General features: G+C 37.7%; 2 protein-coding genes across 2 annotated transcripts; both read left to right on the forward strand.

The window, feature by feature from the left end:
- The first annotated feature begins 35,888 nt into the window (after positions 1–35,888).
- LOC141719644 (uncharacterized) lies at positions 35,889–37,387 on the forward strand. Its single transcript, XM_074522023.1, has 3 exons — positions 35,889–36,391; positions 36,494–36,723; positions 37,020–37,387. Exons 1-3 carry the CDS (start codon positions 35,992–35,994, stop codon positions 37,296–37,298), a joined length of 909 nt encoding a protein of 302 aa, XP_074378124.1. The 5' UTR covers positions 35,889–35,991; the 3' UTR covers positions 37,299–37,387.
- A 3,835-nt stretch (positions 37,388–41,222) lies between these two features.
- On the forward strand, positions 41,223–42,260 carry LOC141660913 (uncharacterized). The gene has a single exon (XM_074467912.1). It carries the CDS (start codon positions 41,223–41,225, stop codon positions 42,258–42,260), a length of 1,038 nt encoding a protein of 345 aa, XP_074324013.1.
- Positions 42,261–72,089: the final 29,829 nt, after the last annotated feature.

Below are 72,089 nucleotides of genomic sequence, written 5' to 3' on the forward strand. Positions count from 1 at the left end.
CTTGTGTTGTGAATTTTACAGAGAAAAACATTGCATCTACATGGTTCACTACATGTAATAGAAACAATTTGCACCGTTAAGCCTGCATTATTGATGTACAGTTGAAAGGAGATAAAGAAAAATATGAAATTACATAATTTTTTATAGTATTCTAAAAATTCCCTATTTAACCGATTAATCGATGCTCGACCAATTCACCCTCGTTCATATATGTTCGAGCCCAACTCCAAAAATTAATTGCGGTCACTGCAACAACTTTCACACAGTTGTGGGGCGATTTTCAAGACCGTGTTCATCTTTTTTGACATTGTCTACCTACTTAATTTTTGAGTAAACTAATATGGAATCAAGTGCTACATTCGCCCCAATGAAATAACAAACAGTGTAATGATATAAACAGTAAATGGAGCAGAGTTTGCAACACAAATTGTTTAGATGATCTTTCACAAAAGGATACAATTACAAACAAAGGCTGATGTTTATCACATCTTATCCCTAATGGTGCCTGGATAAAATATTCATCTTATACGAGTATGATCTAAAGAAGCTTCCAAGCAAACATATAAAATTTGCACGCATTACAAAACTTGCAAACATTAATTGATTTGATGAAGAGAGTGCTTCAGAATTTATGAGCATCATTTTGTTAATAACTCGCTGGGCACATCAGCACCCAGGATCAAGGCAAAATCTACATGAATCACAGTATTAGAACATTGTGCTGCATAAGCTCTACAAAAATTGCATCGCGAGAAATTAACCATGGTTCGGATTTGATGCCTGTTCAAAATTTATTGTGTTAGAAATATATTGTGAACTTAATGATAAATTATACAAAACATCTTAGTAGATTTAATTTAGTGAATTTTGTAACACTCGACGGATGATCAGACATAGTCCCGACGGATGATTTAATATAGTACCGACGGATGATGATTTGACATCCATCGAGTGAGTAACTTATGTAATAATAAGTAGTGTAGCACATTTCTGCAAACAATTTTGTGTAGATTCTGTAGGAGCTTATGAATCATGTTAACTACAAATAGATATGCAGAATAGGTTTATTAATTGTAAATATAAGATGTTTTGTAATTCTGCATAAGTGAAATGGAGTCAAGTGTCAAATAGCTACCCGCCGGATGATCAACAAAGCTATTCTACAGATAACAAGCATGTACCCGACGAATGATCAATTCAAATATCTGTCGACAGTGACAACACAGTCACATGCGTTGGGTGTTTGCAAAAGGAATGTGGCAGCCTATTTAGCAGGAAATTGAGAACAAAGAAGTATTACCATTTCCATGCAAGGTATGAAGATTTTCAAAGATGCTGGAATAAAGTAATGAAGTAGCATGGAGTTCGACTTGATAGGTTTTGTTTTATTATCCTGTCTTATTACCATGTAAACTTGGTGATATATAAATCAAGTGTAACTAGTAGAACAAATAACTAAGTAAACACATTTTAGGAGAGAAATAGAAAAAGTTGTACTTGTCAAGAATTTCTCTATAGTTTGTTTGTTCAACTTGTAAAGCAACTGTGAGCCTATATATATATATATTTGGTGGATACATTCAAATCCACCAGAAAGTTTTAAAGACTTGTATTTTTATTACTTTGTGTTTGATTTATTTAATCCTTTCATTCCGCACTTTGCAAATTAAAACATATATATATTTGTCGAGTTAATAACTGTTTTTAAATCTTGAAAAAGAAGCCAGAATTACATTCAACCTGTTAGTGTATACTGAAAATATTTATTTGAAGTATGTACATTTATTTCTGGCCAGTTTATTTGAGAATCATTTGAATGTTTACATGTTGTCTAATATTATATATTGTGAACAATCTAGTATCAAATGGGATACAGAATATTAGATTGTTAAATACGGTTATATAATATAATAAGATTCACAGCACAGGTGGTGTTGGATAATCCACTGGTATGGCTGTAGTATTATTTAGATTAGTTTATATTGACTAATAAATAATACTAGTATACTTTGTGTATATTGAACATGATCAAATTTAGAATTGTTCCCTTAATACTGATTAAGAAGGAGAACTAAGATTCTATGTTATTATTAATGCTTAGGTTCTTAATCCGGAAATAGTAATTGACACGTGTATATTATTTACATGCTTTGATTTATATATGAAATAATTCTTTTGAATTATATCATTATACTTTGGGTGATGGAATTATATACATGGTGGATATTATTTATTGAATGAATCGATGTCCTGATAATATTCGGGTTAATGATGTCCCCTTGAAAGCTCAAAAAGATTTAATTATGTGAAACCCTGCAGTTGGAATTTATTCTGGCATAATTAAATAAAGGTTGAGTGGATGATCAAGGATAAAAGATATTAATTAAATAAATTATCAGTAATTTATTTAATTAATGGACATATGATATTTTAAACATGAGGAATTTAATAAGCAAATAATATTGGAACCGAATTAATTAAATTACGGTATTAGGAAAGGTAGTGCAAATATTAATTCTTTAGTGGATTGAATTAATATTTAATTACATTGGGCTAGGCTCAAGATGTAATTAGAAGGCCCAACCTAATTATCCATGGTCCCTATTGTAGCCTATATATATTCTTATTCTCTTCTTGCTTGGAGTTGTGTGAAAACATATTGTAGCCACCAAGGAGCAAGAAGAGAGGATAACTTGAGAAGACGGAGGCCACACTTCGCTCAAGGAAATTTGAGAATACAATAGAAGAGCATGGAATCAACCATTAACAAGGTAATCCTCTTTTCGTAATCTTTATCGTAAAATGTAGTAACACCCTAAGTTCGTGGTTCCCAACACAACCCCCCCTTCTGTAATTATTGTTGTATTGTTAGGGAATAACAATTGGTATCGGAGCAAGCTCTTGAAGTACAAAGAATTTAAAGATCACAACAAACAACAAGATGAACAAGAAGGATGTTGGAGTTAAAATTCCTTTTCTGGACAAAAACAATTATCATCACTGGAAGGTGAAAATGCATCTACATCTTCTTTCTCAAGATGAGGCTTATGTGGATTGCATAGAGAGAGGTCCTAATGTACCAATGAGGGCTGCAACATGCAATGAACCATTTGTTCCTAAGCCTAGGCATGAATTGTCAGATCCTGATATTGAGCAAGTTAGGAAAGATAAGAAGGCCATGAATATTGTTAGATATATTTGATAATGTCATGACTAATATGTTTTATGTTTAGCTTTCAGATCTTACGTGAACAGGATAGATCAGTACTTAACTGTTGATCAGTACTTATAATGGAAGTCAGGACTTAAGGATATCAGTACTTATATTATCAGGAGATAATCATCAGAAGATAGATATCAGAACTTAAGTGCTGAAGGACAATCAGATAAGGACAGTAGCTGATTAAAGGAAAGAAGATCGAGATAAACATAAGAAGAGATATGCATGAAGAAGGAATTCCGTGAAGAATGGAATACTTGGAATAGAAGATATCTGATTGATATATTTTAGGAAGCAAAATTATATTCCATATCAATTAGCGATTATCTTGTAACTGTGTAGTATATAAACACAGACATAGGGTTTACACTATAAGTGTTATCATTATCGAAGTTATTATTCTATATAACCCTAGCAGCTCTCGTGATATTTGTTCATCACTGAGAGGTAACAGTTCCATACTATAACAGAGTTTATTGTTTCAATAAAGTTTGTTTTCTGTTACTTAAGTTCTTTAAGTTCGATTTGAGTGTACTATACACTGTATTCACCCCCTCTACAGTGTGTATGTGTGACCTAACAATTGGTATCAGAGCCTATCTGTTAACATACATACAGTTAAAGATCCAAACACAATCATGTCGGACACAGAAACTCCAACTAAGCCTACTAAAACTGAGGAACCACCGAAGACACAAATTCAGAGTCGGTATGAGACCATCAGAGTCCCCATACTGAGACCATCTGAATATCCCATATGGAAGGTAAGGATGACCATGTTCCTGGAAGCAACAGATCCAGAATACCTTGATAGAATCAAGGAAGGTCCTCACAAACCAACCAAACTCGCTGTTGCAGTTGCAGGTGAAGCAGCAATGACCGTACCAAAGGAGAAGAGTGATTATACTGCTGAGGACATAGCATCAATTGCTAAGGATGCTAAGGTACGACACTTACTGCATAGTGCCATTGATAATGTAATGTCAAACAGGGTAATCAACTGCAAGACTGCTAAGGAGATATGGGATGCTCTGGAAACAAGATGTCAGGGAACTGACACAATTAAGAAGAACAGGAAGACAATACTCACTCAAGAGTATGAACACTTTGACTCAAAGACTAATGAGTCATTGAATGATTTATATGATAGATTTGTCAAACTTTTGAATGATTTGTCATTGGTTGATAAAGAGCATGATCTTGAAGATTCAAACCTTAAGTTCCTGTTAGCTCTTCCTGAATGCTGGGATTTGAAGGCAACGACAATAAGAGACAACTACAATCTTGATGAAACAACTCTTGACGAAATCTATGGAATGCTCAAGACACACGAGCTGGAGATGGAACAAAGAAGCAAGAGGAAAGGAGGAAAGTCAAGGACAGTTGCTCTTAAGGCTGAAGAAGAATTCCCCAAAGCAGCTTCCTCAAAGAAAGACAAGGGTAAAGCTCTTTTCATAAAGTCTGATACTGAGTCATCAAGTTCTGAGAGTGATGATGACTCAGATTCTGAAAGCTTGCCTGAGACTGATGCTGATGAGGAGATGATGAAGCTGTGTGCTCTTATGGTGAAAGGAATCACAAAGATTGCATACAGGAAGTTCAGGAAGGGAAAGAAGTTTTCCAGGAAAAGCATAAGTTCTGATAAGAAGAATTTCAGAAGATCTGAAGGAAGAGGAGGAAAGTCTGACAGAGGAGATTACACCAATGTTAAATGCTATAACTGTGGTGAGAAAGGCCACATATCTCCTGACTGCAAGAAGGTAAAGGGTGATAGAGGCAAGGCTCTTGTCACAAAGCAGAAAAGCTGGACAGACACTTCAGACTCTGAAAGTGAGGAGAACTATGCATTGATGGCAAATGCTGATAAAGAAAGTGCTGAGAGCAGTTCTGAAGCTGCTGAAACAAAGGTACCTCAGACTACTTATGCTTTTCATACTGATGATATTAATGAGTTGAGAAGATATCTTAAAACCATGTTTGTTAGTTATAGAGATCAAACCTTAACATGTGAAAGATTAACTTCTGAAAATCTTGTTTTTAAGAAAAGAAATGATTTCTTAGAAAAAGAGTTAGTTATATTCCATCAAACTCAGAAGGATAGAGATGATGCTTTTTATGTTAGGGATGAAGTGCTAAAAATGAATGAATCTCTAAAAACTGAGTTAGAAAAGGAAAGAGAGATAATCAGGACTTGGACTAACTCTGGCAGAACAACTCAAAATTTGCTAAGTAGTGAAAATTGGAAAGAGGGCTTAGGTTATGGAGAAAATAAGAATGATAAAGGAACTGAAGAAATTAAGCCTGTTGTTAAGCAAAAGCCAAAGTTAAAACCTGTTAAGTTTGTAACTGTAAAGTCTGATAATGAGAAATCAGAAGTTAAAGAGGAATTAACTTCTGACAAACTAAAACAGGAAAAGACAGCTGAAGTAAACATAGGCTTAATGACAAAGAAGCAGCTTAAGCATAAGCTGAAAGATGTCAAGAATGCAAACAAGGTAAAATCACCTAGGAAAAATAGGAATGGAAAGGAAGGTGTGAATAAAAGCAATGATTATAAACCTGTTCCTGATGCTCCTAGGAAAACATGTCATAACTGTGGAAGTTCTAACCATCTGGCTTCTTTTTGCAGGAAAAATAAGAATATTAACTCCTTACCTTCAAAATCAGGAGTTAAGAGTCAGTCAGTTAGATACAAACCACAAAATCCTTGTTTTCATTGTGGTAGTTTATGGCATTCCATTTATACTTGTAAGGAATATCATAGTTTGTACTATGATTATTATCAAATAAAACCTTCTTTGAAGAAAGTTTCCATTGTTCCTTCTAGTATAAATTCTGATTCAAAGTCTGATAATGTAAATTCTGATAAGAAAAATGTTAACATAAACTCTGATGCTAAATCCGCTGCAAATGTTAACAAACTTAATAAGGCCAAAGGATCCAAGCAAGTCTGGGTCCTTAAAACTAATAATTAGTGGTCTTTATGATTGCAGGGCAACAGGAAAAATATTCTAGTTCTGGACAGTGGATGTTCAGGTCATATGACTGGAAATAAGGCCCTGCTATCAGACTTTGTGGAGAAAGCTGGCCCAAGTGTTTCTTATGGAGATGGCAACATTGGAAAAACATTGGGATATGGCAATATCAATCTTGGGAATGTCATCATTAAAGAAGTAGCTCTGGTCTCAGGACTTAAACACAACCTTCTGAGTATAAGTCAAATCTGTGACAGAGGTTATCATGTTGATTTTTTTGAAGAACACTGTGAAATTGTGAGTAAATCTAAAGGCAAAGTTGTTCTGAAAGGATATAGACGTGGTAACATTTATGAAGCTAAGCTTTCAACAAGTACTGATGGCTCTGCAATCTGTCTGTTAAGTAGAGCATCAATTGAAGAAAGCTGGAATTGGCATAAGAAACTCTCTCATTTAAATTTCAACAATATAAATGAACTTGTCAAGAAAGATCTTGTGAGAGGATTGCCAAACACAGTATTTGCTCCTGATGGTCTTTGTGATTCATGTCAGAAAGCCAAACAAAGAAAATCTTCATTCAAGAGCAAGACTGAATCATCAATTCTTGAGCCTTATCATCTTATACATGTTGATCTATTTGGTCCAGTAAATGTCATGTCTATTGCAAAGAAGAAGTATGCGTTGGTCATAGTGGATGAGTTCACCAGATACACATGGGTGTATTTCTTGCACACAAAAAGTGAAACTGCATCTATCTTGATTGATCATGTCAAACAGCTGGATAAAATGGTCAAAGATTCTGTGAAAATTTTAAGGAGTGATAATGGCACTGAGTTCAAGAATTTGATAATGGAAGAGTTCTGCAAAAGCCATGGAATAAAGCAGGAATTTTCTGCTCCTGGAACTCCACAGCAAAATGGAGTTGTTGAAAGGAAGAATAGAACTCTCATTGAAGCTGCACGTACAATGCTTGAAGAAGTAAAGCTTCCAACCTATTTTTGGGCTGAAGCTGTGCAGACTGCTTGTTTTACTCAAAATGCAACACTCATTAACAAGCATGGAAAAACACCATATGAGATGGTGAAGAAAAAGCCAAATCTGAAATATTTTCATGTATTTGGATGCAAGTGTTTTGTTCTCAAGACTCATCCTGAACAGCTATCAAAGTTTGATCTAAAAGCTGATGAAGGAATCTTTGTTGGATATCCACTTTCCACAAAAGCCTTCAGAGTCTATAATTTGAGAACAAAAGTGGTCATGGAATCTATCAATGTCTCTTTTGATGACAAGAAGATCACTGGTCTTAAAGATTTCGTTGACCATGATCAGCTGAGATTTGAAAATGAAGACTCATATTCTGATACTGAAAATCCTGACAGTCTAAGTCCTGATACTACAAACTCTGACGGATTAAACTCTGATGTTATTGAAACTGTGGTGACTACGTTAAAGGAAGATGCACCTATGCAGGGGGAGCATACTCAAGATCCTACCACATCTCAAGAAACATCAGAACATGCATCTGGCTCTTCAAGTTCTGATTCGTCAAGTTCTGATAAGCCAAGTTCTGATAGTGCTGAAAATCTAAATACTGAAGAATCCAACTCAGAGAGCATAGTTTCAGGGGGAGCATCAGAAAATGAAAATGAAGATAACATGGATCATGGGGGAGCATCCAGTTCTAGAGAAAACATTCCATCTGCAAGGAAGTGGACAAAATCACATACACCTGATTTGATAATTGGAAATCCTGATGCAGGTGTCAGAACTAGAACAGGTACTTCAAATGAGTATCTATACAATTCTTTTCTCTCTCAGACTGAGCCAAAGAAAGTAGAAGAAGCTCTTCAAGATGCTGATTGGGTGCAAGCAATGCAGGAAGAGTTGAATGAATTTGAAAGAAACAAAGTCTGGACCCTAGTGCCAAGACCAAAGAATAGATCTGTTGTTGGTACAAAGTGGGTATTTAGAAACAAAACTGACAGTGATGACATAATTACAAGGAATAAGGCAAGGATGGTTGCAAAAGGATATTCTCAACAGGAGGGAATTGATTATGATGAAACATTTGCACCAGTTGCTAGGTTAGAAGCCATAAGGATATTTTTGGCTTATGCTGCTCACAAAAAGTTTACTGTCTTTCAAATGGATGTGAAAAGTGCTTTTCTCAATGGAGAATTGGAGGAAGAGGTATATGTTGAACAACCTCCAGGTTTTGTAGATACCAAACATCCAGATTATGTCTACAGGCTTGATAAAGCACTTTATGGACTTAAGCAAGCTCCTAGAGCATGGTATGAGACTTTAGCTCAGTTTCTTCGGGAAAGTGGATTCAACAGAGGGACAATAGACAAAACACTGTTCTACCTCAATCATGGAAAGGACTTACTTCTGGTCCAGATTTATGTTGATGATATCATTTTTGGATCTACAAATGACAAACTTTGCAAGAAGTTTGCCAAACTAATGCAGTCAAGATATTAGATGAGTATGATGGGGGAACTTAGCTATTTTCTGGGCCTTCAAGTCAAGCAGAATGAGGAAGACACTTTTATTTGTCAAACCAAGTACACCAGAAACTTGCTAAAGAAATTTGGAATGCAAGATTGTTCAAGTGCATCCACTCCAATGGCCACTGCAACAAAACTGGATAAGGATACCGGTAAATCAGTAGATATTACTGACTACAGAGGTATGATTGGCTCTCTACTCTATCTAACTGCTAGTAGACCTGATATCATGTATGCTACCTGTCTTTGTGCAAGATTTCAAGCAGATCCAAGAGAACCTCACTTAACAGCTGTAAAAAGAATCTTTAAGTATCTTAAAGGAACAGCTGCTCTGGGATTATGGTATCCTAGAGAATCAGATTTTAAACTAATAGGTTACTCAGATGCAGATTTTGCAGGTTGCAAAATTGACAGGAAAAACACAAGTGGAAGCTGCCAATTTCTTGGAGGCAGATTGGTTTCTTGGTACAGCAAGAAACAAAAGTCAATTTCCACATCAACTGCAGAAGCAGAGTATATTGCTGCAGGAAGCTGTTGTGCACAGATTCTTTGGATGAAGAATCAGTTACTGGATTATGGGTTAACATATTTCAAAATCCCTATTTACTGTGATAATCAAAGTGCTATTGCTATGACAGGTAATCCAGTTCAACACTCTATGACAAAGCACATCAGCATCAGGTACCACTTCATCAGGGAACATGTGGATGAAGGTACAGTGGAATTACATTTTGTTCCCACAGATCAACAGTTGGCAGATATCTTCACAAAACCATTATGTGAAGCTACTTTTACAAGATTGGTAAATGAACTTGGAATGGTTTCAGGTTCCTTCTCTAAATCTGCTTAGACTTGTTCTGTGTTATCAGACTTTATGCTCAGTATTTACAGAATTAATCTCATTGTGTATTCTGTGCTTAATTGCTAAATATTTTTAAGTACTGACTGTTGTCTGATATATATTTCTCAACTCTGCTAAGTGATATGTCTGTTTCAGTAATTATTCAATCCTATGAGGATAACTGTGCTAGATACTGACCTAGTAGTCTTAAATAAACAAATGATTCCATGGAAGAAGTAATTATTTCAGTGGAAATCTTATGACACTAGCAAATTCTGATAATTGAGCTTAGTTAAGTTCACTTTGTATATCTTATTACTAAGTCACACATTAGAATAATGCTACTCCTCTGTTAAGTTCTGATACTAGTAAAACTGCTTAATGAACTAAGTGCTGATAAACCTCACTTATCAAAAGAAAAAGCAAAAAGATTAAAGAATAAAATCAGGTACTCCTTTGAGATCTAGAGTAAAAATATGGAAGGGACGACCCAAGTGCATTGCTGGTATTAAGTAAATATGCATTAGAAAAGCAAAATATTTTCTTGGTGATTTTTCACACTCTATGATTACTGGAGAAATACTCTGATAATAGCATAAATACTGATAAACAGTCGTGACTCACTTACACTGAGAAGCCACTGTAAAATAGAATTTCATAAGATGCATAAAATGAGCACAAAACAGTTGAGGTGGACTCAAGCATGAACTCATTAATCTGTAGGTTTCAGGACAATGACAGATCTTTAGCAAAATTTTAGTTATGCCTTATTTCTAAGATGTACTGAAGTGAATCAGACTTTACTCTTTGTCTGTTTTTAGCTTAATGCACACACTAATCACTCCATCTGAATGATGAAAATTTCTCTGGGGGTTTATGTTATTTTAGATAAACAGTCATTGTGTCATTATTGCACAAATTCTGAGGACAAGTTCTAAGTTACACGTTCTGATGATTAAGTTCTGACGTCCATAACTCAGAACTTGTATGAGGATTTACTAAGATAGGCATTCCTTTTTCGAGTTAAGAAATTATGTTCTGATGACTGTTAAGTTCTGGTATAGGTCTAAGTTCAGTCTAATCCTTTACTTGGCTTATCTTTGAATAAAATTTGATAACAGTCTCAGTTTATACTCAAATATGTTGAAGTGGAAGATTAATAGTCACTATGATTAGGATTAATGGTTTTGTACTTGAACAGTCCACTGTTTCTTGTGTCTTGTGCGGTCTAGACCATGCTTCCTCTTTCCAATGACTATTATTCTTTTTCAAAGTCTAGGGAGACGAGGTAGAATTAATTCTACCAGTCAGCATTAAATATCTTTGCGTCTCTTGGCATTCTCTTGCCTCTATAAGCAACCACTTCATATCAGTCTTTCCATCACATTCTTCTCACACACTTATTCTCCTTCTGTCAAAAACACAATGGTTCGATACAACATGTTTTTGAACACACAAACCTTCACAATGGAGCTCAGTTGTGCCGAGTGGCAGCAGGAGTGGCATATAACAGCCATTCCTGAGGAGATCTGGGACTCTGTCCCACAGAAGGTGCTGGCTCACCTTCTATTCTTCGAGATGGATTACCATTGCCATCTGGAGCACCTGGAGGAGGAAAGGCGGGAAGCTATCCGTCAGCAAGAGCGAATCATACAACTCGCCATCTTGTTCGTCGAAGATAGGAAGAGGAAGATGACTTAATCTCGTCTTCTTCCTGTTCTTATTCATCCTCAACTTTGTCAGGCTTCTTAGCCAGGACTAAAGCTGTTGATGTTAGGATTAGAAGCTTAGGGAAAATCTTGTATAAGTATTGATGTAATTTCCATTTCATAAATGTATTGACTTGATATATTAATGAAAACTATTTTTACTTCAAGATTGTGTCTCTGAGTTATTTTATCTTGTGTTGATAAATCCTGATTGATATTCTGATGACCATTTAAATTGTACTTTTAGTTAAGTTCTGATTCTCTGTCAGCACTTATTCATCAACATTATCTCGGTCATTTTTAACATGATTTATTTTCAGAATATTAATGTTGCAGTGACAAATAATTTAATCAGTGATAACGGGTTAAAAGTTGAATTGTTTCCCTTTATAATGGAACAGTTTTTCCTTGAAACTCGGCAAATGGGTAAGTCATGATTACTGTTTTCTCGAGCCTAGTAACTATCCGTTATTACTGCATGTCTGACAGGTGTCCAACGGTAATATTTTTTTTGTATAAGTACAGCAGAGAGAAGATTTCTTTAATCTTTTTAATTTCTTCATCTTCTATCTCTCTTCTTACTTTTACTCTCCTTCACTTTACTATTTCCGTTGTTTTCATACAGATATTATATCAAACACCTATCAGGCATACTTAACTCTAAATTTTTTCACATGGCACCAAAGGATTTGATCATTGATGGAGCTAAGTTTGTTCCAAACAACTATGCTGCAATTCTTGATCATGCTGAAGCTCCATCTGAATTGCACTTTGTGCAAGATCTTCTTGCACATAGTAAGGTTGGGTACGCCTTAACTCAGCCTGAATTATTTTCAAGTCAACAAGTTCTGAGGTTCTGGAGGACTGGCATTTTTGATGATGGTGGTAACCGTGGAACTCCCAGTATTATCTTCCAAGTGGGTGATTCATCTTTTGTAGTCACTCCTGGTACATTACGCAGGGCTTTACATCTTCCAGAGGATTGTACTTTCTCAGTTCCAAAGGACTCAGCCCTTAGGGAGTTTATGGCTGCATTGGGATATGAAAAGAGTCTGACGAAACTTGGACAGTTGAAACGGGCTAATATCAGAAGAGAATGGAGTTTCTTCTTTGATTGCATCACCAAAGCTTTTGGAAATAAATGTTCGAATTTTGATGCTATTCCCATTATGAGTCAGCACATCGGGTATGCAATTATCAATCAAACTCATTTTGATTTTGCAACTGCTTTAATTGGTTTTATTGGGGATAGGATGATAGAGGATCGAGATGTTGTTTATTTTGCTAGATTCTGTCAACTTATTTACACTTATTGTACTGATGAACCTCAGTTAGTCAGCACCCAAACCCCACCTTTTAAGGTTGCAAAAAGGTACTTTAATGATCTGGTAAATGCTGATACTAAGAAGAAAATGGTTAGACCATTACAGATTCCTAAGTCTGTAAAACAGATCCTGGTAAATGCTGATCCTGATACTTATAGATCTGTTTACTCTGATGTTTAACCACCTCCAACCACCCAAAATCCATCAACCTCAGTACCTACCTCTCATTCTACTCAACCTACCCTCAGAACTTATCTCAAATCCTATCTCTCCACTTCACAGACTGCTCAACCTTCTTCTTCGGCACCTACTGTGAAGCCTACATCCTCTAAGCCAAAGAGAACAAAGACTGTTCCTCAAACACCTCAAAAGAGGAGGAGAATTACTTTGAGAGATGAATCAGATTCTAAGGATCAGATTCCTTCTTCGGAACCTGTGGTAAATGAAGCTGAGAAGGCACCTTCTCAGAAGGATTCTGCAATTGGGGGTTCTAGGCTTCTCAAGAGGCTTAGACGTATGACAGTTCCTGAAACTCCCAAGGAATCCAAATCAACAAGGAAGTACAAGAAACAGAGGGCACAAAGGCCAGTTTCAGATGATGAGGAGGAAGCAGCTAAGGAAGGGGATCAGGAATCTCTGATCTCACAAGACAAGGAATTTGCTCCAGTCACTTCTTCTCCATCAACTCCATCTCAGGAGGCTGTATCTGACAAGGCTGATTCACCTTCTGTGTCTCTTGTTGATCCAGGCACAAGTGCTGAAATTGATATTCAGAACCTGGTTGTGCCTGAAATACTTTTCTTAGAAGCTCCAACAGCAAATAATCCTTCCACAACACCTGTTACTGATGCTGTTCAAACTCCTGAGTTATCACCAACACCTTCTCTGCATCAAGATGCTAATGATCAGATTTTAGGTGAGCATCAGGATATGGCTGTTGATCAGAACTTAGTATCAGATCAGCAATTAGAGGATGCTGAAGCCTCCATTGCTACTCACACTGTTGTCTTATCAGAAGATACTGATTCTCTAAGTTCTGATGCTGCAAATGTTGGAGATACTGGTGAGGCTGCTACAACTGTAGATGCTGATAAAGCAGGTCCTTCAGGACATACTCCTCCACTGACTCTTCCTAAGTCTGAACTGGTAAAGGAGTTTGTTATCAGGGATGCACCAGTACCTTGGAGTGAAACTCCTGCAGGTCAGGAGTGGACTAAGGAATGGAACTCAGTTTCATGTGTTCCAAATGCTTTACATCTTGCTGAGCACTTGACTAAAGCTGATGAAATGTTACATTCTGATGATTTTAAAACCCAGCTTAGAGTCACTGCATTGAGTACTAAACATCTACAAGGTCTTCATTCCAACACTCATGCAGAGCTACACAAGATTCAGGAGAACTTTATCAAACAGGAACAAGTTTGGAAAATTGATAAGAAAAAGTTCTTCCAACCTACCATTGACAGGGTTGCTTATATTGAGAAAACTCAAGAGAAGCAACAAGCTCAGATTGATCAAATTCTGACAAATCAAGCTTCTCAGCAATCGCAACTTACTGAAATCCAGACCTCAGTGGAACTACTTATCTCTCTTTTATTACCTGCTGATGCCAAAAAGGGGGAGAAGGTAATTAAGTCCAAATGCAAAACCAACAAGACACTGCAAGGAAAGGATGATGGAAAAGATGACCAAGGAAACTCTGGAATGGGTAGTGGTCATAGTCAAGGTAGAAGGTTTACATCAAGACAAGCTAGTCACAGAACAAGTTCTGATACTGGGAAAAGAATAAGTTCTGCCGCTGGTAAAAGGATAAGTTCTGATGAACTTCTAGATCTTGATGAGGAAATGTCAAGACAGTTATTTCTTCAAGAAAATCCAGGGATGGACTTGGAAAGTTTAAAGGAAGAAGAAGCCAGACTTAAATCAGAGAAAGTCACATCTAAATCTGAAGCTTCTGGTAAAAAGTTACTTCCAAAACCTAAAGGCATTGTGATCAAAGAAAGGATACATACTAAAGAAACTTTGGCTAGATCACAACCACAGATAGATCCAAGATCCAAGGGTAAAGAAAAGGTTGGTGAACCTATCAAGCCTTATGTACCTCCTGAGGAAGAAGAAATTACTGAAGGAAAAGATGATCTTGCTCTGACTTCAAGAAAAGTTCTTAAAACAACCTCTGACATGGCTCAAGTTGTTCAGAGTCAAGAAATTGTAAGTTCTGATATTCAGAAGAAGCAAGTAACCTCTGACAGTGCTCAAGTTAACTTGATATCAGAAAATAGATCTAAAACACTCCTACCAGGATTCACTAAAGCAAAACAGACTCAATCTTTGAAGACTACTCCAAGTGGTTTTGAAGCAAGAGTAGTTACTGGAAAGGAAGCTAGAAATAAAACTGGATTGGGAAGTGCTGATGAAAGAAGAGTACACAACACTACCGATGATCCAACTTCCTTGAGTGAACCAGGTATTGGAGCAACTCCTGAGAGATTGAATCAACTGGAATCTGTACAGATGGTTTACCATACCTACTTGAAAGAATACATCATGTTGTATTTCATGACAGATGGTAGGGTTTATCATATAAGACAAAATGCCATTCCTTTGAAGTATTTTGAAGAATTGGAGCATGTACTTTTCTTACTTCAAGTGGATGACAGAATAACAGAGACTGCTGCAAACTACTTAAAAGAACAGATTCAGAGATAGAAAAGGCTTTATTCTGTTAAGTCTGACAGCAGATATGTTCCAAAGTACAGAGATCACAATGGTGATATTGTTGATATGAAGCCTAATACTGCACAGATCAGAACGTATCTTGGTATTAAGGGACTTGAATTCAATCTTGAATCTGACAAACCTTATGTCATAAGACTAGATCAGGAGTTAAGGAAAGCAAAGATTAATGATCTCAGAGCTGCAATCTTTCAAACTGGTGAAGATACTGCAGAGCTTAAAGGTGTTAAAAGGAGAATGATTGATGAACTAAGAAATGCTGAGAAATGTTTGTTGAAGAACTATCTCAGAACAACTCCTGACATCAGAGAGATCAGAAGATGATGAAGTCAAGTCGAAGATCTACAACTGCTTAAACTCTGATATTTATACAGATTGAAGTTGTTATCAGAAGTTGAAATTGGTAAAACTTTAAAGACTGTAAGTTGTAGTTATCTAGTCTATTTCTCATGCATTTGTACTTAATGTTTTTGACATCATCAAATATCTGTTTAACTTGTATATTTTGTTAATTTATAAGTTGGGGGAGATTGTTAGATATATTTGATAATGTCATGACTAATATGTTTTATGTTTAGCTTTCAGATCTTACGTGAACAGGATAGATCAGTACTTAACTGTTGATCAGTACTTATACTGGAAGTCAGGACTTAAGGATATCAGTACTTATATTATCAGGAGATAATCATCAGAAGATAGATATCAGAACTTAAGTGCTGGATGACAATCAGATAAGGACAGTAGCTGATTAAAGGAAAGAAGATCGAGGTAAACATAAGAAGAGATATGCATGAAGAAGGAATTCCGTGAAGAATGGAATACTTGGAATAGAAGATATCTGATTGATATATTTTAGGAAGCAGAATTATATTCCATATCAATTAGCGATTATCTTGTAACTGTGTAGTATATAAACACATACATAGGGTTTACACTATAAGTGTTATCATTATCGAAGTTATTATTCTATATAACCCTAGCAGCTCTCGTGATATTTGTTCATCACTGAGAGGTAACAGTTCCATACTGTAACAAAGTTTATTGTTTCAATAAAGTTTGTTTTCTGTTACTTAAGTTCTTTAAGTTCGATTTGAGTGTACTATACACTGTATTCACCCCCTCTACAGTGTGTATGTGTGATCTAACAAATATATTGTTCAATGGAGTTGATGGTGATATGTTTGATAACATCATTAACTGCAAAACTACCAATGAGGTTTGAGACACTATCCAGATTATTTGTGATGGTACTGAGCAAGTGTTTAATCGTGGTTAAATTTTATTTTGGTTTCCACGTGATTTAATCGTGGTTATAATTTACACGAGGGTTGATCGTGTTAGAATAGATTTTACAAAATTAGTTTTGTATTAGATCTATTTTTTTTGTAATTGTTTCGGGTATTTTGTAATAGTTATGTGCGATCGGAAATCAATTCCGGTAGTTTTTTATTCCGCTGTGCGATTACAAGGGGCTGCTGTTGATGTTTGGATCGAACAAAATCAAAACAAAACTCACAGAAAAGCAACATGCGCGGGCGCTGCGGTCGCTGCGGCAGCTGGGACTGCTGGGGTTGCTGGGGCTGATGCGGCAGCTGGGACTGCTGGGGCTGCTAGGGATGCTGGGGCTGCGGCGGCAGCTGGGGCTGCTGGGGCTGTTGGGGCTGCTGGGGCTGCTGGGGGCGTCGGGGCGCGCTTGGGGCAGTTTTTTTTTTTGAGAGCTGGATTTTTTTTCAAGGGCCATAATAGTGGAAAATTTATTTTAATTTTTGCTTTAATTTATTGATTATGTGTGTCTTTAATTATGTGTGTAATTCTTTTAAAATTGCATGTTTAACGTAATTAGGACGACATGGACATAAATTTTATTTATTACTTTAATTAAATGTTATATGTTGCTAAAATTATGTGTGTATTTTGAATGCATGATTAAACATAATTATAACAACATAGGGCCCCATTTAATTTTAAAATTCCTCAATTTTAATAAAAAAAATTCTAAGTGGGAGAGGGAATTAATATGAAATTAAATCCCATGGTCTCCATTATTGCTTGTAGGTAATTTAACATAAAGACGTATATAAATTATATATACGTCACCCATCGTGGCATGTAATTTGTGGTGTCTAGAATGTTATAGAAATTACTAGAACAAACTTCTTAAATTAATAAATTTTGAAAGGAATAAATACGAATTTTCTTTATTTCTGATTTGGGGCGATTTTGTCAAAAACGGGTTCATCGAACTTGTAAGGCTGTGGGTTTTAAGCGAGACCGATGTGACTCCTCCACTACCTGGAAATCAAACCATTGATGAATATTGAATTGAAGTATTCTATTCAAGGCAAAATTACGGATATTGGAAGGTATACACGCCACCCATCGTGGCGTACCAAGTTCCATAAATTTCGAATAATTTAAGATTTGATGATGGTATACACTTAGCTATGAAAAATAATATAGTCCACCCCAACGTGGCATATTGTTTAGTAATAGGACCGAAGTAACATTTAAATAAAATTAGGTGGTATACATGTCACACATCGTGGCGTATCAGAAGCTTATGGTGTTTAGATGTTAGTGCATTAAATTTTAATAATTTAGATCTTAATAATTAATGCACCCTTATTTATGTGATGTTTTTATGCATGATTCTCAGGATAAAATGGGCTTTAATCCACTATTCACCATACTTAAGGATAACAAACTTACCGGACCTAACTATATTGAATGGAAACGAAATTTGGACATTGTGTTGACTGCTGAGGAGTACAAGTTTTGCACTTATGAACCCAAGCCTGAACAGCCTGCTGCTGATGCTCCTGAAGATGAGAAAGAGTATTATAAACGGTGGATTAAGGCTGATGAGATGTCGCGATGTTACATTCTGGCAGCAATGTCGGGTGTTTTGCAGCATCAGCATCAGTCTATGGCCACTGCTTCGGATATGCTCTTTAACCCAAGGAACTTTTTGGAGATCAGAATAGGGCTGCTAGGCAAGTAGCCATGAAGGCTTTAATGAACACTCAGATGGCTGAAGGCACACCTGTAAGGGATCATGTTCTCAAGATGATGTCGCATCTGAATGAGATAGAGATCCTTGGTGCTGAACTTGACTGGGAAACCCAGATTGACATTATCCTTATGAGCTTGTCCAAGAGTTTTGAGCAGTTCCGCTTGAATTACAACATGAACAAGAGGCAGTATAGTCTCGCGGAACTGCTGACAGAACTTCAGGCAGCTGAAGGATTATTTCGGCAGAGTGTTCAAGTGAATGTGGCTGAGAAAGGTTCTTCCTCTAAGCCGAAAGGTATTAAGAAGAAGAAAAGGCTCAGACACAGAAAGCTGTGAAGGCAGTGGGAGTTCAGGGTGGTGTGAAAAAGCCTAAGGGAAAGTGCTTCAGATGCAAACAGTCAGGTCACTGGAAACAGGATTGTACTCTTCCTAAGAAGACAAACAATACTGGTATGTCTCTTTCTCTAGTTACAGAAACATTTATAGCGGCTATATCTATGAGCACTTGGTGTAAAGATACAGGAGCCACTGATCATGTTTGTAATTCTATGCAGGGGTTCCAACTATCTAGAATGCTTAGAGATGGTGAGATATACGTGTTCATGGGAGATGCTACGAAAGTAGCAGTAGTTGCAGTAGGAGTTATTCATTTATCTTTTGGTTCTGATAGGATTTTGGTTTTGAACAATTGTCTTTATGTACCTTCTTTTAGAAGGAATTTAATTTCAGTTTCTAAACTTGCTTTGGATGGTTATAATATTTGTTTGGATCGTAATGTTTCTATTATGATGAATAAACGAATTATATGTTCTGGTACATTGCAAGACAATATTGTATATAATTAATCCTAGTCAACCTGCATTGCAACTACAATTTAGGGAATTGAACAACACATTTTCTAACTCTACTAAAAGAAAGGAACCTTCTAGTTTGAACCAAACATATCTTTGGCACTTGAGATTAGGTCATATTAACTTGAGAAGGATTCAAAGACTGGTAGTAGACGGGCCTTTAAGCTCATTGGCAGTGGAGCCATTTCCAGTTTGTGAATCCTGCTTGGAAGGTAAAATGACTAATAGGCCTTTCAAGGCAAAGGGGAATAGAGCCAAACAAGTATTAGAATTGGTTCACTCTGATTTATGTGGACCCATGAATATCCAAGCAAGAGGTGGTTATGAATATTTCGTCACTTTCATTGATGATTATTCTAGATATGGGTACGTTTATTTGTTGCGCCATAAGTCTGAGTGCTTTGATAAGTTCAAAGAGTACAAAGCTAAAACGGAGAAGCGACCTAATAAAAGTATCAAGTCACTACGATCAGATCGTGGTGGCGAATACTTGCTTGGAGAATTTAGGGAATATTTATCAAAAAATGGGATAGAATCCCAGTTAACTGCACCAGGCACACCCCAGCAGAACGGTGTAGCAGAGAGAAGGAACCAGACTCTTTTAGAGAGTGTTAGATCGATGATGAGTTATTCGGATTTACCCAAGTCATTTTGGGGACATGCCTTAGAGACAACAGCTTATCATCTGAACTTAGTACCTTCTAAGTCGGTTCCTAAAACCCCCTTAGAATTGTGGACCGGGGATAAACCGAGTCTAAGACATATTCGAATATGGGGTTGTCCAGCACATGTGCTGAACAAGAACGCGACTAAGTTAGAATCTCGTACAGAAGTAAAGTTGTTTGTAGGCTACCCCATGGGAACGAAATGATATTTATTTTATAGTCCGAAGAGTCGGGATGTCATTGTTAGCACCAATGCAAGATTCTTGGAGGAGGACTATATAATGAATCACAAACCCATGAGTAGTGTCGTTTTAGAGGAACTAGTGGGAGGGACAAATAATACCCATGAAGCTGTAGTACAAGTAGAACAACCACAACATAATGTACAACCTGTCACTAATACCGCACCAGTGCCTCGTCGTAGTGGGAGGGCTCTTCAACAGCCTGATAGATTCATGTTTTTGGGAGAGTCTTCAGACTTGGTCCCTGGTGAACATGATGATGATCCCTACGAAGAGGCAGTACAAGACAAAGATGCAGATCTTTGGCAAAAGGCGATGGAATCTGAGATAGAATCAATGTATTCTAATCAGGTCTGGGAGCTCGTGGAACCACCCAAAGGTATAAAACCTATTGGATGTAAGTGGATCTACAAGAAAAAGAGGGGATTAGATAAAAAGGTGAAAGCCTGGAAAGCAAGACTTGTTACGAAAGGGTATACTCAGAAAGAAGGTATCGATTATGAGGAAACCTTTTCACCGTTAGTCATGCTTAAGTCAATCCGTATTCTTTTATCTATAGCAGCTCATCTCGATTATGAGATTTGGCAAATGGATGTCAAGACAGCTTTTCTTAATGGAAGTCTTGAAGAAACCATCTATATGCAGCAACCAAAAGGATTCATTAAGGAAGGCCAAGAGCATCTGGTATGTAAGCTTAAGAGGTCTATTTATGGACTTAAACAAGCTTCTAGAGACTGGAATATTCGTTTTGATCAGGCAGTCCAGTCATATGGATTTGATCAAAGTCCAAGCGAATCGTGCGTGTATAAGAGAAGTGAAGGTAATGCAGTGGTTTTTCTAGTACTATATGTAGATGATATTTTACTCATTGGAAACAATGTTGAGATGTTGTCATCAGTAAAGGCATGGTTGTTCAAACAATTTGACATGAAGGGCTTAGGTGAAGTGACATACATCCTTGGGATCAAAGTTATAAGGGATCGCAAGAAAAGGATGTTGGATTTATCTCAAGAGCCCTACATTGATGAAGTATTAGCTCGTTTTAACATGCAGAACTCCAAGAAAGGTTTTTTACCTTTTAAGCATGGAGTTGCTCTATCTAAGAAGCAGTGTCCTTCGACACCTAAGGATATAGAGAGCATGAAAGCAGTTCCTTATGCTTCAGCATGTGGAAGCTTAATGTATGCTATGTTATGTACGAGGCCTGACATCTGCTTTGCTGTAGGCATGGTTAGTAGATATCAGTCGAACCCAGGTCAGGAACATTGGAGTGTAGTAAAAACTATACTCAAGTATCTGAGAAGGACTAAGGAGTATATGTTAATTTACAAGGCCTCAGATCTATTTCCTTTGGGATATACTGATTCAGATTTCCAATCAGATAGGGATAAGAGGAAATCAACCTCGGGATATGTTTTTACTTTGGGAGGTGGAGCCGTTATATGGAGGAGTGTAAAGCAGAAATGCATTGCAGACTCCACCATGGAGGCCGAGTACGTGGCGGCCTCTGAGGCTGCCAAGGAGGCTGTATGGTTCAGGAACTTCCTTTTGGACTTAGATGTGGTACCTAATTTGCCTAGGAGCTTGACGGTGTATTGTGATAACACTGGTGCTGTGGCAAATTCAAAGGAACCGCGAGACCACAAAGCAGCTAAACATATTGAACGTAAGTATCATCTCATACGAGGAATCGTAAAGCGAGGAGATATAGTTGTGGCTCACATATCATCAGAAGACAACCGGGCAGATCCTTTCACAAAGAGCTTGCCAACCAAGGTTTTTGACAAGCATGTGGAAGCGATAGGAGTCAGATGGATGGACACATAGATTTTTATGTAATAGTGGATTAAATAAACACTGATGTACACATATAATATTTTGAGTATAAGTGGGAGATTGTTAGTGTATACTGAAAATATTTATTTGAAGTATGTACATTTATTTCGGCCAGTTTATTTGAGAATCATTTGAATGTTTACATGTTGTCTAATATTATATATTGTGAACAATCTAGTATCAAATGGGATACAAAATATTAGATTGTTAAATACAGTTATATAATATAATAAGGTTCACAGCACAGGTGGTGTTGGACAATCCACTGGTATGGCTGTAGTATTATTTAGATTAGTTTATATTGACTAATAAATAATACTAGTATACTTTGTGTATATTGAACAGGATCAAATTTAGAATTGTTCCCTTAATACTGATTAAGAAGGAGAACTAAGATTCTATGTTATTATTAATGCTTAGGTTCTTAATCCGGAAATAGTAATTGACACGTGTATATTATTTACATGCTTTGATTTATATATGAAATAATTCTTTTGAATTATATCATTATATTTTGGGTGATGGAATTATATACATGGTGGATATTTTTTATTGAAGGAATCGATGTCCTGATAATATTCGGGTTAATGATGTCCTCTTGAAAGCTCAAAAAGATTTAATTATGTGAAACCCTGCAGGTGGAATTTATTCTGGCATAATTAAATAAAGGTTGAGTGGATGATCAAGGATAAAAGATATTAATTAAATAAATTATCAGTAATTTATTTAATTAATGGACATATGATATTTTAAACATGGAGAATTTAATAAGCAAATAATATTGGAACCGAATTAATTAAATTACGGTATTAGGAAAGGTAGTGCAAATATTAATTCTTTAGTGGATTGAATTAATATTTAATTACATTGGGCTAGGCTCAAGATGTAATTAGAAGGCCCAACCTAATTATCCATGGTCCCTATTGTAGCCTATATATATTCTTATTCTCTTCTTGCTTGGAGTTGTGTGAAAATATATTGTAGCCACCAAGGAGCAAGAAGAGAGGATAACTTGAGAAGACGGAGGCCACACTTCGCTCAAGGGAATTTGGGAATACAATAGAAGAGCGTGGAATCAACCATTAACAAGGTAATCCTCTTTTCGTAATCTTTATCGTAAAACATAGTAACACCCTAAGTCCGTGGTTCCCAACACAACCTCCCCTTATGTAATTGTTGTTGTATTGTTAGGGAATAACAATTGGTATCGGAGCAAGCTCTTGAAGTACAAAGAATTTAAAGATCACAACAAATAGCAAGATGAACAAGAAGGATGTTGGAGTTAAAATTCCTTTTCTGGACAAAAACAATTATCATCACTGGAAGGTGAAAATGCATCTACATCTTCTTTCTCAAGATGAGGCTTATGTGGATTGCATAGAGAGAGGTCCTAATGTACCAATGAGAGCTGCAACAGGCAATGAACCATTTGTTCCTATGCCTAGGCATGAATGGTCAGATCCTGATATTGAGCAAGTTAGGAAAGATAAGAAGGCCATGAATATATTGTTCAATGGAGTTGATGGTGATATGTTTGATAACATCATTAACTGCAAAACTATCAATGAGGTTTGAGACACTATCCAGATTATTTGTGATGGTACTGAGCAAGTAAGGGAGAATAAAATGCAGCTGCTAATTCAGCAAGATGAGCACTTCCATTGTGAAGATAGTGAGTCTCTCACTGATATTTTTAGTAGATTTCAAAAAATACTAAATGCTCTGAAGTTGCATGGAAGAGTCTGTCAGACAAAAGACTCTAACCTCAAGTTCCTTAGATCTCTTCCAAAGAAGTGAAAACCAATGACAGTCTCATTGAGAAATTCTCAGGATTACAAGGAGTTTACCTTGGAGAGACTGTATGGCATCCTAAAAACTTATGAGCTTGAAATAGAGCAAGATGAGAGGATGGAGAAAGGAAGAAAGAAAGGAGGGTCCATAGCACTAGTTGCTGAGTTAGAAAAGGAGAAAGAGATGAAGGTAGAAGCTGTTGAGTCTACATCAAAGGTCTGTGAGAACAAGGGTAAAGGGCTGGTAGCTGAAAATGAAGATCATTTGAGCCAAGATGACATGAATGATATTGATGAGTATTTAGCATTTCTTTCCAGTAGATTTGCCAAGCTCAAGTTCAAAAAGAACTTTGGAGCAGCCAATCTAAGTAGAAACATGGTGGATAAATCCAAATTCAAATGTTTCAAATGTGGCTTGGCAGAGCATTTTGCCAGTGAGTGTAGAAAGTCAGATTCCAGCAAAAAGAAGTTTGAGCATGTTGATTACAAACATAAATATTTTGAGTTGCTCAAGAAAAAGGAAAAGGCTTTCATTATACATGAAAATGATTGGGCAGCTTGTAATATCCGGGATATATCGTGTAATTATTTTTGCTAATAAAATAATTATTATCTGTGATCAGTATCTATTCTGTGAATTAACTGTTAAGTGTTATCTGTGTTTGGATATTTAAAAATAATATTAATTTAGTATTTTAATTTTTATATGTACAAAATAAAATATAGGTAATTGTCATATCGTCCTAATTATTTTTATGTTGATTTATGAATTTATAAGAATCATATGAAATTTATAAAATCTTTTTCCGGGTATTCAAAATCTATTTTAGAAAAATGGCAACCAACCGACGTCATCTGTTTTTACGTTTTTAGAACTCGAAACTCTTTGAGAACTCCTTCCTAACCTAATTGCAATATTCCGAGAATTTTCCATGTTTCGACTTTTTCGATCCGGCGTATGTTTTGTCCTGCGCGGGTCCCGGCGCAATATTTTCAATACAATATTCATTTCTGTAAATCAATAAAACTCGTATTTTCGATAAACGGGAGCTTTTTATTAAACTATCATAATTATCACCTCGTAATACGTGTAACCAGGCGCTGAGACCCAGACCGCAGTACAAATTGTACTGATTTGGATAATTATCCCGAAAACCGATACCGTTTGGATCAGTTTTTATAAATAAACGTACCGTTTTATATCTGGAATGATCCAACGGGATACTAATTTTCCGTAAATATAAATAGCCTTTTACCGTATTTTATTTTGTATCAAAATCATTTGCAGACAGATAATTATATAATTTTCTAGAGAAAAATCTTATATTCATATAATCTTCCAAGAATCAAACCAACTTTTGGAGGTGTTATTGATCTTTGTTTGGAAAGCTCGAGCAACCGATTTGAAGGTCTTGAAGAGCTCTATCAGATTCTGTGATCCATACACCTGCAGAAATCAAGGTTTATTTTCTATATTTTTATTTATTTTTGAATTAATTTTACTAAAAATATGAATTTTTGTTCGGATGATTGTTTGTATGATTTGATGATTGCATGTTGTAGAGCTTGTTTTTGTGATAATTTTGATATATTATACGTCTGATTTGGAGTTCAATAACATGTTCAAAATTGAGTTTGATTTTCGAATTGTGAAATTAGGGTTTATAACCCGTATGAATGTTCTTAATTGAAATTCGGGGGTTTCTTATTTCGGGATAGATAGATGTTGTGGTATAGTGGGTTGTGTTCTCTATGAAATTTGCAATCCAGTCGTACAAGTTTCACAAATCAACAAGGTCTGTAGAGAAGGGAGTAGTCCTTTGAAGTTTACGTCGAGTTCGCCGGAAACTGGCGAACTTCTCGGCTATTTTCCGGCCTATTCAGGGGTTGTCTGTGTGATTAAAGAGTATGGTTAGATTCCTGGTAAATTGTAGATGTAATCTGGAGTTTTTGGTGGTGGGAGGATGCCGGAGTCGAGTTCTCCGGCGAACCCCGACTATTTTCCGGCGAGGGCTGGAAAAATTGTAGTTTAGTACCCTGACTTTTGAAAACGATGAACTTCAGTCCTTGAACTTTCCAGAGTTTGCAAAAGTTGGATTCCTGTTTTAAAAATATTCAAAAATCATATTTCCTATTTATTTTTATTATAAAAATTCGTTTTAATTTCTGAAAATTCTGAAAATTATTATTTTAATTCCAAAAAATTATTTTTAATTCAAAAATAAATCTTAATTAATTAGTTAATTAATTTCAGTTAATTTTTAATTGATTAATTGGTCAATTAATTCAAAAATTAATTGATTAATTAATTTAATTAATTGATTTTAATTAATTATTTAAGTAGATTTAATTATTTAAAAATGATTTAAAAATTCCGAAAAATAGTTTCGAGCTTTAAAATATTAATCTAAATTATTTCCAAGGCTCGATAATTATTATAAAATTGTTTTGAAGCCAAAATTAGCCAACCGAACCCTATTTATTACTTCGAAATTGATCCAACGACCCGTTTTAATTCCGAAAAATGTTTTAAAAATTATTTTAAGTACCCGAAAGCCTATTTATGACCCGAGACTTCTTTATAAATGAGATGTCCTTGATTATGTGACGTGTTATGTGTTATATGTGACTTGTTGGTTGACTGTCGGTCTGTATATTCGATGTTTACATGTTTATTGCGTAACTTTCAATCCGTTAATCGGATTTGGGTAAAACGAAGGGTAGATAGGAGTATGTGTTGAATAAAATCATATGAGTTGAATATTGATAGATGCTTATGATATGTGAGCAGAAGAGGCAAGACGTAGGAAAGGGAAACAGATAGTTGAGGAGTAAGACGATTGTGATTGGAAGCGAGTGCAGTGTAGTAAGCTAATACCAGGCAAGTGTTCTGAACTTTCTTGAGATATTATAGTGATTGATAGTCCTGTTTTATATTACAAGTGCTTTGAAGCACTGAACCCTAACCATGAATCCAGTTATTGATCTTAAGCCGTAAACCTGATTCTTTCTAGACCATTGATTATTGTATACCCAAATATGAACCACAAATATATGATACTACTCCACGAATACATACAAATTAAATACCATACACTGAATCGAATTACCTACATACTCAAACCATTGTATCTTATGCTTTGAAAGACCAAATCCTTGAAACTCTGAAATATCGTTTCCTTTGTTATCCAATTCTTTCCTTACCCAGCATCCAAGCTTTGAAATTACCTTATTGATCCTTACGAAGATTGAAACCCTTTCATTATTGAACATTCAATGTTGTTAATGATTCTGTTTATTGTTTATTATTGTTTATTTTGTTATTATGTTAGAATTAGATTGTTTTTATAAAATTGTGGACCAGATTCGTGGTCAGACCATATAATGGTCAAGTTAGGCCAATGTGTGCCTTGGATCCAGTAGTTAGAGCAGTGCTGTGTGCTTTGCTCGGGGTTAGTGCGTGACTGATCAGCAGCCTAACCTTGGTTTTTAAAATGAAACTATAATATCCAATTCTAAATCATAATCCATTGTTCACTTGATATCATAACCATGTTCACCTGATGATCATTATTCTCAGTTTTGTCATTGTGACTTGCTGAGCTAGTTAGCTCATTTGTGCGATGTTGTTTATATTCTTTTCCAGTTAAAAAGGAACCAGTTGGTAGCGAGGATCCCCAGTCCAGCGCGAGAGCTAGGGGTACAGGTTGATCAAGTTGAGCTAGTAGGCTTCTTTTGGGATAATTTAAGTTTGTAAAAGTTTGTAATAATGTTTAATACTCAGCTCTGAGTTTAAATAGTTGGGATTTGAACGGTTTGTAATATAAGTAGATGTGTTTGACTTGTGTGCATACTTTAACCTGTTACGATCCATGGTAGTTGGTAAGTAGGGTCACTGTATATTATTATTATCTTTATTATTGTTATAAGCAGGTTATAAATAAGGTGTGTGTGTGGACCCCAAACTTCTGACCCGGGTTTGGAGGGCGCCACACAGCTGATGGATTGGATGAAGATGAAGATGTAAGCTATGTCAATCTAGCCCTGATGGCCAAGTCTGATGAAACAGAAATAAGTTCTTCAAGTAATCAGGTAATCACCACTAACCTAGCACATTTATCTAAAGCTGAGTGTAATGATGCCATAAATGACTTGTCCACAGAATTATATCACTTGTGTGTTACACTTAAGTCCCTCACTAAGAAAAATGCTAAAATCAAAGAAAATAATTTATTTTTAAGTGAGAGGAATAATGTGCTAGAGTCTCAGTTTATTGAATTTGAAAAATTAATAATTGAGTGTAAGATTGCTAAGGACGAATTAATTGAGTCCTTGAAGAAAGAAGAGATTTTAAAGAAGCAGCTTGAACGAGAACATGAGGTGATTAAAGCATGGAAATCATCGAGGGATGTCCATGCTCAAATCACTAAAGTTCAAGGTATTGAGTCCTTTTGTGATGCATCCTGGAAAAAGAGTAAGGAGAAAATGGAATCCAACTTAGTTGAAGGATTGTTGACAGATGTGGACTCGACGGATGATGAGAATCATCTGTCGGATGACCAAAAGGATTATCCGTTGAGTGACAAAGAGCCACATCCGTCGGCTGTGAGTAAACCTGTGAGCAAAGCTAAGCTTGTCAAGCTGAATGAAAAATATGGATCATTTTCCAAAAACTTTATTTCAGGAAAATCAAGTCAAGTGAAGAAGGAGAAGAAAGTTAATGTTGGTCATCTGTCCATCAAGCAATTGAATAACAGATTAGAAAAGATTGAGGTTAAAATAGAAACTAAAAAGAAAAACAATAGAAATGGGAAGTTAGGAATTAACAAGCATAACAACTACACACCTGATATATATGCACCAAGAAAAATCGATGGTAAGTGTGATAGTGTTAACCACCTGTCTGTTAATTACAAACTTGCCATGCATACTCCTATGTCTGTGCCTCCCACCTTTCTCAACATGACTGCCATGCCTACGAATGTTATGTCTACTCGGAATATGAATGCACAATTTTCTAATATGACATTTACACCTAATCGTTATTATGCTACATTTAGTATGCCCCAAATGCCATTTAGCATGCCTTACTGGAATAACATGTTTGCAAACAACATGCCTTTTCCTGTTAATCAAAATATGCATGATAATTCTGTTTTAATGACTGGTTTCAAAGGTCCAACTCAAATGACTAAGGATGAATCAGAAATTCCCAAGTCAAGTGAGATAAAACCTAAGAAACCAAAAAAGAAATCTAACAAAGCACGACCCAAGAAAACTTGGGTACCAAAATCAACTTGATTTGGTTTTGATGTGTGCAGGGAAATAGAAAGAATCTTTGGTACCTGGATAGTGGTTGTTCAAGGCACATGACTGGATACTCTACCCTGCTCACAGAATTCAAGGAAAGAGCTGGCCCAAGTATTAATTTTGGAGATGACAACAAGGGTTATACTGTGGGATATGGCTTGATTTTAAAAGACAATATCATCATTGAAGAGGTTGCCCTAGTGGATGGTCTCAAGTACAATTTGTTGAGTATCAGTCAGCCTTGTGATAAGGGTAATTCAGTAACCTTCAATTCAAAATCCTGTGTTGTGACAAACAAAAGAAGCAACAAAGTGGTTCTCACTGGTGTGACCAAAGGAAATGTGTATCTAGCTGACTTCAACTAATCTAATGCAGAATCTGTCACTTGTCTTCTCAGTAAAGCAAGTCAAGATGAAAGTTGGCTATGGCACAAGAAGTTGTCCCATCTAAACTTCAAGACCATGAATGAGCTTATCAAGAAAGAACTGGTTAGAGACATTCCTCAAGTGGAGTTTTCTAAGGATGGATTATGTGATGCCTGCCAAAAAGGAAATCATATTAAAGCATCATTCAGAAAGAAGCTTGATTCAACAATTGAAGAACCTTTGCAATTGCTACACATGGATTTATTTGGACCAATCAATGTGTTGTCCATTTCAAGGAAAAGATTTTTCCTAGTAATTATGGATGATTTCTCAAAGTTCTCTTGGACATATTTCCTAAAGTCTAAAGATGAAGCTAGTGAAATCATTATCAATCACATAAGGCAAGTCAACAATCATCCTGATTTTAAAGTAAGAAGAATCAGGAGTGACAATGGAACTGAGTTCAAGAATTCTATGATGAGATCATTTTATGAAGAGAATGGGATTATGCATGAGTTTTCTGCAGCAAGGACTCCGCAACAAAATGGAATAGTGGAAACAAAGAACAAATCTCTTATCGAAGCTGCAAGGACAATGCTTGAAAAATCAAAGTTACCAACATATTTTTGGGCTGAACCTGTGAATACTGTCTGCTACACTCAGAATATTTCTTTGATTAATCAAGCAAAGTGTATGACCCCCTACCAATTGTTCAAGAATAAGAAACCAACTCTGAATTTTCTTCAGGTCTTTGGCTGTAAATGTTTTATCTTGAGGAATCAAACTGATCAACATGGGAAGTTTGATGCTAAAGCAGATGAAGGAATTTTAGTTGGATATGCTGTAGGAAAGGCATATAGGGTCTACAATCTAAGAACCAACATTATTATGGAATCAATACATGTTGTGTTTGATGACAAAAAGATTGAAAGACTGCAAGATGAAGATTTCCATGAAAGTCTCAAGTTTGATAATGTGGAGATGGTTAGTGATGACAGTGATGATGAAAGTGATCAAGAAACAGTGAATAAGGATAATGCAGAAAAATCTACAACTAATGAAGCACATAATTTAACATCTGTCGAGTTGCAAAATGCTTCATCCATCGGGAGACAATCTGCCTTATCCGTCGGGAGACAATCAGCTTCATTTGTCGGGTCATTAAGAGAAGCTGAAAGTCAGAATAGATCACTTATAGAAAGTTTCCCTTTCTCAAATCAAAGATTCACAAACTCAGGGGAGTTTCAAATAATCAAAACTCAGTCACACATCAAGACAACAATGAGGCCTCTTCATCTAGAGCTAATCTACCTCAACAAAGGAAATGGACTAAAGATCACCCTTTTGAGCTCATCATTGGTGATGCATCTTCTAGAGTTCAAACAAGGAGAGGAACTCAAGAAGAATGTCTATACAGTAGCTTCCTATTTAAGGAAGAACCAAATAAGGTAGAAGAAGCTTTTTTGGATCCTGATTGGATTTTAGCTATACAGGAGGAGCTAAACCAATTTGAGAGGAACAAGGTATGGAAGCTGGTACCCAAACCTAAAGGAAAGTATCTAATTGACACCAAGTGGGTATTCAGAAACAAGATGGATGAAAATGGTATAGTAATCAAGAACAAAGCTAGATTGTTTGCTAAAGGCTACTGTCAATAAGAAGGAATAGATTTTGATGAAACTTTTGCTCCTGTTGCAAGACTTGAAGCCATCAGAATCTTCTTAGCCTATGCAGCTCATGCCAATTTTAAGGTCTATCAAATGGATGTCAAAAGTGCCTTTCTGAATGGAGATTTGGAGGAAGAAGTCTATGTTAGTCATCCTCCTGGTTTTGAAGATCCAAATTTCCCAAATCATGTCTAATCTCTTTTGAAAACACTTTATGGACTGAAGCAAGCACCTAGAGCCTAGTATGACACTTTATCAAAGTTTTTTTTGGAAAATCACTTCACAAGATGTACTGTTGATAAAAATTTATTCTTTAGAAATGTTAATGGCTCTAGTATACTTGTTCAAATTTATGTAGATGATATTATATTTGGCTCTACAAGTGAAAAAGTTTACAAAAAGTTTACCAAATTGATGTAAAGTAAGTATGAAATGAGCATGATGGGAGAACTAACTTACTTTCTTGGTTTACAAGTTAAGCAAGTTAGTGATGTAATATTCATTAGTCAAACTAAATACATTCATGATCTTTTCAAGAAGTTTGATCTAATGGATTGTACATCTGCAAAAACTCCCATGGCCACTGCAACTAAGCTTGAATTAAACACTACTGAAAAGTCTGTGGATATTTCAAGCTATAGGGGCATGGTTGGCTCACTTCTGTACTTAAAGCTAGTAGGCCAGATATAATATTTGCTACTTGTCTTTGTGCTAAATTTCAGGCTGATCCTAGAGAATCTTACCTAGTAGCTATTAAGAGAATTTTCAGATATCTCAAGGGAACACCAAAACTTGGTATTTGGTACCCTAGAGCATCTGGTTTTGATCTAACTGGTTATTAAGATGTAGATTATGCAGGTTGTAGCATAGACAGAAAAATTACAACAGGAACCTGTCAATTTCTAGGGAATAAGCTTGTGTCCTGGTTTAGTAAAAAGCAAAATTCAGTCTCTACTTCTATAGCTGAAACTGAATATATTGCTGCTGATAGTTGTTGTGCACAGATTTTGTGGATGAAAAACTAATTGTTGGACTATGGGTTACAAGTGGATAGAATTCCCATTTTATGTGATAACACAAGTGCAATTTTTATTGGTCTCTTTATTTCACTTTATTATTTTTGTCAGTTTATTTCTGAGATAGTATAAAAGCTAAATTCATTTTTATTCTAATCTTTTATCATTCTCAAGAATCAATTGCTCTAACTTCTTTCTTCATCAAAAGTAAATACTTTCCCTACAAATTTCCCAATCTCTAACAATGACTCCGGTCGTCAAAATCATGTCTCAAACTGGATATATCTATGAAAAAACAACTTCATAGCTCTTGTGAACAAGGAGATTCAACAGTCTGGTGAGTTCCACAAGATGATGGATTTTGTGAAGAATTGCAAACTCAGTTATGCTATGCTAGAATCTCCCACTATCTACTGTGAGGTTGTAGAGGAGATATGGACAACTGCAATGTACAACTCTACTGACAAGACCATTACATTCACTCTAAAAGGTAAGCAGTTTTGCATAAATAGTGACATTGTCAATGCATGCTTTAGAATTCCTGATAATACTGTTATTGCTCCACACACAAACACTGACATAATTAACATGCTAAATTCCATGGTCTATGCACTTACTACCTCTAAGTTAAGTGAAATTAGGAGGTTAGGTCTTAGAAATGAATGGAGCTTTATGTGTGATGTGGTAACTAAGGTATTCTCTGGTACAATTAGTAACTTTGATTCTATTAACATTTCTATTCTTAACATGCTTTACATGCTAGTTACTGATAATTACTTTAATTTCAGTGACTTGGTCTTGTTTGAGTTAGGCTTTAAGTTAGGAGAACTCAATAAGAGAGGTAAAAGTATCTATTATGCTAGATTTTTTATGATGCTTGTTAACCATCTCATTGAGAACATTGTGATTGAGAACCCAACCAACAAGCTGAATTGTTGGATTCAAGAAAGAAGGATTATTTCATATCTCAATAGGACAAACCACCACAAAGAGGTGCCTCTCTTTTATTTTCCAATCATGGAGGGACCTCAGGTAAGTGAGGTAAGTTCTACTGTCTCCACTCTTCCAACCTCACACAATTCTTTGCCTTCAAATGTAGCAATGGCATCTGTGTCAATGACCCAACAGATGCCTACCTAAGCTACTAAATCACAAATTTCAAAATCCAAGTCTAAGAAAGCCCCCTCTAGTTTCTTTCAAAAGAAACCAGTTGCAAAATCCACTAAACAAAAAGAGGGGAGTGTGAATGTGAGTGAAAAAGGTGAGGGACAGGGTGAAAATCAAAGAAACCCTAAGGCCTTATTGGTTGATGGAATTCAGGAGCCGAGGAGTAATAAAGCTAAAGATGCACTTCCAAAAACTCTATCAATTCCCTTCACAGGAAAGAGAGTGCATTTAAGGCCTTATTGGTTGATGGAATTCAGGGTTGAAAAGGGAGTTAGAAGATTTTTCAGATTGGAGTACCAGTTGAGTATCTCTAGCAATGAGACTCTATTGGAAATTCAAGGAATGCTAGATCTCTGGAAAGCTGATGAACTTGAATTCCACAGACAAATCCAAAACCAGATAGAAGAGAATAACAGGAGGCTTAGGAAGAAACCTAGACAATCAAGGTAATAGACTTATCTGCTCAGACTAGTGGAGCACCTTGATAATGATTGTGAGTTATTCTTTGTATAATTTGCATTGTTCAATTTTCAGTAAATATTGCAGCACTTATCAGTTTTATCTACTATTTTCAATCTATATTCTTAGAGTGTTTTGTTATCATCAAGTTTCTCTTAATTTATGGCTACAATTCCAGTAGACATAAATTGGGGGAGATTGTTAGGAATATGTTGTGAACTTGATGATGAATTATACAAAACACCTTAGTAGATTTAACTTAGTGAATTTTGTAGCACTCGACGGATGATCGGACATAGTCCCGACGGATGATTCTATATAGTCCCGACGGATGATGATTTGACATCCATCGAGTGAGTAGCTTATGTAATAATAAGTAGTGTAGCACATTTCTGCAAACAACTTTGTGTAGATTATGTAGGAGCTTATGAGTCATGTTGACTACTAGTAGATATGCAGAATAGGTTGATTAATTGTAAATATGAGATGTCTTGTAATTCTGCATAAGTGAAATGAAGTCAAGTGTCAAATAGCTACCCGACGGATGATCAACAAAGTTACCCGACGGATGATCAACAAAGCTACCCGACGGATAACAAACATGTACCCGACATATGATCAATTCAAATATCTGTTGACAGTGACAACACAGTCACATGCGTTGGGTGTTTGCAAAAGGAATGTGACATCCTGTTTAGCAGGAAATTGAGAACAAAGAAGTATTACCATTTCCATGCAAGGTATGAAGATTTTCAAAGATGCTGGAATAGAGTAATGAAGCAGCATGGAGTTAGATTTGATAGGTTTTGTTTTATTATCCTTTCTTATTACCATGTAAACTTGGTGATATATAAACCAAGTGTAGCTAGTAGAACAAATAACTAAGCAAACACATTTTAGGAGAGAAATAGAAAAAGTTATACTTGTCAAGAATTTATCTGTAGTTTGTTTGTTCAACTTGTAAAGCAGCTATGAGCCAATTTGAGCTTCACAACGTTCTCAAATCGATATATATATATATATATATATATCTGGTGGATACATTCAAATCCACCAGAAAGTTCTAAAGATTAAATAAATCAAATACAAAATACTAAAAACACAAGTCTTTAGAACTTTCTGGTGGATTTGAATGTATCCACCAGATATATATATATATATATATATATATATATATATATATATATATATATATCTGGTGGATACATTCAAATCCATCAGAAAGTTCTACATTCAAATCCGCACTTTGCAAATCAAAACACATATATATATATATATGTCGAGTTAAGAACTGTTTTTAAATTTTGAAAAAGAAGTCAGAATTACATTCAACCCCCTTCTGTAATTCTTGTTGTATTGTCAGGGGATAATGTCTTGATAGGTATGCTGCCTAACAGTTGTACTTAAAAGTAGCGAACAAAAACTCTTCTTATATCTGGTGAATAATTCAAATCCACCATAAAGTTTTAAAAACTTGTGTTTTTATTACTTTGTATTTGATTTATTTAATCCTTTCATTCTGCACTTTGCAAATCAAAACACATATATATCTGTCGAGTTAAGAACTGTTTTTTAATTTTGAAAAAGAAGTCAAAATTATATTTAACCCCTTTCTATAATTCTTGTTATATTGTTAGGGGATAACATTTTGATATATATGCTGCCTAGAGTTGTACTGAAAACTAGCGAAAACTCTTCTTACATCTGGTCCAGCACTAACATTGCTCGTATTTTACTTAATTATACCGACTCTTCAAAATAAGTTCACCTGGGTTATTTTCATACTTGAACCTGCTTTTACTCTTGAGCTTCCCTGTGTTTCTTTCCTTGTAAACTTCCATTATTTATTTCCCGTATTACTTAGCCATATGGAGCCATATATTTTACATGTAACTTCCATTATTTTACAAGAATTAACTGATTTAAGAGAAGTAACAATCCGTAACCATGGTATGTAGAAGCAGACCATCACAAATAGGAACAGGGTCTGCATAAAATCAATGTTTGCAGGTTTTTAAGGATCATAGTATTAAGTAGATGCTTTCATTTGAAATGCTATTTAAATTTGGTAAGCATTTCAACCTATCAATCTTCATGCATTTAATGCAATATTAACTTCATGGTGTAGGCTTCTCAGTCTATAACTAGCTACTGTGTGTGTTATTTGTAAAGACTTGTCACCCTCTCATCAAGGTACCTAGCTTCCAAACTTCTTGTCAACATCTGCAGATATTTAATTTTTACAGTACCGCATCTCTATATACTATCCTCTCGGAAAACAGGTAAAAAAGATACATGAGACATTTAGTTCTTCAAGAGAAGAAAATGGCAAGTGAAGAAACCTTGAAGAAAATGGAACCATGGAGCAATTTACAAGGCAAGGTGGTGATGGTAACTGGCGCATCATCTGGACTCGGGCGAGAACTCTGTATCGACTTGGCGAATGCAGGTTGTAAAGTCGTTGCAGCTGCTCGGAGAATGAACATGCTCAAGTCTTTGTGTGAAGAAATCAACACTACTTGTGTCGATACTGGTGCCTTTGCCTTTTCCCCGAAGCCTAGTAGCATTACGTATCGTGCGGCTGCAGTTGAGCTAGATGTGGCAGGGAACGGTGAGGCCATCAAGCTGGCCGTGGAGAAAGCTTGGAAATGTTTTGGACGCATTGATGCTTTGGTTAATAATGCTGGTGTTAGAGGTAATTTCCGTCCATGTACATCTATTGTATAGCTCGGTAATTTTTTAATATGACTGGTTCGTGGTGCTACATATACTGATGCAAACTATATATGTGTGCAAGGTGGAGTAAAATCTTCACTAGATTTAAGTGAAGAAGAATGGAACAATGTGGTAAGAACAAACTTGACAGGATCATGGTTGGTGTCCAAGTATGTTGGATTGTGCATGGTAGCAGCTGTCCAGAAGGGATGTATCATTAACATTTCGTCAACTGCTGGTTTAAACAGAACTCAAATACATGGAAGTCTTGCCTACAGTTCCTCCAAATCTGGACTCAATTCCATGACTAAGGTACAATCTTTTACGTAAATGAACAAATATTAGATGTCAAGCAATTATGAAAACAAAATTATAAAAAATTCTCATCAAATAACAAGTGCAAGTTCCGCTGATGAGAAGCAAGCTAGGTGGTGTGCCCTTCTTGGGTCGGCTAATGTTGATGAAGAATAGAATGTTCGTCTGAGGCATTTCACAAAAACAGAACTCACATTCACAGTGTGATACAAAAAAAACACAACTTTACACTATTTAGTATTGTTGTTTTTCTTTACATTCTGTTCTTAACTTTTGATTTGGAATATGAACAGATTATGGCACTAGAACTGGGGAATCAGAATATAAGAGTAAATTCAATATCCCCTGGTCTTTTTCGATCTGAAATAACCGAGAGCCTGATGGAAAAGGAGTGGCTTAAGAATGTGTGTACAAGAACAGTTCCATTGAAAACATTTCTTACATCTGATCCAGCACTGACATCTCTCGTCCGCTACTTAATTCATGATTCTTCAAAGTATGTTACAGGCAACATTTTCATAGTTGATGCTGGATTTACTCTTCCTGGTCTTCCTTTATTCTCTTCCCTGTAAACTTTCACATGTGAACATTTCTTCAGTTGATGCTGGATTTCTGTAGGCATTATTCATAATTGATGCTGGACTATTCAATTTAAGTTCAATATTTTTTTTTAAAAATCACTACTATGTCAAGTTTTACTGCATATTATTATAAACTATACACCCTAGTAACCTGCAACTAAAAAATCGCTATACATATACAAGATTCACTAACATAAATCAAACATAAAATACAATTACCAATATGTTAGATTCACTAAACATGCAGTGAAATTTCCATTAACTAGTAACTCACAATAAAAGTCAGTTGTTTGCAGTTGACTAAATTACTTCGTATCCGAACACACGCCTGTAACCACAGTATTACAAGAACAGAAGGTGCAGATCCAAAAATTACATGATACACATTTAATATGTGGCAATTAATCCTGAAATTCTGTCTGCTTCTGATGAGTTGGAGGTTGTCTTGATGCAAATCATCTTTAACATTGACTCCCAACTTGATATCTTAATGCATATCCCGGTCAAGGAAGTAAGTGTGAACTGAAGTATCACATTCGCGACAATGATGGAACCAATATTTTGGATCTTTATCCTCAGAGCAGATTTCGTAATTGACTACTATGTGGATGATCTTTTACCGGAGGAAACATCAAATGTAGTTTCTGTTAATCCCATATGTGACAGACGGTGCCTGATTAATCTTACTAGACACTACGATATTGACGCAATATCCAGATGAATCACAGAGATAGACCATCCCGCTGCATGTGGCAAGAAAGAAAGTGGCGGACAAGTTTGATCAAATCTAATGAGCTTGTGTTTTGGATGTGAGTTGTGTTGAAATTTCCCCGGCAGCACAAACATTGTGTGGAGAAATGAGTTACAATTGACACATCCATAGAAATAATTAGATGTCAATATTATAGGGTTGCACACATCTGCATATCATTGTTATCATTACTCTCGGTTTTAACAACATATTTGTTGCTAAATTTATCACAGAAGATGGGTGAATGAGCATTGTTACAGTAAATGACTTATGGTTTTTGACCAACCTCTGTAACTTTTTCTGAACAATATAGGGACTTTGCTTAATCAGTCCAAAATCAATATTAAACTCTTTCACCAGGGTTGAGAGAAATTCATCTACCAACAGTTCAAATTCATATAAACGTATCTATTATTGCTCTATGTGATTGTCATCAATATCCGAACTACATAAGAGCAGCAATCAAACATACCTATATATGCTCACTGCAACTAAGAATACATACCAGGTAGCACGCATGACACCACAGGTCAATTTTCTGAATCTAATTTCTAATTCTTCATTAAACTATCTATTCACCATTGATTGCTAATTCTTTAAACATACATCTCAATCATGTTATCCAGACACAACCATGATACTAAAGAGCAGGACCCGAGTTTGATTTACATGACATAATTTTTTTACCAGGACATCGAAATTTTTCACGAGCTCCATACATAGATTCCTGGTAGCATTTCTCCACAGCCCTCATGAACCGGAGCTCTTTCACCAATACAACGTCTGCACAATAGTCAAAACCACGACCAAACCCTTCTTCTTCTCTTTGCCAACACTCTCTTATGTTCGCCTAAACGTCATCACTTCCTAAAACACCCTTCCACACATTGATTTCCTGACCCCCAACAAATCAGTAAAAGTTCAAATTCAGAAGAGGCTAAAACTAAGAAGATTTGGCTGTGGTATTGGTTATTTGTAGGGTCTTGGTTTTCCAATTACCCCCTTTCAGAGGGGGGTTCCAGAGCAAAGAAGCAGAGTACATTACCATCTTAAAGGACTATCGAAGGGGTTTGCACAAAATATGTACTGAGGTCTAAGGCAAGCTAAAGTGGAACTGAAAAAAATTAGAAATTACTCTGACACTTGATAAGTGCTTCTCGATACTGAAATTTGTATTAAAAGCACTATTAAAAAATATTTTAAAAACTGTCTATAAGTAAAAAAAAATTATGCATTCAGGAAGATATCATATTTGGAAAAAAAAACAATGATTTACATTAGGAACAAGGTAATTAGTCATCAACTGATTAGGGATTTTGCTATACTTATCAAATTGTTCAACCAAGACAAATTGATGTCACCCACTGCTGCAGAAGACCTTGTGAACAAAGAAGCTCCTAAAGTTCAAGAGGAGAGTTTCACAAAAAAAGGCCTCTCAAACAAACTAATGTAGCATAAAATGCACTGCAAAATGAAAATTTATAAACCATATCTATCCTTTTGGATTAGCTTTAGCCATAAGTGGTTATCAGCAGCAACAATTGATAACCATACTAACTAAATAAGAGCAGCAATCGGCATAAGAGGAAAATGTCGTTTATATTCCCCACAATCTAACCTTACATAGCAGGAATCTAAAAGGTCAGCAGAGTATGTAAAAGGAAGTATAAATCTTGGTTGGAACAAGATAATACGGTCAAAGGAGTTATAGTTAGGATAATTGTGGAACATAATGTAAAGTCCAAGAAAACCCATTTTGTAAGATAAAACCCATTTGGGACTTGGTATAAATACAAGACAACAACCTCGTTTGAAGAGGTTGGCAAATTAAGTAAAGAGATCACTTTCTAAATTATAGTCTTAATATTAATAATATTAAAGGCACATCATTTGACGCTAAAAGGAGTTTTACTTTACAGATCCAACCGGAATATGATTGTTGAAGAGATTGATCCAGGAACGGCCGGACCAACTCAGGTAAAGGAGTTGACGGCGGAAATTTCCGCCGACCCCTCGACCCATGGTGGTCATGAACTGCCCAAGCAATCGGCGTTAAAGTCGAAATGTTTATTTCCTCCCCCCGAGGGTCCTTCTGATGATCAACAGGTGAACTTGAAAGATACGCATCAAAGAGACAAGAAGAGAAAGTTCACATCAGATCAACGTTTCAAAGTACAGACATCCAAAGGCAAGAAGGTTCTCTCAAGCGACATGCGACTCCATCTAGAAAAGAAAGAAAGGCTAAAGACTCAAAACAAAGAAAACCTGGAAGAGTCACTTGATTCAGATGAAGAACTTGAGTTACTAGAACGTGAGACTCGAATGCTTCAGGCCAAGCTCGAGCGAAAGCGTGAAATTCATCGTCTCCGTCGAGAGCTCCAAGAAACATCAATACAGAACCGAGAACAAGATGATGAGCTCTACGATGAAGACGACGACGCCGAATACGAATACGAACCATCGGCAGAGTCAACATATTCACAACCGTGCGAGCATCGACAACGCATAGTATCATCCGCCGATGTGTCTCATCGAACCAAATTAACAAAGTCAATCTCCCACGAAGAATTTGCCAAAATGCAAGAGGAAATCGCTCAAATGCGTACCATAATGAGAAATCAATCAGGATTTGAGACTATCTCCGAAAGCCCCCTTTCATTGGTCCTCGAGAAAGCGCGCATCGACAGGACATTAAAAACTCCTGCCCTTGACCACTTTGACGGATCTTCAGACCCGTTGGAATTTCTCAACACATTCGACGGTCGTATGGCTTTCTTCGGCCACTCAGAAATCGCCCGTTATCAGTTTTTCTCTACATGCCTTCAAGGCACAGCACTCCGATGGTACAACAATCTGCCTCCTCGATCAATCGACTCATGGACAACCCTAAAGAGCAAGTTTCAAGCTCGATTCTCTAGCAATTACAAAGAAATCAAAGTCACAGCGTCCTTGATGACAATGCACCAACGTTCTGGTGAGAGTCTCCAAAGTTTCCTAGCTCGATTCAGAGAGGAAATAGCGAAAATCCAGGATTTGATAGAGCAGATGGCAGTCAATTTCCTAACAGCGGGCATTGATAAATCTAGACATGGGCTACTCCTAGAGGAAATATTTGATAAAGGCCAAAAACCCTTCAAGCTGTATTTCAGATTATAGAACATCGCATGATGCTTCAAGAAGCAGTTAGCTGCATACAATCCCCTCGACGATCGTCAAGATATGACCGACGCCGTAGCTTTAACCCGCGATCTCCCGCGCATGAAAGACGCCGAGAACGTCGCCAGTCTCCATCCTCGCGTGCGGCCGATCACCCTCCGAGAGATAGAAGAGAAAGGGATTGGAAACCCCGTAATCGACCTGAGAAAGAATTTACTAAACTCAACGCCGAAAAGGCGACAATCCTAGCAATATTGAAAACGGAATCGGACTACCGTCCTCCAAGACCCATGAAACCTGGCAGGCCTCTAAGCTCCAGGTATTGTGATTATCATGAATATACTGGCCATACAACAGAGCAATGCTTCCAACTCAACAACCTCATCGAGGGAAAAATCCGTCGAGGACAACTTGTCCACTATGTACAACAAGATGATGCGCCAAGGCGCCACCATCATGAGGAGGACGACCGAGTCATCGACGTCATCTTCGGCGGTATAGCCGTTGGGGGCCCCTCTCACAACTCTCGCAAGCTTTATGCTCGAAAAGTTTTTAATGTCATCCCCACAATGACCAAACGCCCTCGAACGAATCCCTCCCCCGTTATATCTTTCTCTGATGATGATTACCATCATGATCTCATCGAGGGCCACCAGGATGCCCTTGTCATCACCACGCGTGTGGGAAATAACACAGTCAAAAAAATGCTAGTTGATAATGGTAGCTCCGTCGACGTTCTATATCATCATGCTTTTTCCCGAATGGATATCGGAGATCGAAGACTTGAAAAATCTCGAACACCTTTGTATGGGTTCACAGGCAATGAGGTCCATGTGGTAGGAACTATCGACATGCCAGTACTTTTTGGCTCTCCACCATGTCAAGTTTTGAAGGTGGTGAAGTTTCACGTGATCAGTGCCTCCTCTAGCTTCAACGCCATATTGGGGCGGACAACAATCACTGCACTTCGAGCAATAACGTCTATCTCCCACTTGAAAATGAAATTCCTCACATACTTCGGTGTAGGAGAAATGATCGGTGATTAGGCAACAACAAGACAATGCTACTTAACCATAATGTCTCCAAAGAAAAAGACGGATGAGGAATTTGAAGTCAACCAAGTGCTTGATATCGAGCCCAGATCCCTCGTTGATCTTCCTACCAACAACTCTTGTTCTACTGTCGAGGAGACCGAAGAAATTGAAGTATTTGAAGGAAACCCAGAGAAAACTACAAGGATCGGCAAAAATCTCCCTGAGTCGTTAAAGAAAGATATCACATGCCTTATTCGTGAGTTCGCTGATATATTTGCCTGGAATCCCAAAGACATACCGGGGATCCCCAAGATAATTGCACGTCACTCCCTTCACATCAACAAAAACATCACGCCGATACGGCAGAAACGTCGAATATTCTCTGATGAAAAGAAGGCAGTTATCGATCAAGAAATTGACCGAGTCCTCGAGGCTAAATTCATCGAGCCCGTCCAATTTCCTACGTGGATCTCCAATGTCTTCCTAGTTAAGAAAAGCAATGGAAAGTGGCGAATGTGCGTCGACTACTCGGATGTTAATAGAGCTTGCCCCAAGGATTTTTACCCACTCCCAAACATCGATCAGCTGATCGATGCCACAGCAGGAAACGAGCTCCTTTCCTTTATGGATGCATTTTCGGGATATAATCAGATAAAAATGGATTCTCATAATTGGGAACAAACGACATTCATTACTCATAGGGGAGTCTTCGGATATCGAGTTATGCCCTTCGGTCTAATTAACGCCGGTACAACTTTTCAACGGATGATGAATATGATCTTTGGATCGCAAATTGGGAAAAATGTACTAATCTACGTGGATGACATGATAACTAAATCTAAGTTTGCCGTTAATCACTCTCTCGATCCCCGTGAGACCTTCGAGAATGCTCGAAGCCACAACTTACGACTCAATCCCAGCAAATGCTCTTTCGGACTTACCTCCGGCAAATTCCTGGGATTCTTGGTTACACAGAGAGGGATCGAGGATGACCCCACACAGACAAAGGTAATTCTAGAAATGGAGGACCCAAAATCCATCAAAGATCTTCAAAAGCTAACAGGGTGTATTGCAGCCCTTCGGAGATTCATTCCCCAGTCATCCAAAAGGTGCCTCCCATTCTTTTCCGTCATCAAAAGGGCCTCAAGATCAACAGCCTTTGAGTGGAACAATGAGTGCAAATCCAGTTTCGCAGAGCTTAAGGCATTCTTAATAAATCCCCCTATCCTCACTCGTCCTATCCCGGGCGAGGCTTTGGGTGTATACCTCTCAGCCTCCGACGACACGGTGGCAGCTGTCCTCATTCGGTTCAACGAAGGAAACGAAGTTCCAGTGTACTATATTAGTCACTCATTGCGAGATGCTGAGACTCGATACCAACAGGTTGAAAAACTCGTATGCGCCTTGATCATCACCAGCAGGAAGCTTCGACATTACTTCCAAGCAAGGGAAATCCACGTATTGACAAATCAACCTCTTCAAGATGCTGATTGGCTGCAAGCAATGCAGGAAGAGTTAAATGAATTTGAAAGAAACAAAGTCTGGACCCTAGTGCCAAGACCAAAGAACAAATCTGTTGTTGGTACAAAGTGGGTGTTTAGAAACAAAACTGATAGTGATGGCATAATAACAAGGAATAAAGCAAGGCTGGTTGCAAAAGGATATTGTCAACATGAGGGAATTGATTATGATGAAACATTTGCACCAATTGCTATATTGGAAGCCATAAGGATATTTTTGGCTTATGCTGCTCACAAAAAGTTTACTGTCTTTCAAATGGATGTGAAAAGTGCTTTTCTAAATGGAGAATTGGAAGAGGAAGTATATGTTGAACAACCTCCAGGATTTGTAGATTCAAAACTTCCAAATCATGTCTACAGGCTTGATAAAGCACTTTATGGCCTTAAGCAAGCTCCAAGAGCATGGTATGAGACTTTAGCTCAGTTTCTTCTGGAAAGTGGATTTAACAGAGGAACTATTGACAAAATACTGTTCTACCTCAACCATGGAAATGACTCACTTTTGGTGCAGATATATGTTGATGATATCATTTTTGGTTCTATAAATGACAGACTTTGCAAGAAGTTTACCAAACTGATGCAGTCAAGATGTCAAATGAGTATGATGGGGGAACTTAGCTATTTTCTAGGGCTTCAAGTCAAGCAGAATGAAGAAAGCACTTTTATTTGTCAATCCAAGTACACCAGAAATTTGGAATGCAAGATTGTTCAAGTGCATCCACTCTCATGGCCACTGCAATAAAATTGGATAAGGATACTAGTACATCAGTAGATATTACTGATTACAGAGGTATGATTGGCTCACTTCTTTATCTAACTGCTAATAGACCTGATATTATGTATGCTACTTGTCTTTGTGCAAGATTTCAAACAAATCCAAGAGAACCTCACTTAACAGATGTGAAAAGAATTTTCAAGTACTTTAAGGGTACAGCTGATCTGGGATTGTGGTATCCCAGAGAATCAGACTTTAAGCTAATAGGTTACTCAGATGCAGATTTTGCAGGATGCAAAATTGACAGGAAAAGCACAAGTGGAAGCTGCCAATTTTTTGGAGGCAGATTAGTTTCTTGGTTTAGCAAGAAACAGAAATCAATTTCCACATCAACTGCAGAAGCAGAGTACATTGCTGCAGGAAGCTATTGTGCACAGATTCTTTGGATGAAGAATCAGTAACTGGATTATAGGTTAACATACTTTAAAATCCCTATTTACTGTGATAATCAAAGTGTTATTGCTATGACAGGTAATTCAGTTCAACACTCAATGACAAAGCACATCAGTATTAGGTACCACTTCATAAGGGAACATATGGATGAAGGTACAATAGAATTGCACTTTGTTCCAAAAGATCAACAACTAGCAGATATCTTCACAAAACCACTATGTGAAGCTACTTTTACAAGATTGGTAAATGAACTTGGAATGATTTCAGGTTCTTTCTCTAAATCTGCTTAGTTTATGTTCTGATACATCAGATTTTAAGATCAGTATTTACAGATATTACTATCTTTGTGTATTCTGTGCTTAAATTGGAAATTGTTTAAGTGCTGATTGTTGTCTGATGTAAAATTCTAAACTCTGATAGTGATATGAATTTTTCTGTGACTATTCAATCCAATGAGTATAATTGTGCTAGATGCTGACCTAGTAGTCTACAACATACTAAAGTCCCATGTTTGAAGTAATCGTTTATGTGGAAATCTTTTAACACAAGCAAATTCTGATATTGAGCTTAGTTAAGTTTACTTTGTGTATCTTATTACTAAGTCAAAAACTAGAATAGTGCTTCTTATCTGTTAAGTTCTGATGTTAGTAAATCTGATGGATGTACTAAGTGCTGATAGACCTCACCTATCAAAAGAAAAAGGAAAAGAAAAAGGGAATAAAAATCAGGTACTCCTTTGAGATCTAGAGTAAAAATGTGGAAGGGAAGACCCAAGTGTATTGCTGGTATTAAGTAATATGCATCAGAAAAGCAAAATAAATATTTTTCTTGGTGACTTTTTACACTCTATGATTACTGGAGAAATACTCTGATAATAGCATAAATTATGATAAGCAGTCGTAACTCACTTACACTGAGAAGCCACTATAAAATGGAATTTCAAAAGATGCATAAAATGAGCACAAAATAGTTGAGGTGGACTCATGCATGAACTCATTCTAAAGTAGACCTCAGAATACTAACAGATTTTGAGCAAAGTTCTTAGTTATGCCTTATTTCTAAGATGTACTGAAGTGAATCAGACTTTAATCTTTATCTGACATTTAGCTTAATGCACACACATACACTCCATATGAATGATGAAAATTACTGTGGTGATAAATATGGTTTTAGATGAACAGGTTAAGTGTCACTTGTATAAATTCTGAGGACAAGTTATGATGGAAATTCTGATGATTAAATTCTGAAGAAACGAAATCAGAATTTGTGTGAAGAATTACAGAAATAGGCATTCACCTTTCGAGTTAAGGAATCATGTTCTGATGACTGTTAAGTTCTGATATAAGTCTAATTTCTAATATTAAATCCTGATTCTTTACTTGCCTTATTTGTGGTTAAAATCTGAAACAGTCATATTTAAAACTAGAATATGTTTGGGTGAGATATAAACAGTCAACATAATTTGGGTTAGTGGTACTCGTATATGCACAGTAATTTTTACTTGTTTCGTGTGCTCATTAACTCCTGTTTTAAGCTTCCAATGGTTGTCCTTATTACTCATCAATCTAGGGAGTCGAGGGGTCATCATTTTTACTTGGAATTATTGCCCAGTCCTCCCGTCCCTTGGTATTCCATTGGCTATTTAAACCAACACTTCATTCCAGCCAAAACATTCTTCACTTTCTCAGAAACTCACTCTCTCTTCTCTTTCATATCAACAAAAATGGCTGAGTTTGGTTGGTTTTACAACTATGGCACTGAAATTGTACATGTTTTTCAAAATGGAATTCCGACTGCATATCCTATCAACAACATTCCTCATAATCTCTGGATTCAATTTCCAGAGACCATTAAAAATAACTTGTTGACTGTCCAAAGAGATCTAAATCTCCGTCATCTCCGGCAGCAAGAACGGATCATCCGTCTTGCAGTGCTTTTCCTCTCCAGCAACAGGAGTTAGTCGTTAGGCTTCTTAGCTTAGGACTAAAGCTATTGATGTTAGACATTTTAGATTAGGACAATCTTGTAATTTTATGCATGTAATTTAAGTTTCATGAAATGTATTTGCTTAATATATTAATGAAATTTTATCTATTTGCAAGATTTAGCCTCTGAGTCGTTTCATATTCTGATGACATTTTAAATCCTGATACTAACCATATTCTGATGACCTTTTTAGCTCTAATACAAACCAAGTTCTGATTCTGATATGGCAGTATTTATTTACTTGGTTTATTTATGGTCATTCTCTCATTGGTCATAATTTTACAGAATATTGGTAAAGCATTAATAATAATTTATTTAGTGGGAACAGTTTTAAAATTTAAAATAAAACTGAACGTCCTTGATTAATGGGATTACTTGGTAAGAGGAACGGTTTTTCTCCTTGAAAAACTGCATGTGATAAGTAATGATTACTGAATACCCGTGCCCATTAATTATCTTTTAGTGCTGCATGTCTGACAGGTGTCTCAACAGTTATTTTTTTTTGTATAAGTAAAAGAGAGAAAAGATTGTAAAATCTTTTATTCACCTTCATATTTTATCTCTCTCTTTTTACTTTTATTCTCTCTCACATCTACTGACGATTTTTCATACAGTCATTTTATCAAACACCTTACAGGCAATTTTTTTTCTCTCACGTATTTCTAATGGCACCCAAGGACATAATTTTCGATGGAGCTACGTTTGTTCCTAATAACTTCTCCGCTATTCTTAGCAAGTCAGAAGCCCCATCTGAACTTCACTTCATTCAGGACTTTCTTGCTAGTTCTGATATTGGGTATGCTCTGACCGAACCTGAAGCAGTTTCTGGTACTCAAGTACTGGAGTTCTGGAGAAGCGGTGTATATGATGATGGTGGTGCTCAAGGGTCCCCACGTATTATTTTTTCATCAGGGAAGGATGAGTATGTTGTGACATTGTCTATAGTTCGACAAGCACTGCAGCTACCTGAGAACTGTGTTTATTCTACTGTTGAAGAGCCAGTTCTTCAAAACATGATGGCCAGTCTGGGATATGAGAAGACATTGGCAAAGGTGGGCCAGTTGAAGAGATCTTTCATGAGGAGGGAATGGAGTTTCTTCTTTGACTGCATAACCAAGGCTTTTACAAACAAATGTTCCAATTTCGATGCAATTCCCATATTCAGCCAACAAATCGGGTATGCTCTCATAAATCAAACTGATTTTGACTATGCAAGTACTGTCTTAGGTTTTATTGGGGATAGAATGACAGAAGATAGAACTACTGTTTATTTTGCTAGATTCTGTCAGCTTATCTATAGTTTCTGTTGTGATAATAAGCCCCAATCTGCTAGTGAATTAATTTCATCATTCAGACTAGCTAAAAGAGCTTTTAATGACTTATTATCTACTGATAATAAGATGGCTATGTTAAGACCCCTCCTAATTCCTTTATCTGTCAAACAAGCCTTAATAAACTACGATCCAGTTAAATACACTGAACTATATCCTGATGTTCAACCATCCGAACCTCATCCATCAGCACCTACCACCTCTACTCAACCACCTCAAACTTCTCAACCTCAACCTTCAGATCATACAGTACAACCTTCATCTTCCAAACCTAAGAGGACTAAGAAAGTACCTCAGACACAACAGAAGAGAAGGAGATTCATTCTGCGAGATGAATCAGTTGTTGAGGAACAGGTTCCAGTCTCAGAACCTGTTGTTATAGAAGCTGAGAAGGTCTCTTCTCAGAAGGATATTGATATTTGGAGTTTCAGGCCCCTAAAAAGGCTTAGAAAGCGTAATTCTGATGATACAGCTCCTGCAGACTCCTCAAAAGCTAAAAGATTCAAATCATTGGCAAAAAGGCCTGAAGATTCTGGTAAAGGAATGGAAGCAGCAGCTAAAGAAGGGGGTCAGGAATCTCTGATCTCACAAGACCCTGTTGAAGCTCACAATTCTCCTAGTGCTGATCCAGACCTTCATGCAACTCATCAATCTCCAGTACATGCTGATAACCAGGGGCCAAGTGATGAAATTGACATCCATAACTTGGAAGTGCCTCAGGTTTTGCATCTAGAAGCTCCACTAGCTCTAATCACTTCACCTACAACACCACTTCTTGATGATGATTTTAATCCAGAATTGCATACAACACATCCTCTGCATCTAGATACTAAAGATCAGATTTTAGGTGAGCATCAAAATATGGTTGTTGATCAGAACTTAGTTGGAAATCAGCCCTTAGAGGATGATGTTGAAGCCTCAATAGCCTCTCATACTATTCTTTTATCAGAAGAAGTTGCTGATGCTGATTCTATAAGTTCTGATGCTGCTAATGATGAAGTTACTGGTGAAGCTGCTGCTACAAATGTAAATGCTGATGCAGCTGGTCCATCAGGACATGCACCTCAATAAACTGTTCATAAAGCTAAGATAGTCAAGAAGTTTGTTACAGGGGAAGCACCAGTACCTTGGAGTGAAACTCCTAGAGGACAGGAGTGGACTAAGGAGTGGAACACATTTACCTTTGTTCCTTCTGAAAAGATTCTTGCTGAGCATCTTGCAAAAGCTGATGAAATGCTGATCAATGATGATTTCAAGACACAGCTGAGAGTTACTGCATTGAGTACAAGGCACCTTCAAGGTCAACACTCAATCACTCATGACAAGATGAATAAAATTGAAGAAAACTTGATCCAACAAGATATGAATCTGAAACTTAAAAAGAAAAGGTTTTTCCAACCTACCTTTGATAGAATTGCCTATATTGAGAAAACCCAAGAGAAGCAACAGTCTCAGATTGATGAAATTTTGAAGAATCATGCTTCTCATCAAAATCAATTCAATGAGATCCAATCCTCAGTGGAATTGTTTGTCTCTCTTTTATTACCTGCTGATGCCAAAAAGGGGGAGAAAGTAATTAAGTCCAAATGCAAACCTATTAAGACACTGAAGGGAAAGGATGATGGAAAAGATGATCCGGGAAACTCTGGAATGGGTGGAGGTCATGGTCAAAGTAAAGGTATTTTATCAAGTAGAACTGGAACTACAAGTCTAAGAACAAGTTCTGATACTGGGATAAAAATAATTTCTGATACTAGTAAAAGGATAAGTTCTGATGAACATCTGGAACTTGATGAGGAGATTTCAAGACAGTTATTTCTGAAAGAAAATCTGGGAATGGACTTTGAAAGTCTAAAGGAAGAAGAAGCTAGACTTAAGTTAAAAAAAGTCAACTCCAAATCTGAAGTTTATGTTGTTGAAAAGAAAATTCCTAAGGTTAAAGGCATTGTGATAAAAGAAAGGGTAAATCCTGAGGCAACCAAGGCCAAATCACAAATGCAAATAGATCCAAGGTCCAAGGGCAAAAAAAAAGTTGGTGAACCTGTAAAGGTTTATGTGCCTCCTATGGATGAAGAAATATTTGTTGAAGATGATAATCTTACTCTGGTTTCAAAGAAGATTTTTCAAACAACCTCTGACATGGCTCAAGTTGTTCAGAGTCAAGATATAGTAAGTTCTGATATAATACTGAAGCAAGCAACCTCTGACATAGATAAAATTGGCTTGATATCAGAAGATAAGTTAAAGGAAACCTCTGACATTGCTCATGTTAAATCCTCAAGGTTACTCCTACCAGGATTCACTAAAGCTAAACAGACTCAACCTTTGAAGACTGCAACAAGTGGTTTTGAGGCAAGAGTGGTTATAGGAAAGGAAGCAAGAGATAAATCTGAATTGGGTAGTGCTGATGAAAGAAGAGTGCAGAACACAACCAATGATCCAACTTCCTTAAGTGAACCAGGTGTTGGAGCAACTCCTGAAAGATTGAATCAGCTTGAATCTGTGCAGATGGTTTATCATACCTTCTTGAAAGAACACATCTTGTTATATTTCATGACAGATGGAAGGGTTTACCACATAAGGGAAAATGCTATACCACTGAAGTATTTTGAGGAACTATAACATGTTTTATTTCTACTTCAAGTGAAGAACAGATTAACAGAAAGTGCTGCAAATTATTTGAAGACTCAAATTCAGAGACAAAAGAAGCTTTATTCTGTGAAGTCTGACAGCACATACTGTCCCAAGTACAGAGATCACAAGGATGATATTGTCGAGATGAAGCCTGACTCTGCTAAGATTATAACTACCTTTCTGGGTTATAAGGCTGTAGAATTCAATCTTGACTTTAACAAGGCATATTTGATCAGACTGGATCAGGAGATAAGGAAAGCTAAAATAAATGATCTCAGGGCTGCTATCTTTTAAATTGGTGAAGATACAGTTGAATTGAAGAATGCTAAAAGGAGGATGATTGATGAACTTAAATATGCTGAGAGATATTTATTAAAGAACTATCTCAGAATAACTCCTGATATTAAAGAGATCAGTATTTGAAGCCAAGTCAAGATATACAACTACTCAAATTCTGATGTGTATACAGACCGAAGCTATTATTACAGGTTAAAGTTGGTAAAGTTTTAAGGACTGTAAGTTGTAGCTATCTAGTCAAATTCTCATGCATTTGTACTTAATGTTTTTGACATCATCAAATATCTGTTAAACTTGTATATTATACTAATTTACAAGTTGGGGAGATTGTTAGATATATTTGATAATGTCATGTCTAATATGATTTGTGTTTAGTTTTCAGGTCTTACTTAAACAGGACAAATCAGTACTTAACTAGAAATCAATACTTATACTGAAGTCAGAACTTAAGTGGTCAGAACTTAAATTATCAGGAGATATTTATCTAGAGATAATATCAGGACTTAAAGGAGACTTTCAGATAAGGAAGGCGACTGATTGAAAGTGAAAGAAGATCAAGACAAACGCAAGAAGAGATATGCATGAAGAAGGAATTCTATAAAGAATAGAATACTTAGAAGAAAAGATATCTGATTGATATATTTTAGGAAGCAGAATTATATTCCATATCAATTAGCGATTATCTTGTAACTGTGTGGTATATAAACACAGACATAGGGTTTACACTATAAGTGTTATCATTATCGAGAATAATATTCATTGTAATCCTAGTAGCTCTCGTGATATTTGTTCATCACTGAGTTCCATATTGTAACAGAGTTTATTATATTGAATAAAGTCTATTTTCTGTTACTTGAGTTCTTTAATTCGATTTGATTGTGATAAACACTGTATTCAACCCCCTTCTACAGTGTGTGTGACCTAACATAATATATAACTGTGTGAATTGATTTGCAAACTGCGGAATAATAATTTGGAATGAATCAATACATAAGTAATTTAAAAACACAAGTCTTTAAAAACTTTCTGGTGGATTTGAATGTATCCACCAGAGATATATATAATATCAAGAGAACTCTGTGTAGCAATTAGCTCACAGCTGCTTACAAATTTTAACAACTAAGAATGCAGAGAAATGCTAAAAATACAGCTTACAAATGTTTCTCTCTTCGTTACTTAGTTAGTTGTTCTATTTGCTTCTTCTTGGTTTATATAACACCAAGATTACAAAGTAATAAGACAGGATAATAAAACAAAAACTATCAAGTCTAATACTATGCTACTTCATTACTCTTTTCCATCATCTTTGAATATCTTCATAATAGCATAGAAATGGCAATGCTTTTTTGTTCTCTAAAATCCAGTTGTATAGGCTTCCACATTCCATTTGCATACATTCGACGCATGTGACTGTGTTGTCACTGTCAACATATATTTGAATTCTTTATCCGTCGGGTTTATGATCATCCGTCGAGTTCATGATCATCCGGCGGGTTGTCTTGTTGATCATCCGTTGAATGTCATTGTTGTTTAGCCGTCAGGTAGCAATCTGGCACCTAACTTCATTTCATTTATGCAGAATTACAAGACATCATCTATGTACAATTAATCAACCTATTCTGCATATCTAGTTAAAGTCAACATGATTTGAGTACTACTACAGAATCTAAATAATTCGTATACAGAAATGTGCTACATACTTATTGTTACATAAGCTACTCACTCGATGGATAATAAATCATCATCCGTCGGGACTATATTGAGTCATCCATCGGGACTATAATCCTTATCCGTCGAGTGCTACATTTTTCACTAAGTAAAATCTACCAAGGTGTTTTGTTAATGAAATCATCAGATACACAACATATTCACAACAAATTGTCTCCCAACGGCTGAAGCATTTTGCAACTCGATGGATGTTGAATTTTGTGCTTCATTAGTAGTAGATTTTTCTGCATTATCCTTTGCTACTGTTTCTTGACCACTTTCATCATCACTATCATCACTAATCATCTCCACATTATCAAATTTGAGGCTCTCATGGTAATCTCCATCTTGCAGTCCTTCAATCATCTTATCATCAAACACAACATGTATTGATTCCATAACAATGTTGGTTCTTAGATTGTAGACTCTATATGCTTAACCAACAGCATATCCAACAAAAACTCCTTCATCTGCTTTAGCATCAAACTTTCCATTTTGATTAGTTTGATTTCTCAAGATACAACATTTGCAGCCAAAGACATGAAGAAAATTTAGAGTTGGCTTCTTGTTCTTGAACAATTGATAGGGTGTCATACACTTTGCTTGATTAACCAAAGAAATATTCTGAGTGTAGCATGCAGTATTTACAGCTTCAGCCCAAAAGTATGTTGGTAATTTTGATTCATCAAGCATTGTCCTTGCAGCTTCAATAAGTGATATGTCCTTTCTTTCCACTACTCCATTTTGTTGTGGAGTTCTTGCTGCTGAAAACTCATGCATAATCCCATTCTCTTCACAAAATGCTTTCATAACAGAATTCTTGAACTCAGTTCCATTTTCACTCCTGATTCTTCTAACTTTGAAATCAGGATGATTGTTGACTTGCCTTATGTGATTGATGATGATTTCACTAGCCTCATCTTTAGACTTTAGGAAATATGTCCAAGAGAACTTTGAGAAATCATCTACAATTACTAGGCAAAATCTTTACCTTGAGATGGACAATACATTGACTGGTCCAAACAAATCCATGTGTAGCAATTGCAGAGGTTCTTCAATTGTTGAATCAAGCTTCTTCCTGAATGATACTTTAATTTGCTTTCCTTTCTGGCAGGCATCACATAGTCCATCCTTAGAAAACTCCATTTGAGGAATTCCTCTAACCAGTTCTTTCTTGACAAGCTCATTCATGGTCTTGAAGTTTAGATGGGATAGCTTATTGTGCCACAACCAACTTTCATCTTGACTTGTTTTACTGAGAAGACAAGTAACAGATTCTGCATTTGATGAATTGAAGTCGGCTAGATACACATTTTCTCTTCTCACACCAGTGAGAACCACTTTGTTGCTTCTTTTTTAGTCACAACACAGGCTTCTGAATTGAAGGTTACTGAATTTCCCTTATCACAAAGTTGGCTGGTACTCAGCAGATTATGCTTGAGACCATCCACTAGGGCAACCTCCTCAATGATGACATTGTCTTTAGAAATCAAGCCATATCCCACAGTATTACCTTTGTTGTCATCTCCAAATGTAATACTTGGGCCATCTATCTCCTTGAACTCTGTGAGCAGGGTAGAATCTCCAGTCATGTGTCTTGAACAACCACTATCCAAGTACCACAGATTCTTTCTCTTTTCCTGCACACATCAAAACCAAATCAAGTTGATTTTGGTACCCAAGTCTCCTTGGGTCCTGCCTTGTTAGCTTTCTTCTTTTATTTCTTAGGTTTGATCTCATTTGACTTGGGGATATCAGATTCATCCTTAGTCATCTGAGTTGGACCTTTGAAACCATTCATTAAAACAGAATTATCATGCATATTTTGATTAACAGGAAAAGGTATGTTGTTTGCAAACATGTTATTCCATTAAGGCATGCTAAATGGCATTTGAGGCATACTAAATGCAGCATAATAACGATTAGGTGCAAATGGCATATTAGCAGATTGTGCATTCATATTCTGTACAGACATAACATTCATAGGCATAGAAGGCATGGCATTCATGTTGGGAAAAGAAGATGGTACATATGTAGGAGTAGGCATGGCAAGTTTGCAATTAACAGACAAATGATTAACACTACCACACTTAACACATATTTTTCTAGGAGCATACTTGTCAGGTGTGTAGTTGTTATGTTTGTTAATCTCTACTTTCCTATTTTTATTGTTTTTCTTTTTAGTTTCTGTTTTAACCTCAACCTTTTCTAATCTGTCATTCAATTGCATAATAGACAGATGACCAACATTCACTTTCTTCTCCTTCTTCACTTGACTTGATTCTCCTGGAATAAAGTTTTTAAAAACTGATCCATACTTTTCATTTAACTTGGCAAGTTTGGCTTTGCTCACAGGTTTGCTCACAGCCGACGGATGAGGATTTGTGTCACTCGACGGATAATCCTTTTGATTATCCGACGGATGACTCTCATCATCCGTCGAGTCCACATCAGTTAGCAATCCTTCAACCAAATTGGATTCCAGCTTCTCCTTACTCTTTTTCCAGGCTGCATCACAAAAGGACTCAATACCTTGAACTTTGGTGATTTGAGCATGAACATCTCTAGATGATTTCCATGCCTTAATCACCTCTTATTCTCGTTCAAGTTACTTCTTGAAAATCTCTTCTTTCTTCAAAGACTCAGTTAATTCCTCCTTAGCAATCTTACATTCTATTTTCAATTTCTCAAATTCAATAAACTGAGACTCTAACATATTATTCCTCTCACTTAAAATCAAATTGTTTTCTTTGATTTTAGCATTTTCCTTAGTGAGAGACTTAAGTGTAACACGCAAATGATATAATTCTGTAGACATGTCATTAATTGCATCATTACACTCAGCTTTAGATAAATGTGCTAGGTTAGTGGTGATTACCTGATTACTTGAAGAACTTGTTTCTGTTTCATCAGATTTGGCCATTAGGGCTAGATTCACATAGCTGACATCTTCATCCTCATCCAAACCATCTGCTGCCCCAGTCATTTTCTTGTGTAATAAAAGCCCTTTCCTTTTGTTTGAGCAACTCAAAATACTTCTGTTTATAATCCACAGGATTAAACTTTTTCTTGCTGGAATCTGACTTTCTACACTCACTGGCAAAATGCCCTGCCAAGCCACATTTGAATTTTGATTTATCCACTATGTTTCTATTTGGCTTAGCTGCTCCAAAGTTCTTCTTGAACTTGGGCTTGGCAAATATTCTGGAAAGGAATGCAAGATGTTCATCAATATCATCCATATCATCTTGGCCCAAAGAATCTTCATTTTCACCTACCAGCCCCTTGCCCTTGTTTTCACAGACCTTTGTAGTAGACTCAATAGCTTCTACCTCACCTCCTTCTCCTTTTCCAACTCATCAACCAGTGCTATGGACCCTCCTTTCTTCTTTCCTTTCTCCATCCTCTCATCTTGCTCTATTTCAAGCTCATAAGTTTTCAGGATGCCATACAGCCTCTCCAAGGTAAACTCCTTGTAATCCTGAGAATTTCTCATTGAGACTGTCATTGGTTTCCATTCCTTTGGAAGAGATCTAAGGAACTTGAGTTTGGAGTCTTTTGTCTTATAGACTCTTCCATGCAACTTCAGAGCATATAGTAGCTGATAGGGATAAATAAACCCTGATTATATAATTAATTATTACAGTTTGGGCTGCAAGGCCCAATAAGAAGATGTATGATATTCAGACGAGAAAGGTTAGCATGTTGATCAGGCCTGGTAGACCAGATCAGGCCAGATGGAATAAAGAAGGCCCAAAAACCCTGTATATTATTAATTAATTTCGTAATTAATTAATAAGGGAAAAATCGGTCATTGAGAAAAGTCCCGATAAGGATATAAATCCTTGCAGATTAGCCTCAAGGGGATCTAAAAGGATAAGGAGTCCGTTTCCTACTTTCTAGGACTCCAAAGTCCATTCTAACTATGAGACTTGCCCACCAAGTCTCCTATACCAAGTCCAATTCAAGGACCCCCAAATTTATATAAGGGGCCTCACCCCACAAATCAGAACTACGTTTTTTGGCTTGATTCTCTAATTCACAGAGATACGTAGGCATCTCGCAAAGGCAGAGTTAAGCTACGAAACACGAGAGCAGCCATTAAAGGCCTTAAGCTCCCGAACCTTAGTAATAAATACAACAATTATATATATTATTTTTTAATCCATAACATTTGGCGCCGTCTGTGGGAAACACAACAACAACCATGGCGAGAACACGGAGAACAATTAGAGCTCTGGAGGAAGGAACACCATCAGGGACAACCCAGGTGATTTCGTCAACCGTGGAGATTCCTCCCCACTCAACTTATGCATCTATTCAAGCGGAAGCCCAGATAGGGGCAACTCAACCTCAGCCACAAGGGACGACTCCCCCAACTATTCAAGGTACGAATCCTCAAGTTCAACAAGTACATATACCTGTGAATTCTCGACCTGTCGGGTATGAATATTCAACTGTTGTTACTACTACCCCCCTTATGGGATGCCCCTTTACCCCGAGATTGGAGGAAGTGGATATGCTGGGCGAAGCGAAGCATAAGGGCAATCGCCCCCCTATATACGAGGTTTGGATCCTATCCCCGAGGATCGGGAATTTTCTGGTCCTTACACTGAGAGAGACTCTGAATCTTCGGATGATGAAGTGACCCCAAGAAGGAGGCGTCCTGGCAAAGAGTCGATGGCCGATGGAAGACAACGCCCTCAAAGCACCCAAGGGGCGAATCCCCAAGAAGTGCAGGAAAAGATCAGGGCTCATGAGGCTGAGATCCAAAGGCTGAGGCGCGATTTGGAAGCTCACCAGGCCACTAGACCCCAAATACCTCCTAGGGGGAGAATTCCTCCTCCTGTCATAGACCTGGATGGTCCGGTACGGAGAAGGGCTGTTGTCCCAAGAACTGATCCAAGCAATCTCCTTCCCCTTGGAGATCCTGATGATCCTACTCCGCCCTTCACTGAAGAGATAATGAATGCCCATATCTCAAGGAAGTTTAAGATGCCAACTATCAAAGCCTATGATGGCACGGGAGATCCCGCTAATCATGTTAGGACATTCTCTAATGCACTGCTACTGCAACCCGTGAATGACGCTATTAAGTGTTGGGCTTTCCCTCAAACCCTGTCGGGTATGGCTCAAAGGTGGTATAGTCGCTTGCCCCCAAACTCCATTGGGTCGTTCAGAGAGTTAATTCAGGCTTTTATTAAGCAGTTCATCAGTGGGAGAGTCCATGAGAAAAGTTCAGCATCTCTTATGAGTATTGTGCAGGGAGCAAAGGAATCCTTGAGAGATTACCTGAATCATTTCACAAAGGAGGCTTTAAGATTCCCAGATCTTGATGATAAGGTAGCCATGATAGCACTGCAACAAGGAACTAGGGATGAGTTTTTCAAGATGTCCTTGGCCAAACGTCCCCCTGAAAACATGTTGTAGCTCCAGGAGAGGGCAGGGAAGTATATCAAGGTTGAAGAAAGCATGAGGAAGACCGTAGTAAGTAATGAGCCCACTGGAGGCAAGAAACGGAAAACTGATTTGGAGTATATTGCTAAGGACAAGTATCCTAGAACCGAACAAAATTCTGATTCAACCCCCAAGAAGGGAGGACCTGGGCAAAAATTCACTGAATACGCTAAGCTGAATGCTCCTAGAAGCCAGATTTTGATGGAGATCGAGAAAGATAGAGATATTCGTTGGCCTAAGCCCTTGAAGGCTGATCCCTCCAAGCTAGATAAGAGCAAGTATTGCAGATTTCACAAAGATGTTGGCCATGACACCGATGAGTGTAGGCTATTGAAAGACGAAATTGAGTTTCTGATTCGAAAAGGAAGATTGAACAAGTATACTGGAGAAGGAGGGGATAGAAAGAACAACGTGAGAAGTAACTTCGATGATCGAAGAAGAGATCAAGAAGATCAGGGGCGAAATCCCCAACCTAGGGGACCAGTGATAAATTCAATTTTCAGAGGACAACGTCCACAAGGGCCTGTGATCAACACAATTTTTGGAGGACCGACTGCTGCAGGGTTATCCAAGAACTCCAGGAAAGTGTATGCTCGAGAAGTTATGCATATTGTTGGGGAAGCCCCGAAGAGGGCTAGGACAGGAGTAACAATGTCTTTTGATGATTCTGATCTGGAGGGTGTGAAATATCCCCATGATGACCCGTTGGTCATAACCCCGATAATAGGGAACAGCCCGATAAGAAGGGTCCTTGTGGATAATGGAGCTTCAGTGGACATTTTGCTCCATGATACCTTTTTAAGGATGGGGTATAATGACTCCCAATTGACCCCAACCGACATGCCGATATATGGATTCGCAGGAGTGGAATGCCCCGTAGAAGGAATAATCAAGTTGCCCACAACCATAGGACAGGAACCAAGGCAAGCAACTCAGATGTTGGACTTTGTGGTGGTGAAGGCTAGTTCGACCTACAACGCTATCATGGGAAGAACAGGGATACATGCCTTTAAGGCAGTCCCTTCTTCTTATCATTCAGTTATGAAATTTCTGACTCGAGTTGGGATTGGAGAAGAAAGAGGAGATCAAAAAATGGCAAGAAGCTGTTATGTGGCCTCTTTGAGGGCAGATGGAGTCGGGGGGCAGGTTCTTCCTATTGAAGATATGGATGTCCGAGAAAATGATGAGAAGAGAGGAAAGCCAGCAGAAGACTTGGTTTCGATTCCTTTAGACCCCCTGAGAGGATGACTTTCATTGGAGCCACATTAGAGGAGCCCCTTAGAGGGAAGTTGGTAAAATTTTTGCAAGAAAATAGTGATGTGTTTGCATGGTCAGCAGCTGATATGCCATGCATAGACCCGGAGCTGATTACTCGTAAGTTAAATGTGGATCCAAGCAGGAAGACAGTGAAACAAAAGAAAAGAAATTTTGCCCCCGAAAGACAAGAGGCTATAAAACAGGAAGTAGAAAAGCTCTTAGAGGCTGGTTTCATTGAGGAGATTCAATTTCCGGAATGGTTAGCAAACCCTGTAATGGTGAAGAAGGCTAATGGGAAGTGGAGGATGTGTATAGACTTCACTGACCTAAATGATGCATGTCCTAAAGACTGTTTTCCATTGCCAAGGATTGATACTTTGATTGATGCCACTGCTGGGCATGAGATGCTGAGTTTTATGGATGGATTTAGCGGATATAATCAGATTAAGATGCACAAGGATGACATTCCAAAGGTATCATTTATCACTGACTTTGGTGTTTATTGTTATCTTGTTTTGGCATTTGGTCTTAAGAATGCAGGAGCCACCTATCAAAGGTTGGTAAATAAAATTTTTAAGGATCTTATTGGTAAGACTATGGAAGTCTATGTTGATGACATGTTAGTCAAGAGTCTAGTAACGACTGATCATATAACCCATTTGAGGGAAGCTTTTGAGGTCCTGAGGTACCACAAGATGATGTTGAATCCTATGAAGTATGCTTTCGGAGTGGGATCAGGAAAGTTCTTGGGATTGATGGTCTCAATGAGAGGAATCAAGGCTAACCCCGATAAAATAAAGGCAATCCTGGACATGGAACCACCAAAAACTGTTAAGGATGTTCAGAAGCTCACAGGAAGGGTTGCTGCGCTGGGACGATTCATCTCCAAGTCAGGAGACAAGTGCCTATCATTCTTTAAGTCATTAAAAAATATTAAGGACTTTGTATGGAGCGAAGAAAACCAGAAGGCTTTCGAAGAACTGAAGCAATATATGCCGCAGGCCCCGTTGTTGGCCAAGCCAGTTTTGAGTGAAGTTTTATTCTTGTACTTGGCTGTTTCAGAGAGTGCCTTGAGCGCAGTGTTGGTTAAGGAGGAACTGAAAGTCCAGAAACCTGTATACTATGTCAGCAAAATTCTGCATGGTGCTGAATTGAATTATTCAACTATTGAGAAATTTGCTCTAGCATTGGTAATGGCTTCGAGAAAGCTGCGTCCTTACTTTCAGGCTCATCAGATTGAGGTGCTAACAAATCAGCCACTGAGAAATATCATTCACAGTCCCAAGGCAAGTGGGAGATTGATTAAGTGGGCAATAGAGCTGGGAGAGTTCGATCTCAAGTAGAAGCCGCGAACGGCAATAAAAGCCCAGGCGCTAGCTGACTTCGTGGTGGAGTGTACCATACCCAACCAAGAAGTCGGGGGGCAGGGAGATACCACACCACAAGATAAGGGAGTCGATAATGGGGACAAAGAGAAGGATGATAAGGAGAAAGAATATTGGGTTCTCTATTTTGATGGAGCATCAAAAACAAACTCCAGTGGAGCAGGATTGGTTTTGTAAAGCCCTGATGAGTTCTTAATTGAGTATGCTATGAAGCTAGACTTCCCAATCACAAACAATGGGGCAGAATATGAAGCCCTGATAGCTGGCCTTGGCCTAGCTGGAACACTTAGAGTCAAAAACTTAAAGGTCCGTGGGGACTCGAAGTTGATCATATCCCAGGTAAAGGGAGAATTTGAGGCAAGGGATGATACGATGGCTAAGTATGTCCGCCTGGTAAGGGCTGTGATGACCCAATTTAATGAATGCCATGTTGAGCACATTCCAAGGGAAGACAATGCTAAGGCAGATGTGTTATCAAAGTTTGCTTCATCCGAGATAGAAGAAAGTTCAGGAAGTGTGTACTTTCATGTTTTGAAGACACGAAGCATAGATGTTAAGCTTGTGGCTCCTATAGGCCTGGGGACATCATGGATTGACCCCATTAAGGCTCACATTCAAACTGGTTGGTCGCCAAGCGATGCAACTAAAGCTCGGAAGTTAACTGTTCGGGCACTAAGGTACTCTTTAATAGATGGGATTCTGTATAAAAGATCTTTCGTGGTTCCTTATTTAAGGTGTCTCAGGCCCGATGAGGCACGCTTGGCTCTTGAAGAAGTACATGAAGGTATTTGTGGATAACACTTGGGGAGCAGGGCTTTGGCTCATAAGATAACTCGTTTAGGCTTTTACTGGCCAGAAATGATGGCTAATGCCAAAGAATATGTGAAGAAGTGTGACTGCTATCAGAAGCATGCACCTGTTGTTAGACAACCCCCCGAGATGCTGACCTCTATCAACTCGCCCATTCCCTTTGCTACGTGGGGGATGGATATTCTAGGGCCTTTCCCTATGGCCACGACACAAAGGAAGTTTCTGATTGTAGCCATTGATTATTTCACCAAATGGATTGAAGCCAAACCCTTGGCCAAGATCACAACTAAGCAGGTTGCATAATTCCTGTGGGAAAACATTATGTGCCGATATAGAATTCCCCGTATCCTCGTCACCGACAATGGAACACAATTCAACAACGAGGAATTCAAGAAGTATTGTGAAGAAAATGAGATTGAGTTAGGTTCACCTCTGTGGCTCACCCACAAGCCAATGGGCAAGCGGAAGTAGCAAATCGAATAATCCTGCATGGACTAAAAAAGAGGATTGAGAAGTCAAGAAATAATTGGGTGGACGAGATACTTCCCATATTATGGGCCTATAGGACTACCTGTAGAGTCACGATAGGAGCAACTCCCTTCATGTTGGCATATGGGGCAGAAACAGTAGTTCCCGTGGAGATATCACATTCATCTCCAAGGATTCAGGCTTTCAATGCAGAAGAAAATGAAGAAGGGCAGAGGTTAGCCCTGGATCTAATCGATGAAGTGCGAGATGAGGCACATGCAAAGATAGTATAATACCAGAAAAAAGCTTCATTATATTACAACCTAAGGGTTAAAGAAAGATTCTTCAAGCAAGGAGATTTAGTATTAAGGAAAGTAAAAGCTTCTGGTGTAGGATAGAAAGGAAAACTTGCCCCAAATTGGGAAGGGCCATACAGAGTCAAGAGCGTTCAGGGTAGAGGAACCTATAAGCTAGAGACTATGGATGGTTTTGAAGTCCCGAGAACCTGGCATGCACAAAACCTGAAGGTTTACTATGTGTAAGATAGTCGAAGTACGATTCTCACTTGTCATTATGACAAGTATGTTTAAAAGCACCTTGAAGCTTTGCTTGCATAGGATTTTATATTCCAGTAGAGTTTATATTGTCTAGTTATTATTGATTAGGGTCGAACCCACGCTATGTAAGGTTTTGAAAAACCAGACTTCATATTAAAGAGTTTGAAATTATTTCAACCTAAGGATGTTTAAAGTTGTGATAATACCTTGTGTGGTGCACGTTGCACAAATCAAAGGGACAATTAGTTCAAATGCATATTAAGTATTTGAAAGATAAAGTAGAAAGAGGCAAGTAAGGAAAGCAGCATATGAAATAACCCCGAAGGGTAACAAGTTCTGACATAAACAAAGTTCAAATATTGTCTAAAAAGTAGATATACATAAAAAAACTTAGGCCTCGGAAGGCTGGGATTCTTCGGAACCACTATCCGAAGTCTCCTCGGACGTCTCAGTCGTCCCCTCAGAAGTCCCCGTAGAGGTTTCATCAGAACTGCCTTTGGATGCTCTGGATGATGCGGGAGACACTGGATTCTAAGGCGCAGCCCTTGGAGGCTCTTCCACCCTGACCTTCTTCACAGCAGGCTCAGAATCTTCTTCGGAAGAAGTCTCCTCCTCCCCAGAGCTGGACTCGAGTTCTTTCCTCTTGTGGCCTTGGCTCCCTGAAGGGCCGTCTTTGATCAGATCAGCGAGCTTGTCAGTAACACCCCCAAGCTCTGGAACTCGCACAGGGCAAGAAAAGGAGGACTGCTCGAGGACTTCTGGAAATTCATCTTGGATGGCCTCCACAGCAGCATCTCAGCCTTCTTTATAGCTAACTGGGTGTAGGAGGGCATCGTGCTCCACCATCAAGTCGTTGAACTCCTGAGTGTCCATCCAGCCGTCAAAGGCTTTATCCTTCTGAGCCTTCAAGATAACATTTTTAGCCCGGGCCATTTCCAGGTCAGAATTGGAAGAGGCAAGTTGAGCTTCAAGGGCCTCTATTCTCTGGTTGGCCTCCTCCAACTTCTTGTTAGCATCCTCCAGGCCAACCTTCCAAGCCTTGGCTTGGTGAATCGCCCCTTGAAAGTGGGTGTTAGCCTACAAGAGAAGCAGCAAAAGTATGAGAAGAAAATAAAAAAGGGCAAGTATGAAGGGCATAGGAAAATGACGTACCATCGCTAAAGCCTGGGCTCCGAAAAGCTCGTTCCCCTCTAAGTCCTGTTGAAGGACAAAGTCTTGATAGTCCACCGGGGAGATGGAATACTTAGACCATTCCTTGGCAAGCGTCATGCTGCCAACGATTGAATCCTTGCCCCGGATCCCCCAAGCAGGTTGAAAATAGGCCCCCGGCCTCTGCTTGGTGCGCAAAACTTGGCTGGGGCCTTCCTCGCCTGGTTCCATTGCTTGGAGGAGGAACTCAGGGAAGCGATCACCAAGGCGCGGGTCTTTAAAGACCTTTCCGGCCCGCTTCATCCTGGTTGTCTCCAGGTCTTTAGGCTTGGTAGCTTCCTCAATCTTCTCAGCCACTGCAACAAGTGAGATAAGTAAGTTGAAGAATCAGCGGAACAGAAAATAAAGGAAATAAAAAAGAGATATAAGGAAGGAAACTTACTTTTCTTAGGGACGGGAGAGAGGCCGCGTTCTACAAGAACGGTCTCCCGAATAAGGTCCCAAGAATGGGAAGTCCCATTATCTTGCGTAAGGAGGTTGAAAGCTCTAGCCTCCTCCTCAGACAAAGTTATATCGTTTGGGCTCCCATCGACCGCAAGCCCAAAGGACGATCGAAATAGGGTGCCCCAATCTCCGCCCTCCCAAATGACGAACAAAAAATCTTTCTTCCACCCCAAGTTATTGTCAGGGATGGACTTCTCATTCACAATATGGGGAATAGTAGGGCGCTGGTTTAGAGAAACCCAACCCGTACTTTTATCAGGGCTGTTTTTGAACTGGAAAATCTTTCTGAAAATGGCAACGGAAGTGGGGACATTGTGCTTGGCACATTGTGACAGATAGCACAGAATAAGCCTCCAAGAATTAGGGGGGAGTTGGCAAGGGCTGATGCCCACATCAGCCAGTAAGAGAGGAATGAACGGATGAAAAGGGAGTCTGATACCTGCCCTTAGAGTATCCCTGTAGACGCATAATGCGTCCTTCTTCCACTGGCAGGCCCTATCGGCCGGACCTGCAAGAACCAGCTTGAAAGGTTCCTTGATTTTGAAGCAGCTGCTCAACTTTTCCAGCTCCTTGGGATCCCGCAAAGCACTAATATGGTCGTGCGCGTCTAGATGCGCATCAGACGGGTACTCGTCCCCTCGAGTGTTGATCATGTCGATTAAGGAAGTGTACCTCGATCGAATAGGGAATTCATTGGACTTTCTAGCCACGTTCATCTTTGCCAAGCGAGTCATTTTCTTTTCAGCCACCTGAAAAAAGGGCACATAGACAGGTTATCTTAAAAGGGCACACAATGGAAAAGAAGACACAAGAAGTAAAGGGAGGGATTTTACCTGAAGAAGCGCTCCTAAAAAAGGCTTTAAGCTCCGACTTGCTGTTATTGCTCTGAGAATCTTAGCAGGAGGAGAAAGAAGAAAAACTTAGAAATGAGAAAGTGAGCAGTAGTAGCCTCTCCTCACTCCTTTATATAAGAGGAAAAGGGAAGTTGAAGGGATAAAAGCCCATTAAGGATAGAGGCCCAAAGAAAAAAAGCCCAGAAAAAGGAATATTCCAGAATATTCCAAGGAATTCTAGAGAATTCCAAATCAATAAAGAGGCCCAGTAAGATTTAAGGCCCAATAAAGAGGCCCAGTAAAATAAGGCCCAATGAAGAAGGCTAGGCCCAAATCCAAATAGGATTTGGAAAATGCAATACCCTAAATTGTAGCCCTAAAAGTTGTAAGGCCCAATGAAGAAGGCTAGTGGAAGACCAGTATTCAGGTCGAAAACTAGGTCATGAATCATGCCCGAAATCTTTCGAGCTGGCACCCGAAAATAACGGGTAAAAAAGACCAGAATTCAGGTCGAATTCCAGGTCGTGAATCCTGCCCGAAATCTTTCGAGCAGGCACCCGCAAATAACGGGTAAAAAAGACCAGAATTCAGGTCAAATTCCAGGTCATGAATCCTGCCCAAAATCTTTCGAGCAGGCACCCGAAAATAACGGGTAAAAAAGACCAAGATTCAGGTCGAAATCCAGGTCGTGAATCCTGCCCGAAATTTTTCGACCAGACACACGAAAATAACGGGAATAACAGGACTGGATTGAGGTCGAAGCTTCGACCAGGAATGAGGTCGAAATGAACCAAGCATTTTTCAAGAATGGGGTTTAAAAACCTAGAATAAAACCCAGGTCGAAAATCGACTAGGATCCTAGTCGAAAACCAGGTCATGAATCCTAGTCATAAACCTTCGACCCGGAAGCATGAGAAAAAGAGAATTTACGAATAGGATTCAGGTCGAAACATAGACTAGAATCCTGGTCGAAATCCTAGTCGAAAAGCTCAAGACCAGGAATCGAAAAAGGGTAAGTTTTCGACCTAGATCCAGGTCGAAAGTTCGACTAGGATCCTGGTCGAATTCCAGGTCGTGGATCCTAGTCGAACTCCTTCGACCAGGATTGCAAGGCTGACCCATATTTCGACTAGGATCCAGGTCGAAATTTCGACTAGGATCCTGATCGAAAAAGGGCTGGAAATCTGAAAAATCCTAGAAAATAAGGGAAATCCCAGAAATTAAGGGAAAAATCCAGAAAAATAAGGATAAATTCCAGAAATTAAGGGAAAAATCCAGAAAATTAAGAAAAAATCCCAGAGTCAAGGGAAAAATTCCTGGAAATTAAGATAATTCCTGAATAAAGGGAATAAAAGAAAATCGTTGTAAACGTGTAGGTCGCTCCACACTTTACGCAAAACGATACCCGGTAAGGGAATAAATGAACTTAACTTTCACGAAATCTTATACGGTTTCTCAAAAGTTAGGGGGCAAATGATAGGGATAAATAAACCCTGATTACATAATTAATTATTACAGTTTGGGCTGCAAGGCCCAATAAGAAGATGTATGATATTCAGACCAGAAAGGTTAGCATGTTGATCAGGCCTGGTAGACCAGATCAGGCCAGATGGAATAAAGAAGGCCCAAAAACCCTGTATATTATTAATTAATTTCATAATTAATTAATAAGGGAAAAATCATTCATTGAGAAAAGTCCCGATAAGGATATAAATCCTTGCAGATTAGCCTCAAGGGGATCTAAAAGGATAAGGAGTCAGTTTCCTACTTTTTAGGACTCCAAAGTCCATTCTAACTATGAGACTTGCCCACCAAGTCTCTTATACCAAGTCCAATTCAAGGACCCCCACATCTATATAAGGGGCTTCACCCCACAAATCAGAACTACGTTTTTTGGCTTGATTCTCTAATTCACAGAGATACGTAGGCATCTCGCAAAGGCAGAGTTAAGCTACGAAACACGAGAGCAGCCATTAAAGGCTTTGAGCTCCCGAACCTTAGTAATAAATACAATAATTATATATATTATTTTTTAATCCATAACAATAGCTTTTGAAACCTACTAAATATGTCAGTGAGAGTTTCACTGTCTTTACAATGAAAGTGCTCATATTGCTGAATTAACAGCTGCATCTTATTTTCTCTAACTTGCTCAGTACCATCACAGATAATTTGTATGGTGTCCCAAACCTCCTTGGTTGTCTTGTAATTGATGATGTTGTCAAACATGTCACCATCAACTCTATTGAATAAAATATTCATGGTCTTTTTGTCCTTCCTGACTTGCTCAATATCAGGATATGACCATTCATGTCTAGGCTTGGGGACTAAAGGCTCATTGCCAGTAGCAGCTCTCATTGGAACATGTGAACCTCTCTCTATGCAATCCACATAGGCCTCATCTTGAGAAAGAATATGTAGGTTCATCTTCACCTTCCAGTGGTGATAATTGTCTTTGTCCAGAAATGGAATCTTCACTCCAACATCCTTCTTGTTCATCTTGCTATTTTGTTGTGATCTTTAAACTCTTTGTACTTCAAGAGCTTGCTCTGATACCAATTGTTATTCCCTAACAATACAACAAGAATTATAAAAGGGGGGTTGAATGTAATTATGGCTTCTTTTTAGGATTTATGAAAAATGGTTCTAACTTAATAATATATATGTGTTTGATTTGCAAAGTGCGGAATGAAGGAATTATATAAATCAAAACACAAGTAATAAAAACACAAGTCTTTAAAACTTTCTGGTGGATTTGAATGTATCCACCAGAGATATATATATATATATATATATATATATATATATCAAGAGAACCCTGTGAAGCTTGAATAGCTCACAGCTGCTTGTACAAGTGAACAAACAAACTACAGAGAAATTCTTAACAGTTACAGCTTTTTCTATTTCTCTTCTAAAATGTGTTTGCTTCATTGTTTGTTCTACTAGCTACACTTGGTTTATATATCACCAAGTTTACATGGTAATAAGACAGGATAATAAAATAAAACCTATCAAGTCTAACTCCATGATGCTTCACTACTCTATTCCAACATCTTTGAATATCTTCAATATAGCATGGAAATGGTATGCTTCTTTGTTCTCAAAACCCTGTTAAACAGGCTGCCACATTCCTTTAGCAAACACCCAACGCATGTGACTGTGTTGTCACTATTAACAGATATTTGAATTGATCATCCGTCGGGTACATGCTTGTTATCCGTCGGGTAGCCTTGTTGATCATCCATCGGGTAGCTTTGTTGATCATCCGCCGGGTAGCCATTTATCACTTGAGTCCATTTCATTTGTGCAGAATTACAAGACATCTTATATTTACATTTAATCAACATATTCTGCACATCTACTAGTAGTCTACATGATTCATAAGCTACTACAGAATCTATACAAAGTTGTTTGCAGAAATGTGCTACAGTACTTATTGTTACATAAGCTACTCACCTGGTGGATATCAATTAGTCATCCGTCAGGACTATATTGAATCATCCTTCGGGACTATAATTGATCATCCATCGGGTGCTACAAAATTCACTAAGTTAAATCTATTAAGGTATTTTATTTAGCTTATCATCAAGTACACAACATATTCCTAACAACCTACGCTCTAATATTCTCTTCACTTTTATTGTATTGACCAATCAATCCATTAGTATCATTCCGGAATTCACATTGTTTCATGTTATTTGTCTCATAGGCTCATAATTCACGTTGATAGCCAAAAAGGCTAGAAATTCACATTGATAGCCACAAAGGCTATAAATTCACGTTACAACCACAAAGGTTACTAATTCACGTTTAAAGGCTAGCTAGGCCTATATTTGATACTATAGTATTGACGGTCACAACGCTTTTACTTAATCCAAGTGTTTATTCATCTTTATAACATGCACAACAAAAATCCAAGTAGCAGGTTATACGATTATAACTACCAAGCAACCACATTTCACATTCCAGTTATGCGATTATAACTACCAAGCAACCACATTTCATATTCCAGTTATACGATTATAACTACCAAGCAACCATATTTCACATTCCAGTTATACAATTGTGACTTAAATATTTATAGATGACTAACCCGGGCCCTATCTATTCATCTCTTTTTTCAAATGGATATTTAGGGATGAAGATAATATTCTGTAATTAGTAATCCTGATAATTACAGGATGCATTCCTGTATTTTCCGAAATTAACTTCTCAAAAATCGGGCAACGGTTCCTTTATTTATTGGACTACCAATAGATATAATATCGACACACAACCAATCATAAACAACGCAATTCCACAATCCCAATCACCTACGTGACTTTAATACTTATAACCGACTAATTTATGTTTCAAAAATAATTTTACGAAATAATATTTTTATAATTGTAGGACTCATATTAAATCATCAAGGTCTACCATCGGCTCACCAAAACTCATCGCCGACGGCGGAAAAATTCGGTGGTGCCCGTTTATTACGTGTTTTCAACGCAAAATTTTGCCGATAATAAAATAATTTAACCGCACCAAAATACCAATTAATTTCATCAAAAAGTTTAGAAAAAGAAAAATCAATTTTAAACAAGCACACGCACACGCGTTTACTTTACCAAAACAAAACAGGCAACCATAAAACAAGACAGAGCGGCCGGAAAAGACAAGGGCGTGGCGGTGGTTACCAACAAAACCGCAGAGAACTTCGGGAAGAAGCAACAGCGGCCTCAGGGCAGAGAAATAAACAGAGGATTGAGAAATAGATATGGGAGAGGGGAGGGAAATCACGGGAGATAAGAGTGCATGAGAGAGGAAAGATCGAGGGTAAAGGAGAGGATGAGTGAGTTATGTCCGCCTGTGTGTCTATGTTGTGTTCCTTTTTTTGTTTATTTTTCTTTCTTTTTTTTAACAACCATCTCCCGCCATCTCTCTGGTGAGGAAAGAAAACATGACACGTATATAACAAATGGACACGTAACCCCTGTAGTCTTGTTTCTATTCCGTGCTTTATAATTTAATGAACTAATTTACGAGTAAAAATAACCCGAAAAATTACTGTTATGGATCAAAAACTAAAGTATAATAATTGCTGTATTTATTACTAGGGAACGTGAGCTTTGAGGCTCGATTTGACTGCTCTTATGTTTCGTGACTCAATCTGCCTTATAAGATGCCTACGTACCTTGCTGATTACCAAGGATCAAGTCATAAAATGTAGTTCTGACTGGAGGGATAGATCCCTATATATAGATGTTGAGAGTCCTTGAATTGGATTAGGGATAGGAGACTTGGTGGACAAGTCTCTGAATTAGAATGGACTTTGGAGTCCTAGGAAATAGGAAACTGATTCCTTATCCTATTAGATCCCTTGGGGACTAATCTACAAGGATTTATATCCTTATTGGGACTTATCTTGACAGCTGTTTTATCCCTTAATAATTAATTACAAAATTAATTAATATTCAGGATTTTGGGCCCTCTCTAACTGGGCTTCGTCATTGGATCGTATCTGGTTTAATTAATTTTAACACCAATTATATTCCTGGGCTATTTTTGGGCCCCTAACAAGGGCTTGGGACTTTTCTAATGGGCTTAACCTTCAGCCCAATATTAATATAATTAACGAGATACTAATTATGCAATCAGGGTTTATTTTTTTCCCGATCATTTGCCCCCCAACTTCTGGGAAATCGTAGAAGATTTCGCAGAAGTTAAGTTCATTCGATCCCTTACAGGGTATCATTTTGACGTAAAGTGTGGAGCGACCTACACATTTACAATGATTTGCCTTGTTCATAGCTTCAGGGTTTATTTTATTCCCTATTATTTTCTTACCTTTTTCCCTAATTTTAGGAATTTTCTTGTATTTTTCAGGAATTTTCTTTTCCAATTTTCAGCCCTTTTTCGACCAGAATCCTAGTCGAAACTTCAACCAGGATCCTAGTCGAATTTTGGGCCAGTTTCTGAATTCTGGACGAAAGATTTCGACTAGGATCCACGACCAGGACTTCGACCTGGATCCTAGTCGAACTGATGACCTGGATTTTGGTCGAAACCTTTGTCCTTTTTTGCTTCCTGTTCGTGATGTTTCGACTAGGAATCACGACCAAGATTTCGACCTGGATCCTAGTCGAATCTACGACCTGGATTTTAGTCGAAATTTTGGCCACCATTTGACTCCTGTTCGATATATTTCGACTAGGATTCACGACCAAGACTTCGACCTGGATCCTAGTCGAACCGACGACCTGGATTTTGGTCGAAACCTTTATCCTTTTTTGCTTCTGGTTCGTGATGTTTCGACTAGGAATCACGACCAAGATTTCAACCTGGATCCTAGTCGAATCTACGACCTGGATTTTAGTCAAAATTTTGGCCACCATTTGACTCCTGTTCGATATATTTCGACTAGGATTCACGACCAGGATTTTGACCTGGATCCTAGTCGAATCTACGACCTAGATTTTGGTCGAAATTTTGGCCACCTTTTGACTCCTGTTCGATATATTTCGACTAGGATTCACGACCTCAACCTCGATCTTGATCCTGGTCTATTTGATGGTTATTTTTCTGGACCCTGTTCGAAGGATTTCGAACAGAATTCATGATCTCGATCTTGATCCTGGTCTATTTGGTGATTGTTTTCCTTGCTCCTGTTCGAAGGATTTCGAACAGAATTTATGACCTCAACCTCGATCTCGATCCTGGTCTACTTGGTGATTGTTTTTCTGGCTCCTGTTCGAAGGATTTCGAACAGAATTTACGACCTCAACCTCGATCTCGA

The sequence above is a fragment of the Apium graveolens genome, chromosome 1 (genome assembly GCF_009905375.1).
Source record: "Apium graveolens cultivar Ventura chromosome 1, ASM990537v1, whole genome shotgun sequence".
Lineage (NCBI taxonomy): Eukaryota > Viridiplantae > Streptophyta > Magnoliopsida > Apiales > Apiaceae > Apium > Apium graveolens.

Bases quoted from the DNA above. Each gene is read 5' to 3' on its own strand.
- LOC141719644 (XM_074522023.1), top strand. From the start codon at position 35,992: ATGAGACATTTAGTTCTTCAAGAGAAGAAAATGGCAAGTGAAGAAACC. The intron at 36,392-36,493 runs GTAATTTCCGTC...TATGTGTGCAAG, and splicing joins TAATAATGCTGGTGTTAGAG to GTGGAGTAAAATCTTCACTA. The intron at 36,724-37,019 runs GTACAATCTTTT...GAATATGAACAG, and splicing joins GACTCAATTCCATGACTAAG to ATTATGGCACTAGAACTGGG.
- LOC141660913 (XM_074467912.1), top strand. From the start codon at position 41,223: ATGATGCTTCAAGAAGCAGTTAGCTGCATACAATCCCCTCGACGATCG.